Here is a 72,089-nt window from a genome sequence, read left to right as displayed (position 1 = left end):
TCCACAATCATTGAAAAAATAAGAATACAAGGTGATCAATTTATCACAAACCACTTGATTATTCACTATATAAGTACATAATAATATATGTAATATATTATAATATAATATGTATAATATTGAAAAGTAAATTTTATTAAAATTTTCAGCTAATAATTTCTTTTTTGAATCACCCAACTTAAAGGGGAACCAACTATTATTTTTTTAAATGGCAACTTTTATATTTAACTACCTTATAAAATAGGAAATTATGTAATTAGAAAATGAATGATCGATAACAACGTTTGAACCAGTATTTCAGAAATTATTAACAATTCAAAGTAATGACTGAAAGTATGAAGGGGTGCTGCTATTTGTATATTTATTAATCTCAAGTTATTTCCCGGTCATACTCTTCATCACACCTAGGTATAATTATGAGAATAAAATAGCACTGGTACACAAGTTGTTATCGACTTGTCATTTTATTAATTAAATTATTATATACTTTTAAGCTTGTTAATTGTGTATAATGCCATTTATAAAAATAAAGTAATTCCCCTTTGAGTCGTAAAAGCTGATTCTATAAAGTAATTATTAGCTGATAAATTAAGAGATATACGTAACTTTTTACGCAAAATATTAATTTTTCAATATTGTATTCATTTTAAAAATAATTCAGTGACTTATGTTGAACCAATCACCCTTTAGTATAGTAGATTTTTGTAAATAAAATTGATCATTTTATGACGAGGATGTAAAAAACAGGGTTAAATGCGAATGGTTGAAGTGAAGAAAAGTGACTGGTGTATTATGCGATAAAAGAATTCCAATGAGGCTGATAGGTAAATTCTATAAGACTGTAGTAAGACCAGCTATGATGTATGGTTCATAGTGTTGGGCGGTTGATGAGAAAGTAGAGCAGAGAATGAGTGTAGTTGAGATGAGAATGCTTAGATGGATGAGTGGAGTGACTAGAAAAGGTAGAATAAGGAACGAGCATATAAAAGGGAGTATAGGTGTAGCATAAATCGTGGATAAGATGAGAGAAAATAGACTTAAATGGTTTGGTCATGTATGAGAAGAGAGAAATTGGAAGCTGTAAGAACAGTTATAGAAATGAATGTTGAAGAAAGAAAAGGTAGAAGAAGACCCAAAATAAGTAGGAGGGATGTAATTGAATGCGATATGAGGACGGCTGATGGGCTTGATTCAATACTTAAAAAAACTCTGTTCACTACTTATGAATAAATTTACTGGTCTACAAGGAGTTGGTATCAGAGACCCAAAATATACTTTTCTAAATCCATTTTTGCGTTGATTTCAAATCTACAATTCAAAATCACCTCTTTTTTGAGATTATTACTAATAAGTGAACAACGAATATTTATATACAAAAAAAAAAAATAAGAATTAAGAAAAAATCATTACCGACGCGCCCATCGAACAAACATTAATTTGTAGCTAAAAAGACAATTTAAGATAATTAAAAAAATCGAAGTCGTTTTTATTATTTTTCAATGCGAGTTAAATTCATTTATAAAACATTTATAAAAATCGGCGGCCTTATTATTATGACAAACCCTTATTTTAATATGAATAAAAAATAAATATTTGAACACAAAAATAGCATGTTTTTTTTACTACAGCAGCCCTTTGCACATAAATGATAACAAATGATTAACATATGAGCCGTTCGCTGTAATAATGACCTAAGGTTACTTAGGTCTTTTTTCGGGCGACACTAGAAACGGGTAGATAAACTATTCATAAGTACCCCTACCAAATTTCATAAAAAAATATCAATTATTGAGGCCGTGGTGAACAAATGAATATAGGCGCGTAAATGAAAGCGCTGCGCCAATTCACAGTTGCATTCCCGTGTAACAGCTGATTAGCATAGTGCGTTAGTATACAGAGGCTTTTATAAATAACTATTGTTTAATATTATCCACTTGAAGAATAACAGCTATGGATGTATCAACATCAACAACTTCAACTTCCATGGCTAGTGACAATCCGGGGTTAAAAAGAAAGTTAAAAAGTGGAAAATGGGACCGTAACAAAAGAAAAGATAAACGTAACAGCGTCAAAGCGTATAAAAATATAGCTGGAAATGATGTATCTCANGGCTAGTGACAATCCGGGGTTAAAAAGAAAGTTAAAAAGTGGAAAATGGGCCCGTAACAAAAGAAAAGATAAACGTAACAGCGTCAAAGCGTATAAAAATATAGCTGGAAATGATGTATCTCGCAAACAGTTTAGAAAGTTAGAACATTGTTGTCGAGTCCAATGTTTTTCAAATTTTAATAGAGATTCTTAAAAAGAGTTTTTTAGAAATTTTTATGTTTCACAAGATAAAGGAAAACAGGATACTTATTTAATGAGTTGTGCACATCGTGAAGGAGTTAAACGTCATAAACTGGCTCCCGTAACAAAATACCGAGTTCCTTATTAGTTTATATCAAATCAGCGATGGCAGAATGAAGAGCGTATTAAGGTTTTGCAAACAAGGCGTTTCCCAAGCTACAGAAAATCGTGGCAAACAGCCGAATCCTAAAAAAATACCTGATGTAGTTTGGGCCTTAGTTAATGAGCATTAGTTCCTTATAGCTTATAAAAAGTGACTAATAATTATAATTAATATAATTTTATGACTGATTATTTGAAAAAATCAATAACTTTTAGTCGTTCGCCTGAAAAACGACCTAAGTGATTTAATATTTAAACGGTTATTTAACAATTAAAATATTAAAACTTTAGTTCTTTGATCATGAATTTTCATTGTATGATACTGCTACTTACATTTGAAAAACTTAGTTTTCTAATTCTTGCCCTTCTCCTTAAAATTATACACTTTTAAATCTTTAAACCGTGTTTTCTCAAAACTATGATTTGTCACTTAGGTCATTATTGCAGCGAACGGCTCATATGTTTAAAAGAAGTAGTATTTTCGGAACATTTCCAAAACTTAAGTTGAAACAAATAAATTTTTGTACAAAAGTTGCCATTTTAAATCCCTCTTGTGGACATGTAAAGAGTAAAATTTTGAAAAAATTCATATTAAACGAAAATCAAATACTTACGGTATTTATATAAAAAAAATTATTTTATTATGTTCCCCATATTCTTTTCTGTTCTTCCGAATTCTAAATTATTCCCCATATTCTTACACTTTCATATTAAATGTTAATAATGTAAAATTCATATTACTTTTGTTAATTTTAATTATAAGACTTATACATTTGTTAAAATAATTAATTTAAATCATAGAAATTAACTCAGTATGTTGCCCCTCATACCAGTATTTTTATTTATTTAAATTAACTTAAAATATCAACGTCAACAAGGGACATCACAATTTATCATCTATCTATGAGACCATTTGGATATCAAGGTAAGTATATTCGTAAGACATGCACTATATTTATGTAATATTAAGAATTAGGATAGAGTGGGTAAGAGGTAGGATTAAAATGATAAGAATGAATCTAACACAATCCATATAATTTATAACCCTTTCCTCCCATCTTTACCATCTTGCTCCCTCATTCCTCCTTTTCTTTTTATTACAATATGGTCCTTGACTAAGCTAATGATGAAAGAGGCGTGTATTATGGCCAGCTTGCACCAGAAACTAAACTCCACCTATGAGAAAATTACAAGAAAAATCTTGTTGGCACCATGGGGATTGAACCCGGGATCCCGTGTGCGATAACATACGTTTCTACCACCACTAGACCAAACCAACCCCTTAATCTAAATATATATATAATTTCATAATTTTTAACATTCTAAAAGCTCACCTAGTAAATGTACAGGAATTGGATTTTTTGCTGTAACAATATTTGATCCAAATTTATCTCTGAGAATTTTGCGCACATAGGTAAACAATTGCACGTATAATGGCTTAATGCTTTTATAAATATAATCAATGTTAACAAGACATCCTTTATAGATGTTTGAATATACATTGTAAGCAACTCCATCTGAAAAATCTTTGATACATAAGAATGAATAATAATAATTATAATATTAATAATAATAATAATAATAATATATTTTTCTAGTTATTTAATGGACATATTACTATTTAAAGTTGCAATATGGTCAAGTCGTCTGATGTATTTTATGTATTTAGTTTTTACATCATATCCAGTATAATTATGCCAAGCTTTCCAATAGTATTTTAGCTCTGCTGGATTTGATGAGTTAATCATAATAACTTTTAGTTCTAAGTTAAAACACTTGAAATTAATTAAATTTATTATTTTTAGTTTTTAAATGAGCCTAAAACGGATAAATATTTATTTATCATAAATATAGAGCAAATTCAAATGCATAATTGCATTTAAATATGCCCTATAACTAGCTCTGTACATAAAATTTATGCATTTTTTTAGTTATTATAAACATTTCATCAGCCAATACAAATCTGTATTAATTTGCTTGAGAGTTTAGTAATGTGATCTAACTGTAGTTATAGTGGGGAAGGATTAGAGTGGTATATTCCCCTCTAAAAGATGAATAATATTTCTAGACTACTGTATACTCCAATAAAAAATCTATACAAACTAGGATCATTTCCAACTAGCTCAAAAGAAATTTTAATATACATATAAATCCACTATCTAGTTATAAATATTGTATTTATAAAATTGTAAAACCTATTCTACATTTATTTTAAAAACTTTGATTTTTCTTTTTAAACTGCAAGTTATTGAAAATATCAAATTATGATATTTTCAATAACTTGCAGTTTAAAACAACTAATGATAAATTAATTTATTTTTTGTGCGTTTTGTTTTTAAAATATATAATAAACTATATAATAAAAATGGGCTTATGGCTTTTTATCCATAAATGTCAAAATAATAAACGTTTAGTTAATTTTGTATTAATTAGTGCATTTAAATGTAAAAGAAAAACTGTAATGTAATATTTTTTTGGTTATCAAATATTTAAACAGCCAACGAACTGCATTTAGGCTTAGTTTTTTCCCTATTGTTTATGTATAATTGCCATATTACCATTATAACTCACATCACAAGGTCGGTTTGGTTTTAAGTATTCGCAAATTTCTCCATAGTATAATTTGTTCTTTATATGACTCTTAAGTGCTATAATCTATAAATAATAATTAAATTTTAGTATTTTCTTTTGTTTTTTCATTAGCTTTAAAACCTTTTCATAATTGACCAAATCCAATAGTTCCACTCTGGGGTTACTCAAAAATGAAACATTTTTCACCAAATCAACATAATCAATATCATATAACATTGAAATATTTCTTACCATTGTCATTAAAGATTTTTGAAATGAAAACAAATTTACCGAAGCATTTATCTAAAGTAATCGAAATTAATATCTCAACACTAATTAAAAATAATACTGTTAGCTACAAATTACTAAAAATACGATTAACACAATTAAACAAAATATTTTGATCATGATAAAATAAATATTAAAAAGAACTTAGTGCTATTAAATTTGTTATATTTTTATTTTCATTATACTAAGATAATTAGTATTTCTTTAAAAAATTAAGTTATGAAAATTATTCTTTTAGAAAATCATAAATCAGGCATCATAAAACTTATATTAAATGATTCTACATTGTCTTTATCGATAGTTTTGATTTCACATAAAAAAACACATTATAGTAAAATTAATACCTTCTCAGCTTCACATCATAGCTACAACTGTGTTAACTAACTTTAAATATAAAATATAATTGAAATTTTAATAGAATTAAATATATACACGAATTGAAATACATAAACTTTACATTATATTTGTGCTTTATTGTTAAAATAATCATTACATTTTATTGAACAACTAGGGATCCATATTTTTCACTAATTTTATATTTTCCTATTAAAGTAATTAAAATTTAAATAATGTTTTTATTACTCACTGCACATTTTATAGTTTCCTCATTTAAATTTATATTGTAATTCCATTGTGCTATTGCATACGAGTGTAACTCTTCTTCTGTTAATTTATGAAGCTTCCAAATTTTTTGTTCCAAGTTGCAATTAAAACTCTATAGACTTAACAAAATAATTAGGAGTTTGAAAGTTTATATTATTGAAAATATCTTTTACGGTTTCGTTGTGGCGTTTAGTAAAGTCATCTAAAGGAACTTTATTGATTGGATATGTATCTGATATAGCAAATATATGGTAACAAAAAACGAAGTATATTGATTGCTTCATAATTTTAAATATACGAATGAACCATAATGCTTATTTCGATTGATAAAATGTTCATTCATGTTTAATTAAATAGTCCAAATAATTATAAGAATAAAAACAAATATAAATATTACTATGGTACCTATTGAGATTTAATTTAGTTTTTTTTTTAGTGAGAGAAATTTGAATAATAAGTCGTATTTGAATAAATAACACTAAAATAGTTAAAATAAAATACAATAAATTAATGGAGTATTCCTTGATTACATTTATAGTTTTATAGAAAAACTACAGAATATAAATAATATTTTTGACATTTTTTTTAGCTATATATTACAAGCTTTATTTTTTAATTGAAATTTTAAATAGTAAATGACTACAGTGGAGTTGTCGTCAACGGTAAACAGTGGTATAACCATAATATTTTTAGGGGAGGCATAGTTACGTTTGAATATATATAGAGTGTTCAGTAAGTAAAATGGTTTCTATTGTTCTTATTGTTTGTAACAATTGACCTGTTTTAGCTTCGATGCGAAGCTGAGAAGGTATTGGTTTTACTAAGATGTGTTTTTTTTTTTTTTTTTTGTGTCTTACCACTTTTTCTCAGCTCTCACAGAACCGATTTCTTTCAATGATACGTCAAAAGATCACAAATCGTATCTAGTCGAAGACATTGCCCTCAAAAATTGAAAAAAAATCCCATCGTTCACCGTAAATGGGGTAAACCTCCAAAAAAATTACAAATTTAAAAATGGCTAATTTTCGAAATTTTTTCAATTTTTTTTACTAAAAAACTACCGTAACTTTTTTAAAAATAAAAATAAAAATATCAATATAATTCTTTTTTTTATAGGTGCATGATGTCATTACATATCATTTGGTATATTTTTTTTATAAATTTGACTTTTTACCTGCCCACAGGGGGGGATATAAAATGATAACTTTTTTACAAAAAATTAATTTTTTCAACTTAACTTTTGAAAGTGTTCCGGAAGGTCTGACACTTTTATATATATCTTAAATTAAAGTTAATGTAATATACTTTATTATGGTAAAAAAAAATTTCAGACTTTATTTTATCTTCATGGTGAAAACAGACATCAAACTTAATAAAAAAAATACGATTTTTGTAAAAAAATTCTTTTTTTTTAACTTTAACTTTTTAATGCTATAACTTTTTGAAAGATGTATGGATCAATATAATTCTTTTCTTTATAGATGCATGATGTCTTTACATATCATTTGGTATATATTTTTGTCATATCTGACCCTTTACCTGCCCACAGGGGAGGAATTAAAGTGACAATTTTTTCAAAAAATTTACTTTTTCAACTTAAATTTTGAAAGTGTTCCGGAAAGTCTGACACTTTTATATATATCTTAAATTAAAGCTAATGTAATATGCTTTATCATGAAAAAAAAAAATTTCGGACTTTATTTTATCTTCACGGAGAAAATGGCTACCGAATGCTATTTTTGTGTGAACATTTTCGATTTTGTATTTTACATTTTTAAATTTATAATGCTATAACTTATTGAAAAGTGTATTGATCAATATAATTTTTTTATGGGAAATTCTATTTTTTAATAATCCCTTTTTCNATGAATCATTACAATTTTTTTATGAGAAGTAGTATTTATATAGATCTTTCATTCGACATACTATTTTTTTAAATCGGACCATTTCCCTTAATATAGGGAGGATTCAAAACATAAAAATGCATATAGAAAATAGAACTTTTTCAACTTAACTTTTTGAAGTGTTCCGGAAGGTCTGACACTTTTATATATATCTTAAATTAAAGCTAATGTAATATACTTTATAATGGTAAAAAAAAATTTCGGACTTTATTTTATCTTCATGGTGAAAACAGACATTAAACTTAATAAAAAAAATACGATTTTTGTAAAAAAATTCTTTTTTATATTTTTAACTTTATAATGCTATAACTTCTCGAAAGATGTATGGATCAATATAATTCTTTTTTTTGTAGATGCATGATGTCTTTACCTATCATTTGGTATATTTTTTTTATAAATCTGACTTTTTACCTGCCTACAGGGGGGGATTCAAAATGACAACTTTTTCACAAAAAATTTACTTTTTCAACTTAAATTTTGAAAGTGTTCCGGAAAGTCTGACACTTTTTTATATATATTAAATTAAAGCTAATGTAATCTACTTTATTATGTAAAAAACAAATTTCGGACTTTATTTTGTCTTCACGATGAAAATGGCTACCAAATGCTATTATTGTGTGAAAATTCTCAATTTTATTTTTTACATTTTTAACTTTATAATGCTATAACTTATTGAAAAGTGTATTGATCAATATAATTTTTTTATGGGAAATTCTATTTTTTAATAATCCCTTTTTCATTCGACATACTTTATCTTAATCAGGATATTAATAAGGAACCAGCAGTTTATGAAGCTTTTGGAATAATCCACCAATTTTTTAAAATTAAACACTATCTAAAGATTTGCATCGAAGCGTTTTTTTTGATAGTGATTTTAATCACTGTCAGATATCATTATACTTGATCCATCTATACCACGTCACCACTGTGCCGCGACCCCCCTGTGCTGGGTTTTTTTTTTACTTTTAGAACCCTCTGTATATTTATATTATGTATGGTATACAATTATACTATACATATATGTATATTTCATTTTTGAAATATATATTATTTGTCCCTGTCCTCTATTTTGGTTATAACACTAACGGCTAGCACCCCATTAATAGACAATAAAAATAATACCTTTTTTTTCCTACTTAATATAAAACATAACAATAATGGTAACACTATTGCCATCTATAGTTCATTTTGTGGACTAAGAAAGTTTCATCATAAAAAGTTAATTGTTTAATAGGTAGCACTTTAGCACTATATTGTCTTTTTCTTCCTCCTTGGTTTATCATTTAATTTTATTTTATTGGAGGTTAGCCAATTAAATTACTGTAATATTTTATCATTACTTCAATTATTAATATAAAATAGTTTTAATATATTTAAGAATTCACTTACATCTTTTGAAACAATTAAATGTATTTATTTATTTCTTGTTACTTTTATATAAAGTTGATCTACATTTATTTAAGGAAAATATATTCATTTACATAATCAATTTTTAGTCAACATAATAAATATTAATTTACAATTTAAAATTACCAAATACCCAGACAGTCGGGAGCAGGTTTGGAAAGATAGGTATAGATTGAAATTTATCTGTGATTAAAATTACTATCATAAACCTCTAAAGAGGTAAAAAACCTCTACTATTCTCACTGTTATCTTTAATTTAATTAGACGTACAAGATAACTATTAATTATTAGCTAAATGTGTGGTTTATGTGAAGTTTCAAATTATATACCGCTTACTCCGGCGCCTTTAACTCTTTCTAAGTGAACTATATGAGAAAAAAGGAAAGGATCATCAGACCTAAATGGAAGAACCTTAAATAGAAAAGGATCGCCTACGCTAATCGGGAAAATGAGATGGCCAGATAACAAATAATAAGTATAATGACTAAATATAAGTGAAAATAAGTACAGCTATTATAGAATATATTTTAAATAAAGGGTAAATTATTCACTAAAAATTAAGTATAAAAACTAAAATTCAAATGATAAAACGAACAATAATATTAACTAGGTGCCTCTTTGCCACCAAATATAATAAACAATATATATATATATATATATACAGGGTGATTTTTTTATCATAACCCACTCAATTACTCGCAGAATAATAATAATTTAAACCTTTTTTTGTTTTATTATCTTTAGTTACACATTATTCTTGAATTTTTAACTATGTAATACTTTTTAAGTTCATCCCTTATGCCTTGGAGGGGGGTCAACTTTGTTTTTTTAAATGGTAACACATATTTTTAATTTAATAAAATGTTTGAGTTTTTAATTTAATAGTAAATGGCATTTGAATTTTTAATATAACTTTATTAGCTTATTAGATATAAACATTTAAAGTTTCAAAATTTTGAGTTAATATACATGTATAATACACATGGGATTGTAAATACAGGTAGCTAATTGGATTTTTATGACATTGCTGTCTCAGTCACGGATTGTTTATTATCAATTATGATTATCAATAGATATACTTTCTGTATTGTCAGTTAGTGTATTTATAAACTCATAACAATGTGCCTTACTACCATTGATAATAACAATGCTGTGTACCTGCTAATATCGATGTCATAAAAAATCAATTAGCTACCTGTATTTGTAATCCCTTGTGTATTATACCTATATATTAACTCAAAAATTTGAAACTTTAAATGATTATATCTAATAAACGAATTAAGTTATATTAAAAATTCAAATGCCATTTACTATTAAATTAAAAACTCAAACATTTTATTAAATTAAAAATATGTGTTACCATTTAAAAAAACAAAGTTGACCCCCTTCCAAGGCATAAGGGATGAACTTAAAAAGTATTACATAGTTAAAAAATCAAGAATAATGTGTAACTAAAGATAATAAAAAAAAAAAATGTTTAAATTATTATTATTCTGCAAGCAATTGAGTGGGTTATGATAAAAAAATCACCCTGTATATATATATATATATATAATATATAAAGATATGTATAAAAAATAACTCTCTTTGTTCTCTTAGAGCAATAAATCAATAATAAACACAATCAAAGAAGAATTCATGAGATACCAATTGACTATTAAAAATAAAGAAATTTAGTAAAAATTTACTAATAAACAAGTAAAAATTATGGTAAAAAATTAACTATTAACAATTTGTAGGAACCTGTAATGAACTGGTAACAATAAGTTATGATGACTAGTAATAAAAAAAAATATGTTTCATACTTAAGGCCAACAGAAAATAAAACAATATTTAAATTGCCGACTTACAATTGTTAGCGCAAACAATAAATAATGAAGTGCCGACTTGGCGCACACTTATCGAAAATTTAATATGACGACTTAACACACTTTAAACAATAGTTATTTGAAGCGTTATAGTATTATGTGTTTATTACACAAATACTAAACTCAAAGTTAAAAATCACACGAACTACTATATAATACAATGTTTTTACTTAACTTTATGTAACATGAAAAGGAAGGTAGAGTTTAGTTCGATTATACGAGTCGGACTAGAAATAGGTGCATAAACTGCGGCTAGAGCGCGCCACCAAATTGATGCTAAACAGTAATCTGTATAAATATTTTTTATATGGAGAGGGAAGATAACTAGTTACACAAATATATGAAAAACTTCAAGAAAAAACTTTTATATTTGAAGTTCCCTACCTGAATAATATTTTTACACTCAAAAATTTAACATTTCTTAATTCATTATTTTAATTTTAACTAATTTTACGATCTTTAGTATTGGTTCTTAGAAGTTATCGACAGAATAATAAATCGAAACGTTAAATCAACAAAAATGTTCTTTTAACATAGTTTAATAGTACAAAAATTATTTTTAAAAAATTACACCGAAATTTTTATTATATTAAAAGTTATAAGAGTTGTCAGTTAGATCTGATCCACGCAGTATCGAGCATAGGTAGACCTATCTTGGCTCCTTGTGGGAAAACATTAGATATACCGCAAGAAGGGATAATCTTGTGAGAATCATAGAACCAATTCAGGAAAATCTGTAAGAACGAGAGTGAAAATAACGAATTCATAGAAAATCATTGAATAATTTAAAACCCTAATACTAGAAATGAAGCATCTAATGATGAACAACACTAGCTGTGGGACACTGTATGATGTATAATCAACTAGATCCAGATGGATTAATCTTAAACTATTAGACACAGAAGTTAAATGACTAATTTGAATATTTTGTTAAGTAACTACATTACAATTCAGTGAAACAAGAATTAATACTTTTAACTTCGCATCGAACTTAAAAAGGTCATTTAGTTTATTTGGGCTGTTTCCTGCGTTTATAATGTTCCTATGAGACTACACTTTGGTGCTGATATTACCCGTAAGATAGCATTTATTTTGTATTATTAATATTATTTCAAACTATTGAAACAATACATAATACATACATTGATACAACACATAAATAGAACAAATATAAATATTAGTGTAAACATTATAGAAACACGTAGCGTTGTATACTTAATTAAATAATTAAGTAGTATTTTTGTTAAATATTGTGGTAGAGCAACATAAATACTTTAAAAAAAGAGTTAATTTTTTAATTTTAAAATTATATCTAGCTGTTAATTCAAACGATATTTTTTCTAACTGAACAAACTGCACTTTTAAAGTTATTGATTTCAAATAATCTATTTACATTTTTTAAATATTCAAATAATTTATTACAATTTTCTTCTACTAAATACGATAAATTCTCGATATTTTTTGTGTGACCGTTAAATAATTGTGTTATATTTGAATAAACTTGATTATAAAAATTCTTATCACAAGTAAAACAACTGATTTTCTGTTATTGAATTTATTTTGTTTATTTTAAAAGGATCTTTCATAAACTCTTTAAGATTATTCATCTTTGAATATAATCTATTATTACACCTATCATTCTTCAATTGAAATAAACCTATATATTTTCTCATCATGGTCAACATTGCTACCCATATTGTATAAAGTTTTAAATTTTAGAACAATAGAACTTTTTTTTTTTATATTATAATAAAAATCACTGCATCATTTGTTTATTTAATACTATTATTTCATTAATCCACTTTTAAAACTTTTTTAAAATATAAAGAACTTCTTTTGGTAATTGTCGATCATTTGAATTGATCTAAAAATTAAATAAAGAGGTGTTGAGTAAGAAAATAAATCTTATTTTTGTTCTATATATTTTTTTTAATTTTTAATTGGTGGATAATTACATTAAATTATATTAAATAGAGAGCATTATTATAATATGCCACATGTGCAAAAAATGTACTAACATTAAATGACGAAAAATTTACTTTTTAGATACAAAATTTATTTATAAATAATACATAGGTTATAATTAATTTTTTGTCATGAAAAATTTAACAATTCTTGAGTTTAAATTACCTCATTATATTTTTGAATATAGAGAGGAAATAATGATACATCAAAAACTTTTGAAGATATTCACTTTTTTTTTTAATCCTTCGATTCTTAACTTATTTTTTTTTCACTAACTGATTGTTAGATAAAAGCATTCAAGCAATTAAAAAAAAAAAATAACTTGTTAACAGTCCTAAACTTCAATTGAGTATAACAATGCAATTAATGACATATTTTATACTTATTAATTTGAATAAAGTATACATTTTCATTTTCATTCGAATAATTTGTCCAATTTACTATAAATACTAATTTCATCTAATTTCGTCGTTAAACACTATACGTCTCCTAAACCAACCTTTTCTAAATGATCAAATGTTAATATTTAAAATTTAAAAAACCCAGCACAGTAAGGTGGCGGCATAGTGGGGTCGTGGCATAGTTGGGTCCAGTATAGATGATATCTGACAGTGATATTTTAATCACTATCATAAAAAACGCTTCGATGCAAATATGTAGATAGTGTTTAATTAAAAAAAAAAAATTGTTAAAATAGCATATTTTTGAATATGGTAGCCATTTGCGCATAGAAGATAGGTCGTTGGGACAAATTTTTTTTTTTCATTTTATATTACATAAAATAAGCTTTAATTTTATATATGTTTAAAGGACGCAGTATTTCCGAAACATTTTCAAAAATTAAGTTGAAAAAGATCTATGTTTTCTACAATATTTCAAGTTTTGAACGCCGCCTATATAAGGGGAAATTGTCCAATTTTAATAAAAAGTATGTCAAATAAAAGATGTACTTATAATGTATTTAGAAAAAACAAATTTGTGCTGATATATACATTTTTCAAAAAGTTATAGCATTTTTAAGTTGAAAATTAAAAATCGAAAATCGAAAATTTTAACACAAAAATAGTGTTTTTTTAACTACGGCAGCCGTTTAAATGTAGAAAAAAAAGTGTCGGGACAAATTTTTTTTTTTCATTTTATAGTACATAAAATAAGCTTTAATTTTATATATGTTTAAAGGACGCAGTATTTCCGAAACATTTTCAAAAATTAAGTTGAAAAAGATCTATGTTTTCTACAATATTTCAAGTTTTGAACGCCGCCTATATAAGGGGAAATTGTCCAATTTTAATAAAAAGTATGTCAAATAAAAGATGTACTTATATTGTATTTATAAAAAAAAAATTTGTGCTGATATATACATTTTTCAAAAAGTTATAGCATTTTTAAGTTGAAAATTTAAAATCGAAAATCGAAAATTTTAACACAAAAATAGTGTTTTTTTAACTACGGCAGCCGTTTAAATGTAGAAAAAAAAGTGTCGGGACAAATTTTTTTTTTTCATTTTATAGTACATAAAATAAGCTTTAATTTGATATATGTTTAAAGGACGCAGTATTTCCGGAACATTTTCAAAAATTAAGTTGAAAAAGTTAATTTTTATAAAAAAGTTGCTATTTTAAATCCCCCCCATTGAGCAGGTTAAGTGATAGATTTTCAAAAAAATTATATCAAATGACAGGTAAATGTCTAAGGTTTTAGTATAAAAAAAAAATTATGTAGATTTATTGATTTTTCAAAAAGTTATGGAAGTTTTAAGAAAAAAAAGTGAAAAAATTTCGAAAATTAGCGATTTTTAAATTTGTAATTTTTTTGGATATTTCCCCCATTTGCGGGAAACGAGGGAATTTTTTTCAATTTTTAAGGGTAATGTCTTCAACTAGATATGATCTTTTGACGTATTTTTGAAAGAAATTGGTCCAGTGAGAGCTGAGAAAAAGTGGCAACAGACATAAAAAAAAAAAAAAAAACACATCTTAGTAAAACCAATACCTTCTCAGCTTCGCATCGAAGCTAAAATGTAATAATTCAAAACTAGTTATTGACCAATCTAAACTTTATTATAGTTTTATAGTAAAAAATAATAATAGATTGTCATTAAACTTTTGATACCTATAAAATCTACCCTTAGAAATATCTTTTTCTTAAAATAACAATAACAATTACAATGGTTTATAAAAATAAATACAATTTTAGTCCATACAAAAATGTTGAGGGGTAAAAATACTTAATGAATTATACTATATATGTTTCCATTAAAAAATAAACAAAGTCGGTATTACTGTAAGGGAAAAGTAAAGATAAATACGACAAAAAATTTTGTTCAAAATTATTATCATTTCAGAAGAAATCAAGTGGTCAATCAATCACTTTATATGTAATGGTACAAACAGGTTTTATATAATTTATTTATTTTCAAGATATTATTGCCATTAATATTATCTAAAATATATATATATTTTTTTTTTAATATGAAAATATTATAGCTCAATATTTTATTTAAAATATTATATTCATAAATTTAATTAATAGTTATACTCTTATAAATTCAATTTTTTAAATATTTTCATAGCTCAATGTATAAAATTTTTATTAATTTTATACATTTCTAAAATGGAACTATTACCAAGAATCTATTTATAGACGATTAAACAAATTTGAGTATACAAGAAATTTCGTTGGATTCAATCCCTAATATATATAAATCAAGTTGTAATTTAGACTTTATTTGAATGAATTCTTAAAATTAAAAAATTAACTAATTAATAGCCGATTAAATATAAATAAAGCCTGACAACTTCAATAATATTTTTAAATAAATAGTTAATAATTTAACTCAGTACAGTATTTAGTCAAATTATATTGGTTGAAAACCATACGCAATAGAAAAATCGTATAATCTTAGTATATTGTACTAGTATTTGCTTAAAATATAGTGGCTAAAATATTAATGTTGTTATGGGTGATGATGTATTTTCAAGCTATTTTCTGTCCCTTATAAAGCGTCAGACCTCTCGGAATCTTTGACAATTAGATATTTCTAGTTCCATGATTTATATTCATATTACTTTTTTATCAGTTAATTGCAGTTTTAATTTATATTTTGTAAAATTATAAGTTTAAAGTTTATTTGCTATTTATAAATAGTTTTGTAACATAAGTGTACTATGTCGTTATATACTTGTAATGTCGTCAATTTTAATCGTGGACCTTATTCTCTTACAAATCAAGGAAAACAATTGACGGAATATGAAAAAATATTTGCGCGTCGTAAACGTCGTTTAGCTCGTGAGCCCAATTTTGAATATCCATTTTTGTGCGGATACTCTAACGATTTCAATGATGAAGAAAAGCTGCATTCTAAACTAACGGATAAAGTGATCAAAAAAGTAAATATCATAGAGGACCATCAGCTGCTGAAGAAAAATAATTCAGATGGAGCAACTAAAAAAGCTTCCGTAATTGTAACTGAAAAATACAACGTTTTTAAAGAGCAATTACAAAAAAAATTAAAAAAAACGATTAAATCTATTAAAGATGGATACGCACATGATATAAAGTTGAAGGAAAGGCGAGAAAAGAGAGGTTCTGTAAAAAATTATTCAAAGACAACTGAGAAAAATCAAAAAATGGACGATTCTGTAAGAATGAGTATTCTTTCTTCTAATGAACGGTATGATAAGAATTCTAAAACCGTATTGCCATCATGGATTGATGACAAAAAATTTTTATTTATACCTCAGAAAAAAAATTTTACTAAGAATATGACTGAGATGCAATCGGTCAACATGAAGAGATCATGGTCTGGTGATGATTACAATGATAGTTTATCCAAAATAAGAATCGTCAGTGTTAGAAGTTGCTCGCCTTCTGACTGTTGAAAAGTTGATTGGGTACGGTTGAGTTTTATTTTTTATTTGTGATTATGTTAATTTTTCATTTTGTTTAATTTTTCTTTGATGACTTTCAATTAATTTATTTGTACCATTTTCTTATATTTAAATTATTTTATTATTAAACCACTACCTATAAATAAATAAACTTTACTGAAAATGATATTTTGGTAATCTATTTTTATAATATTGTCGTCGTAATTAATGGTTGTATTATTGATTTATCTTCAATTATAATTACATTATGTTAAAATTGAAAAATAATTTTAAATTATTATCATATTTTTAAATCATTAAAAAATTATTAGTGACGTCATTGAGAATCAAATCTCATCAACAATTTACTTTGTTAATAAGTTAATATAAATGCAATATACATGATTCTACCATATTGTCTCTCTATGAAGTATATTTAATTAAAAAATAGTTGAATAAAATGTTTTTTCCCCAGTTTCAATTAAATTTATTGGCGAACTACCCAACTTATGAAACAATGAACTTGTATAGAAAATGTCAATTATTAAATCTCATAATTACTCAGTTTTTAAAAATTACTTTAAATAGTACGCTATATTGTACTTTTACTTAGCGATACCATCATTAATAAAAATATAAAAAAAGCTTTTAAAATTTAATTTTAAAGTAATAGAACGTCGATGTTATACCACTATGTTTTTTTAACAGTTAAAAAAACATAAAATGCCTAGGTTAAAGGGTATAGCAAACTTAATTTTAAGAAAATAAATTAATATTTTTTTTTTGAAAATCAAAGAACTCAATAATACATTATGCAAGGGTATTATTCTAACGTTATCATTCGATTTTTTACAATAATAAAATATTGATTTATTATTTATTAAGTTCTTTTTAAGTTCATCCCTTTATTCATACAACGATGCAAACAATTTTTTATTATTTTGCTTCTACATATATTACTTTATTCAAACCCCTCTTATACTAAATTTTTTATCGAATTTTCAATAAAACATATCAAAAGACAGGTCTCTATCACTTAATAGCTTTTTTTTTTTTAATAAGTTTTTAAATTTTAGATTAAAAAAAGTCAAAATCGTCCGTTTTCAACGACAGAAATGTTTGAAATATTTTTTACGTTAATTAAGTTTTACAATAATGATTTTGTCATAATCATTTAATATTTTTAAAGGGAAAGTCTCATTGTTTTCACTATAATACAAATATTCAAGTAATATTCTAATAACTTTTTAGGACAATATAATGAATTAGATATAATTCGAATTTTTCTATTGATGTATTTTTATGATTTGTTGAGCATAGGATTTAAAATTTGATTTAGTATTGTAATATTAGTTAAATAATATAACATTTTTATTAATATGTTTGAAGAAAGACATTTTTTACAATTAGTTTAATATGACCTAAACAAATAACTGAAAGATGTTATATAAATCAACATAAATTTCATAATACTTCAAGCCAATTATTCTAAAAACACGACCAACATATTCAAATGGAGGTTGATATCAATCGCACATGATTTTTACAGGGAGATAAAGCAAACAATCGTCGACATATTTTGCAAAGCCTTGGATATTATTATCATTACACCCACGTATGACGTGATATTTCATATATGTTTACATACCTTTATATGTCACGTTACAGTATAATCGTGCAATCCTTAATAAGGGAAACTAAATTTCTCCCATAAATGATTGTATTGTTATTACTATAATTCAACAATATATTCTTAATCCCCACAACGAATTATATTTAAAAACGTGAAGACTCAATTATATTAACTTTTAACATTATTATACTCAGGAAAAATAGCTAACACAAGTTAGACTTACAATTTTTTTGACACATTTTTCGGTTTCTTCAGTAACAAGAAATGATATTAATCCAAGAATTTTTTTTATAATTTTGTCATTAAAATTTGGTTACTATACATTATTTATTATTAATAAATTGAATCAAATTAACTAACCAGATATTAAAAATTCTAGAAAAATATTATTTTTATCATTTTCCTAATATAGAATTGTGTTCAATATACATTTACAATAAAATAAAAAATCATTTTTTTGAATAGGTTCATTGAGATAAACAAATGCGAGGCGATTGATATTTTAATTTTTATCCACCCTAAAAAATAATTCAGGGTTACAGTAACAACCAGGTATTTATGATTGAAGAAGATAAAAACGGTGGAAATAAAACAAAATATAAACTTAGGGGTGGTGTTGTTTATAACGCCGCGGGACGACGTGGTCTTTAATTTCATTAGGTATTATATTTGTATCATTATACTTCCAATACAAACACACAAATACATAGCTCATAGAGTAACGTAAATGTAATATATTACCTTATTTCTATTATTATTATAGTTGATATGTTTATATTGCCAGTTTCAACTTAGTGTTGATGTTAAGTAATTTCGACTTAAAGATCGTTCGATTACGAAAAATGCCCTCCGGTTGTATGTTTATTTCCCATAAGGGTATATTTACATAGTAATACTCAAGGTACAATTGTTCAACTCAAAACAATAACTATGTAATCTTTATTATACGTAAATTGAATTTTAAAGTATAGTCTTAAAAAAGAATAATTCAGTAATGTGATTTTCATAACAATGTTTTAAATGAAAGAAAAAAAATGAATATATTTCTAGAAAATTTAATAAATGCAAATCGCATCATTTATACAATTTTATGCTTGTCAAAATATTTTGGAAATTTATCCTATAAAGAAATTATATTTCGTTTATGTCAAGTGAACTATATTTCTTGTTATTTTATTGATTTTACAGAGTAATTATATCTAACATTAGGCACCTGATTTCTCTTAAAATATGAAATAATTATTTTAAGAAAATTCTTTTAGGTATCTTTTAATTTTTAATATTTATCAATTTATTAATTATTAAAATAAAGTTTTATCAATTTATCCCATATACATATCTGTACCTTATAAGGATTTCAACATTATTTTTTTCAGCATATATTTATATTTAACTAGTATATAAAATAAAAGGTGATCTATTTAAGAAAATTGCTGGTCGAAAAAAACTTCTGACATAGTGCTTTGGAAGTTATTGACATTTTTTTATATAGAATGGAGGAAAAACACAGCAGAGTAACACTTAATGATAAAAATAACATAACCCATACCTCCCGCCACACATTATATTTTAAAATATTTATAATGTCCGAAATAATGTGTTACATATTATTGCCGATCATTTATTTTCGTAATTAAATAATTTTTAGCTTCGATGCGAAGCGGAGAAGGTATTAATTTTACTATGATGTGTTTTTTTTTTTTTTTATGTCTGTTGCCACTTTTTCTCAGCTCTCACTGGACCAATTTCTTTCAAAAATACGTCAAAAGATCACAAATCGTATCTAGTTGAAGACATTACCCTTAAAAATTGAAAAAAATTCCCTCGTTTCCCGCAAATGGGGGAAATATCCAAAAAAATTACAAATTTAAAAATCGCTAATTTTCGAAATTTTTTCATTTTTTTTTCTTAAAACTTCTATAACTTTTTGAAAAATCAACAAATCAAAATAATTTTTTTTTATACTAAAACCTTAGATATTTACCTTTCATTTGATATCATTTTTTTGAAAATCTATCACTTAACCTGCTCATTGGGGGGGATTTAAAATGGCAACTTTTTTACAAAAATTAATTTTTTCAACTTAATTTTTGAAAATGTTCCGGAAAGACTGCGTCCTTTAAACATATATCAAATTAAAGCTTATTTTATGTACTACAAAATGAAAAAAAAAAATTTGTCCCGACACTTTTTTTTCTACATTTAAACGGCTGCCGTAGTTAAAAAAACACTATTTTTGTGTTAAAATTTTCGATTTTCGATTTTAAATTTTCAACTTAAAAATGCTATAACTTTTTGAAAAATGTATATATCAGCACAAATTTTTTTTTTCTAAATACATTATAAGTACATCTTTCATTTGACATACTTTTTATTAAAATTGGACAATTTCCCCTTATATAGGGGGCGTTCAAAACTTAAAATATTGTAAAAAACATAGATCTTTTTCAACTGAACTTTTGAAAATGTTCCGGAAATACTGCGTCCTTTAAACATATATCAAATCAAAGGTTATGTTATATACTATCAAATGAAAAAAAAAAATTTGTCCCGACATCTTATCTTCTATGTGCAAATGGCTGTCGAAAATTTAAAAAAAAATGTAATGTTTGCGATAAAAATTACATTTTATCGGGATGTTTTTTGTACTTAAAACTGCCATAACTTTTTCAAAAATGAACAAATAAAAATAATATTTTTTTGTATTGAAACCTTAGATATTTCCCTTTCATTTGATATAATTTTTTTTGAAAATCTAACACTTATTCTGCTCACTGGGAGGATTTAAAATAGTAACTTTTTTACAAAAAATAACTTTTTCAACTTAATTTTTGAAAATGTTCCGGAAATACTGCGTCCTTTAAACATATATAAAATTAAAGCTTATTTTATGTACTACAAAATGAAAAAAAAAAATTTGTCCCGACGATCTATCTTCTATACGCAAATGGCTACCATATTGAAAAATATACTATTTTTGTATGATAATTATGGGTTTTGTATTTTATTTTAATAGAAGTTGATGTTGCTTTTGCAATTATCCATCAATTTTTTAAAATTAAACACTATCTACAGATTTGCATCGAAGCGTTTCTTATGATAGTGATTTTAATCACTGTCAGATTAAATCTATACTGGACCCTACTATGCAATGTCTCCACTATGCCGCGACCCCACTGTGCTACCGTTATAATAACTTTAAATAACTTTTTATTTTATAATCTAATTAAATATGTATGTTGCAATTTAAAAAATGAAGTTGTCATTATTATAACGTATAAGGGACGAATTAAAAAATATTTAATAACTTATAAATTGAGATATATATATAAAATTAAAATATAACAAAAGTAGTTTTCTTAATATAGTTGTTTTATTAAGAGATATCGAAAGACAATAAAAGAATCACTCTGTTCATTAAGATATTACTTGAGAATTTTTCTATGGTGTAACGATAAGTTGTAGGTATTATTCAAACAGTTGATTCAATTAAGATATAAAACATCTTGAAACTAGTTTTTTTTTGTATTATTATATTTATACAATGATGAAAATAAAGCAAAGTAGTATATATAAATACTCAATGTTTACGACTTTGGGGGCAGTTCAATATCTATTATAATTTTAGTTATACATCACTAGTAAAATATTTATATGTATTGTTAAGAGACAAAAATATTTATAAAAATAAAGTGATGAAATCTGTAAAATATTTAACTGCCCTAAGTTTTAACCACTGCCCCCAAGTTAACTTATATGACAATTTCTAGGTGTTTGGACATTAAAACCAAAAATTATACAATTTTCGATTAAAATGATAAATTTTGAAGTTTTTGTACAGCAAGGAAACAATTACATCGTTTAAAATTAAATAAAATGCCCTATATGATTAAAAGACGACTTGTCTTCTAAGAGTTATAAGCTTCTAAAAACGATAAATATTTCATTTTTGGTAATGATAAATTGATCTACTTTTTTAAAAATGCCTAAATCAATAAAAAAATTTGAGTGATATTATGTAGTGTAATTTATTAAGTATATACACTTTTCGTTGATAGTTTGGTTGCTTTAAAATAAATTTAGTACCCCGTTACAACTTTTTTATAATATTGCATGGATTAAAATTTAATTTATTTTCATTAACTATTATAAATATCAAGTTTATTGTAAGAAAAAAATAATTCTAAAAGTAGATTTTAGGGGTAATTTCGAAATTTAAATGGGAACCTATTATTATTTTTTTACTGTAAAATGGGAATGATATAAATAAAATTTAGACTGATCTATAATCAATATTGTACTATTACTTTTTGAGTTGTTATAATTTTAATTTTTAAGCATTTTAAGGATACGCAACATAAAAGAAATTTCATCTTTGTATTATGGTAAAAATAGAGAGTCACTAAATACTACCTCCTTCTCTCATTTTCTAAATCTTAAAAGTGTAATATCCCAAAAAGTAATAATATAAAACTCGTTATCGAACAGTCTAAATTTTATTTAAACCATTCATTTAGCTATATCCCTACTGTACTGTACTTTTTATATTAATGTTGCCTTATATGATTATCTTTAATTTATGTATCAATCTTAGAATAATTTTTAATAGATTCTAAAAATAGGCATTGTAGTTTTTAAATATCGTAGAATTATTTTTTCTGATAAATTGATTATTATCCAAAAATGTTTGGGTTGAGTATTTCAAATCCATTAAGTGTTGACCTTAAACAGAACCTATTTGATATTAATGGTTTCATTGTGCCTCTCAGCAGGAATCTTGACATTATATTTTAAAATTTTGATTGAATACATTTTTCTTTCTTTAAATATATGAGCTAATTTTATCAATAATGATTGTAATCGATTTGTGATATATTATTTAATATTAAATATTTTTAATAATTTATGCAACAAATAAATAATGTTTTTCCCAGTCAACATCATTGAAGTATTGATTTAATAATATTTGAAAACGTATTATAAAGTATTATTGAAATTTTCATTTCATAATTGTAACAGTATTATTATAATGATAACATTATCATAATAAATTATACTTACAAAATCTTACAAGCACTGACTTAAATCAAAAATTTTTGTAAATTTTAGTTGAAAGCTGTTAATTATATGCATATAATTAAAAAATATAAATAAAACCCCATCAGCAAAAGGTAAAAGCCAATCAAATATTAAAAGGGATATAAAGTCATACGAAAAATAATTTTTATTAAAAAAAAGTTTTTTCGGGATTTATATAATAAAATTTTATTAATCTATATTTTATTCTTAATGCTTTCTTTTGATCCATAAGAATGTTAAAAATTATAGTTTTAGTTGGAATAAATTTACTAATAAATAATTATTAATTATTCAATTAATATAATTCAAACAAATTTCAAGTTGTATAAAATCCATTATGTTTTGATAATTATCACTATTTTTTTTTATTTTTTTGTACGTCAAGTAAAAACACACGAAATACAATAAAAATTGTATGATAAAAGTATAAACTACATTATCACAGGTTAGTCCGTTCTTAGATATGATGCAATGGCTAATTTTAGAAACTCTTCATTAAATCTGAAGTTACATTGTCTTTAAAAATAATTTCGCAGTCATCATAAAATTAATTGTCAATTAGAGTGAATTGCAAAGAATAATAAGCATGTAAAATATTTGATCACAATCTCTAAAATGTTTTGTTCTCTTAATAACTATTTTTCTCAAACTAAACTTTATATTAAAATTAGCTTATATCTCACATAATACTCGTTAAACATCTGGGTAATTGAAGACATATTAAGTAAATCATTCATTTGACATTAAAATTTTTATTTATTTCACACATCAATTATGCAGTACGAATATATATCTCTTCAAAATTAAAAATTAGAATCAAAAAATTTACATCCTTGCTAATCAAATATTTTTTTGTAAAACTAACAGAGTCAATTATTATTATTTTTAAATTAACAATAAATTTTTAATTACTTTTAAAATATTGTTATTTCAATCAATTTATTTATCTAAATCTTTAATATAAATATTTAAACTAACTAAACAGTATAGGTATAAGTTATAAACAATTTACTAAAATTGTTCTCGTGTAATTAATTGTGACTTTTATTTAGTTAACTTTTTGTTGTATATTATTTTCTTATAGTACAGGGTATGTGAGTATGAAATTGAAAGATTGTATTCTTCCCTGACATCATATGAGCTAATAATAGGAGTTTGATAGTCCAAGTGTGAATACTTTCCCTATTTATGTCTAATAACGTATAAATAAGTTAATAGCATCCGATGGATCTGTAGTTAATTGTTTTTCTATTGCAATTAGACGATAATGGGAAATTTTAAATTATAGAATAACCAACGTGACTTTCCTAATATGTATACAAAACTTCACATCAATAATATAACCATGCCGAGTATACAACACAAGGCTGATTTTCGTTTACTATTTGACTGTCGGTGTTGTTAAGCAAACAAATAGTCTTGCTGTTTACCATGATATAACTTTCCATCACCTAACTATTGTCATTGTATGGGGGAAACGCTGCATTGTGGATATTTTTTCTTATTGACTCCGTAAACACGGACATCGACAACTTAGTTGGTCGTTGACACGAGAGCCTAATAAACATCCCCAAAGAATTTTTAATTGGATGAGAATAGTTTCAGCGGTGAGATCGATTACAGTCGTTATCGTTTGGTCTCACATGACGGAAGAGATATTATAGTACAGCAGCAACAACAGTGTGTGATGACAGTTCAGACCCATGCTAGCTTCCTACGTGATCATAAGAAACCGCCTAATTATGTCGACAAAGAAGTCAGTGGTAACTAGTCAGCAGATAAATGTTCTCAACAAACTAACAAAAAAACATTTTTTTCTTTGAGTTGATGTGACATAAATAAGAAACGGAGAGGTAAGTATAGCTACAAATTAACGACTGCTACTAAATCCTTACATTTAATTGAATCAATCAAAAACCTCGGAATCTTTTGAATTGGATTTAATATTACACATGTAACCAATTGTTCATTCTAATCTATAATACATATATTCTTAAAGAATTAAAAAATACTTTTTAATATTTAAATTAGAGAATATTCATATTAAAAATGTCATTAAAAAATTGTGTTTTACATTATAAATTTTTTATTAAATCACATGTTTTATTGAGTTCAGGAGAATTGGTAAACTACCACACACGAGCATTAAGGTTAATTAAGTCTGATTGATCATTAAAATATCTTTTAAATAATAATTACAGCTAAGATTTTTTTTTTATTTGCATTTAACTTAACGAAGGTAAATTTGTATTTATTAGGGTACATTTTCATAATTAATACTATACCAGAAAAGTGATAGTTATTTAATTGAAAAAACGTTGTCTAATAATTAAATAAAATATTATTGAATATATAAAATCCCAATTATCATATGAATCAATAAAATACTGACCAACAATAAAGGTAAATTGATTACCACGTTTGGTACCTTAATAAGGATTTTATATGAAATCCTTCATCATAACTAAATCAGCACAAATATGTTACATTTTGTTACATTCAAATAGCTTAAAAAATACTTAAAAACTTTCATGATACAGTAAAATACGCAGAGTTGTGTGTAAACAAAAAACCATCAATTTTAATAACTAAACAATAAACAAGATTTTGATTTTAATGGACCACAGTCATAAGGTTTCTGGTAAGTTGACTAAATGTAAATCATAAAGTTATAAATAAATATAAACTTAGAATAGTGCACTTTAGTCAGATATACCAAACGTGCTAAATAGTAATGGCGCACTTGGCTACCACTTGAAATGAAATGATATGTGTTATATTTTTGAGTTTGGACGATAGAGCAAACTATTTTAGATATTTCGCAATACTAGTAGCATAAAGGTTTACAAATGTAACATCATAATTTTTAAAAAATTTACCTTACTAACAGCTGATAGCGCACACGTTCATGTGGTTAGTTATTATTTTTAGTAACCTGCAGTTTCCATACTATTTAAATATCTATTATAATCAAAACCTGTTATTGATACTTTACAAAGATCAGTATCTTTGACGCGGCATTTTGGATGTTTTCGATCGATAACTATCTGTTGAAATGAAAAAAAATGTGTAAAGGTTAAACACCATAAACACCCCCAAGTATTGGGTAAACGTTTTTTGTAACCAGTGAACAGCACACAACACTACCAGTGTACTTCGTGCAATACAGGTCTCTGTAAGAAGGCGTTCGTATTGGTACCACAAACGCCACCAAGACAATATTATTTATGATGTATCTTTTCGGCGGTGCAATAGTTTAAGTATAAAAGAACCGCTTTAGTTATCGATTTGCATCGGTCCTAAGATGGAAAGAAATAATAAAACACACACAAAAAAAGAAACAGNCTGTAAGAAGGCGTTCGTATTGGTACCACAAACGCCACCAAGACAATATTATTTATGATGTATCTTTTCGGCGGTGCAATAGTGTAAGTATAAAAGAACCGCTTAGTTATCGATTTGCATCGGTCCTAAGATGGAAAGAAATAATAAAACACACACAAAAAAAGAAACAGTTTTAGTGGTTATAAGATAAAAAATCTAAACAGTTAAAACACATATTTTTATAATCGCCATAATATATTATACAATTATTATTGTTAGATTTCGTTACCGACACCATGCTGATAAAAGGTCCCTTTAAAACGCCATTATTTTAAGTATAAACTGCTTAAATGTCAAGTACTCAGCAATTGCTTGTATCAATAGCTAAAAATATAATTACCCAGGTACAGTGTTAAAATGATAATAATTATAAATAATACATAAAAATTTCGAAAAGCTGAAGCAGTAAAAGAGTCCTTTGATTAATTGAAATTTCTATTTTAAGTTTGATCATAATTATTTATCAATTTCCTTAGTTATTGAAGACTCTATATGTATATTAGGGTGTATGCTATTTAAAATTTTTTAAGTTCTTTCATGATTGGCACTATTTTTATTAATACTACTATAAAAATAATATTTACAAAATTTGGGATCAATTCGATAAAATTTACAAGTGATTAAGTTCTGATACGACAAATGTAATTGTATAATAATACATTCAATATATAAGTATCACATAGGGTTTATGAAGTAATGTTAAGTTCATTACGATGGTTCATTACTTGTGTATTCATTAATATGTTATAACTAATATTGCTTCATAATATTGTAAACAAGGCTCAGGGTTTTATACATTTATAAAAATTTGTTTAAACCACTTCTAAAACACCCAAATCCATTAGAAATTACCAGGAATGTATGTAATATCACAGGAATATTATTTGTTCTGAGGGTAAGTAATACGTTCCTCAAAACTAAATTTCTAATTAATATACACTGTTTAGAGTTAACAAAAACTAACGTGAATATCTATTTGTCATTTATGTACTAAACTAAACTTTAAAATGCATAAAGTCTTGAACTTTGATTATGAAATATAACATTAAAGTAATCTAAAATTAAAATATATTTATGTGTATGCGTTTTGTACACTTCTATGACTTCTAAAGTTTCTAAATATAGTAAAATATCAAACATTTTAAACACTAATAAAAAATCACTAAAAGTGTTACACTGAAAAATGTAAACAATTACATATAATACCTTAATGAAATTATGAAATTCAGAATTTTAAAAATTAAAACTGAAAGAAGAGTTTGAATATAAGAAAAATTATAGAAATACTTTAAATTAATTGTCTGATTAATAATAAATATTTTTTAAGTTTAAAAAAAATGTATATTATCGAACTAATTTTACATCACTTATCATCAGAGGTTAGAACCTTTAAGATTTTTAGGAATCGCTTCTAAAAAAGTTCGTAAAATAAAAAATTAAGAGATTTAGGCTCAATTAGGCGTTCCTGATAAATACTGGCTGTAAAGAGGAAAAAAAAAAATTTTTTTTTATCACAGTATTTTTTTTCAGGTAGGTAACTATTTAAGGATTAACTTTTAGATAAATTAATAAACACTCAAAGGTTGATCTTAGAGTTACCCTCTTGTCGAAAAAGTATTAGATATTAATAAACTTCTACATTTTATTATGACATTTCTATAATATTTTAAAGCAATATAGCAATTTTAAAAACATTTTAATAAACTACTTTCATAAAACAACCACTTAAATAACTAACTACCATGTAAGTGTATCAGATATATTTATATAGTTAAGTAATTTATTACTGATTTTAAAAACCTTTAAAAGAACCGGTTTTTCCTACGGTTTCGCTTCTTTAAAGAATTCTTAAAAACAAATAATTTGTGGTTCCGGTTAAGTTCCCAGTTTTTTATTTCTTTGTCTGAACGGTAATGAACCATTTCTTAAACCGTTTTTTTAAAGGTCACAACCTCTACATTTCATGATGTAATATTGTAAAATGTACTTTTTACGGTACACAATATTTACTCTTTATAGAACTACTTAGTAGTTAATAGACGCAGCTTTAAACTTCATTTTTTTGTGTGACTAATTTTGATCTTTATATATCATACAAAAATTTGATATAAACTATTGTTTTTTTTTGTATTAGTTTACTACAAAACCATTGACTATATTTAACTATATTAAACACATGGTCGTTAAATCTAGTTAATAAATATTGAAACGCATAGTCAGTCTTACGCATAGCGGGTAACAAAAATAAATAGTATAATATAATAAAATAATGAATAACTATTGGTGGCCAAACAAAACAATAAAATTTCGTATAGTGGAACAGAACGAGAGTGGTAACAACGATATGTCTGTAAAAAACGTCGGCTATTGTTTTATTGAAATAAAACATCAATTCAAAAATCATTTTTATTACTCTAAAAAAATGTTTAGCGCCTATTTTCTTTGAATACTATTTATAACGGACCGCTTTGCAATGCATATTGCATACACAGCGGGGGCTTACCCATTTTCCTATCCACTTTTAACATCACACGCAGTATGTATAGCCGATTTACAAAATACCTATATCCTTCTAACACTTGTACTAAACCATTTGTTCAAAAAACATAATAAAGCATATAATGCATTAAAAGTGTCCTAAATTTTTTATATAATATAAAAGTTTTCGTTAAATAATAATTTTTTATAAAAATGTACAGAATAAAAATAGTTAATTTACATTCTCTGTTTTAACCTATAACAAGTTAGAGCTCTTATATGTACTACAATATTAGAAAAAAAAAATTGTCCAATGATTCATAGAACAATCGTTTGACAATTAGTAGATTAACGATTGCTTAAGTAAATAAAATTCGCAATTTTACAAAATAAAAACTTTTCGACATGTCTTACGAGTTAAAACCTGTATCATATTGAGGTTTTTGAGAGTTGTTTACAGTACTGAACTGTATTGTGTTATACTAAATTTTAAAATATATTTTAACCTAACGAATTATTGCTTTAAGATTAATGAAATTTTATATTAACTAATAAGTTGAAAATACAACTTTTCATTATAATTTGTAATAACAGTACAGTTTTTACATAGTAACTTCAAAATAATGAAATTATTTGTGATATTACAAGTTAAAGTTCATGCGTAATTTTCAGTGAATTACTATGTATATCTTATATTTTAACTTTATTTTTTAGAAAAATAATGGGCAAGGTAATAACGACGTATAATGAAGACAGAAAAATATCTGACTATAATGTGTTGAATACTTTTATTTTTTACAAATTTAATACATAGCAAGTGTAACTTCCAAATATACAAATTATTTTGAAATTTAACAGAATCACTTCAAGAATCTGTTAAATTAGCGTTCTCCGTGATACGTTAATTACGGTCTGATATCATATATAATTTTCTCAACTGTGTCGCGACCTCATTGTGCTGTTTTTTTTTTTTTAATTGAATCATTAAGATCACAATCATCACAAATTAAGTAAATTTATCAGTAATAAAACGCCTTTGGTGTTTTAGACCCTCAAAACAATCAAAATGAATAACATAATAAACAGTTCCACGACAGTATTACCTAGTAGCACTGTGGGAAATATTTTTGAGACTGTCGCCAAGATCGTAACTGATACCAGTGGAGCCGACGACGACAAGCGAGTTATTACTGGTCATATATTCAAACAGAATATTGAGGCTGCGCAAATAATAAAAAATACAATAATAAATAAAAAGGTCAATCCTTAATGAAAAGCAGAATGTCGGATTCTTGGAAGAAGACACAACATGTACATGGAAAAAACACAAGTTGTCACTATGCTTTGTTCATACGGAACCTTTTTGGGGTTTTATAGACGATGTAAGTTATTATACGCGCTGGCAGGTGAAGGTTCGACGCTGTGCTCTACTCACGTCGCTTAAGTCTACAGCCGGTTTTGTCCCACTCATTATCTACCACCGCTTTTTTTTTTTTAATCACTAAAACCGTTTGATGCAATCTACACGTGCACGTTTATCGTATAACATATATTATACGTACAGGGTAGTCGTCTTTTCGGCACGGGTCCAGGACATGTATATATAATAAACAAAACCCTGGTGCAGTAAATACGTACATAATATAATATAATTTCTACAAGCACCGCTATAAAACAACTAGGTCGTAAAATAATTTGACTTCCTAAATAAATATCCCGAGCATAGTAATAATAATCTTGTTCAGATGTTATTTTATTCTTTTCTTAAATGAACTCACCTTGTCTTGCGTATTCGACGGGTACTATAAAATGCACTTAAAAGGCGTTAAAGTTATCAATACCCCAGTCACGCTATATTTTATTAGTATTACCTTATATTTCTACTGCCTCGGTGATAAATTATTCTTTGCTTATGAAAACTCATTATATTGGTTAATTTTCAATGTTACATAAATAAGCTTTTCATATTAAGTAAATTAATTGTTAGTTATACGATTTCAAATGTTTAAAAAAAATTTCATAAATAAATATCAACTATTCTTATTAGTTATGATTATCTTTATTTATTTTTCCGTCAGTGAGCACATTTTTTTACGTGATCATCGTTAACAATCTTTAGACCAAGTGTCGTCACAGATGTTTACAAATCCTAAGAGATTTGCTAAAAAAAAAGAATCATAATCCGGATCCTGCATAGAAAGGGTAGTGGGAATTGTGTATGAATGGAAATTTTGCTGAGGAATGAATTATTGTATTATCGAAGTACCGACGTAAAGAAATAAGATGAACCGGATGAGAAAACACACAAAACAATTTAGCATCTCATGGACTAGTAACTGAGGAAATACACTTATAATATTATAACATGACGTACCTGGTGAGCAGGTGTACTGTACAAGTCCTTTCAAAAATATGTTTGTGCCGCAGGTAAAAACCCTTAAAAACTGTCCAGTTTATCACCATCGACAAGTGTATTTATTTATTTTATTCCTTTTTTTTTTATATATATTTTTTTGTCTTTACATTGATTTCACACTTGAACATGTCAAGGAAACTATGTCACCGTACTGAATCGTCCGTGTTTAACGCGAAGTCACGTTTGTTTGTTAAGAATGTGTTCACAGAATGTGTGCAACTAACGTTGGGAAAAATACATTACACTAAAGAGTTTGTAATCGGCAAACGATGCTTACTGGCGTTAAAAAATATTAACCTGGGGTCAGCGTCTTAACACACAATTTTTCTACAATATTATACAGTAAATATTGTTAGGTACCGAATGTACTTATACGCTTGTTACCATTGTGTTCTTAAACTTCTAATGGTTTACGTTTTATAACCATAATATAAATAATTATAGGCATATTCACTTATGTTTTTTTATGATATGTTTGAAAAATATACTAATATCAACAATTACTTACAATTATAACAATTGAACTACAATTAGTTCTTATTCGATAAATTTTTAATATCGTAGGAATCAAACTCGAACTGTTTGCTCACTTTACTCATTAATAAAATTAATAATAATAGGAAGTTACAGTTTATTCAATATAAAATAGGAAAATATACCTATAACTTTCTTGACAAATATGAACATGATTATATTGTTCATTTTTTTAATAACACCTATTTTGATAAATCTATTTTTACAGCAAAATGAATTGCAAAATATTACTCAATTGTAGAAAAATGTTCATAAAACACTATGAAAAATAAAATGGTTTTAAATATACTTATATTTTTAAATAAACAACGTTACATATGGATTATATGAACTAGGTGCATAGAAATATTTATTATGTTTAATACAGAAAAATATAGTCTAATTGTAAATAAAAACGTTTTAATATCGCTATCTAATTATACTGTTACATTACATGCTTGTGGCAAAAATCAATTCAGTTAACATTATTTTTATCTAAATGAATTCGTACCATATAAAAGTAATACAGAATGGTAAAAATCGTATAGATATTATAAATTCTATGGTTTTGATGTCTACAAGATAATTATAATTTATTTTTTATCTATTATATTGTATAACTATCGTAACAAAAATAACGATGTTCACAACTTCATTATTTTGCACAGTCCATATTACCACGTTAATTCAATTAATAGTTTAAAACTATATTTTTTATAAATAATTAAACATAGTATTAGGTTTGAAAAAAGGGATTGCATTTACTTCAACTGACCTGTAGATAAAATTGACCGGGCGGTAACTCGATTTAATTTTTTTATCATACCAAATCATCCGGCAATTGAAAATAATTACGACCATTGCTTTATGAATGTCGATTAAATTTAGGTCAATAACTTCAAGATGGGCAACCGTTAATAAAATACTTCACCTTTGCATTGACAAAATAAAAATTGATTATTACTAATTCGTGTTTTACGGATCAATAAATTCATTTGCTAAATATAAGCTAAAATAAATCATCATTAAAACATATATTATATTTAAATTCAGGGTTACTTAAATTAAAATAACTATAATTTGTATTGGTTACCACGCCCGTGGTAGGTTTTGGGCACAGTGGATAAATTTCGTTGATATTCGGATGGGTGACCATACAATAACTTCAACAGTGACACACACATTGCCTTCATACTGATTCCTTTAGCCATAATGAGGTTGTGTTAGGTCGATAGTCGGTGTATAATTCCAACTGAGCATTAAGATAGAGCCAACTCCAAATAGTTGGAGTTAAGGCTACGGTGATGATGAATAGTTTGTCTTTATTATATTTAAATATTTTTAGCACATTGCCTTGGAAATTAATAGTAAAACTTCATAATAATTTAATATTGTACATTATTTTCTAGATTTATCACTGAACTAGTGTTAGCTTATAATTTAAGAACAGATATCGAAACGAAATGGACTTTTCAATATAATATACAATTTTTCTGTTTATCGAATTACACCAACATTCTCAAATTTTGAATAAAAACACATTTATTTTCATCCACATTTAACGTTTTTATCCTTTAAATGCATATTTTCTGTAAATTTAAATTGTATATGTATCATTGTAAACAAAATGAAATATTGAACACGATTAAGAGTATAATTAAAAAAACGAGACATCTAGTTGGTTTTAATAAGTTTTATTTTTTAAAATAGTAATTAAGACATAGTACAACTTATACATTTTTTCATACTAATACATATAGTTAATTTTCTGTTTGCGTTGCACATCAATTTTAGTTCTACAAATTACACATGCATTTCAGGACGCAGGGGACTGGTAATAGAACTATTGGTGTTAAACATTTTATAAAATGTTCCGATAAATATTCCACTCGTGTAATACACTATGTTTAACACTGTAATTTATTAAAAAAAAACAGTTACAGCGGTTTATAAATATTTTTATGACAAACAGAAAAACATTAAACACGCGTTTAACGAACAAAATTTTGTAATAGTTATAAAATATTGGCTTTTAAACTGAGATGACATAACAAGTATGTGGACATTTAGCTATAACGTTTGTTTCTTATTGTTAAAAAATGTAAATATAATATTTTGTATTATTTTATGTGTATAATTCCATGATACTAAAAAAATTAAACTAGAAAAAATTTGTAGGCGTTGATTTATGAATAAAAAAAACGTGTACATCGTTACTGTAAATGAATTTTTTACTTGACGTAGCTAAATATTAAAATAAAAGTAAATCAAATTAGAAATATTTGTACTGAGTTAACAATCAAGTCAATGTACAAATATTCTTATTTTTATACCGAGTTTATAAATTGAATAAGTAAATAAATGAATGTAATTTTTTTTTTTTGTTGTTTTGAAGATATTTTCTAAGAAAATTACCAAAAATGAAAATAAATAAATAAATAAATAATGAAGAGGGTGGTTAGGAGGAAATGGGGGGGAACAAGAAGACATCTAATGGTACAACTTCTTTGTGTATTTACACGTAGTGATTATATATAAACATTATTTACAAGAAAAACAATAATAATCAAAACGTCCACCTTAAAGAATTATTTATTGAGTCATTCTGGGCAGAATGTTATTTTTATCTAAACAATGTATATTTATTACTTCTATCGTTTTTATTTTTCAATAATCACGTCAACGTTAATAAAACATACTAAGCAAAATAAAAATACTTGAACACATAATGAAATTTGTATAATTATCCATTAGTCTGGCGTAGCTTGAAGCTGCTTCGGCTTTTTTGGACTTTATTTTAGCTCTCACTAAACAATATATATAGAATTTATTATTATTTGATATTTTATTGTAATGAAAGAAGAAATAGCCTAACACTCAAGATGTGATGTATTAAAAGTTGTAAAAGTAATGCGAGAGGAAGAAAAATGGTATAACTACCATGTAGCTAGTTTTTTTTTAACATAAATTTTACTGATGTGATGCTCTTATGGCATGAGCCTATATTGAGATTCATTAAAGATTGAAAAAAATGTCTTATGAACAATTTTTATTTCTCGAAACTAAATTGTTTTTATTTAAAATTAAAAACTAAACGAATTTCAAGAAAACCTACAAGTAATTATTTTGACATGACAGTCACATCAAACTATTATTATAAAATTATAATAAATTATAAATCAATTTTTACTATTATTATAATACTTTGCGGTATATTAAGTATGAATAACTGTTAATTATAATTACTGTATTTTAGGGCTTCATATAAGGGGATCGATTTGAATAAGAATATGTATTCATACATTCACACACAAACGCACACACTCATAAACGCACAAAAACTCTAACACGGGATTACTATGACAATGTTTAATATTCAAAAGTCTGATCTCTAAATATCAAATTACTATACGAAAAGAAAATGGTTGACTAGATTTAACGTGTACTAAACATAATTACTATACTGTTGTTCGTGACAATTTAAACAATATCGTCTTATGTTGTTGCCGCCACCTCAATAGTGCATTCTTAACACAGACGTTATTAGATTTCTAATCGTAATAATAATAAAAATAAAATAATAAAAATAGCTTGTGGAGGATTCGCCACCATTCTTGTCACGTAATGAACAGCGCCCATATCGATGGAATCTCTTATAGTTTAAAAGATTATTTTTAGTGCTAATCCTAAATGTAAGTTGGTAACATGATGAATGGAATGTTAGCTCAAGCCTAGGGATGATATTATCCTACGGCCGATTGAGTATATTCATGCGTAAAAAATTAAAAAAAAAAAAATTTACAAAATATCGGTTTGTGAAAATATAAAAAAATAATGATGTGCGATGAACTTCAATAACAATTCATTGAGTGATAAAAAAAACATATTTAAACATTTCAATTTTATATAAAAACATTCAAGTTTCATTATCTGGTCGTTCTGAATCTATGAGGATTGCGTATAATTATCTCATACAAATTATTACATTATTATGATACAAAATAAGAACACAGTTTATAAAACCGGCATGTGACTTAAGTTTTAAAAATAAAGTAATTATATTTTTTTAATACTCATCGAAACGTTACATTCATATGATGAATAATGTTTGCCAATTATTTTATTAGATACAGAAAAATTGTTAATAAAAAAGTGTATTCACAAAAAACGTGGGGAATGGAGCGAAAACTGAGAAAACGAATATTCTGGCAGCATTAAACGGTATAAAGATCACCAAATTACAGTAACCTTAAATAAGAGAATATATTTAAGAAAAATATAGTATAAAATGATCACTTGTATCAAGTATACATCTCTACAGAAAAGTCAACCCTTATGCGCCTTTCGGTAATTGGCGTTTTCATTCCGAGGAAGCATCGAACCTATTGAAAATTCTATGTGCGATCATTTATTTACATGATAAATAGACTATGATCGTCAGCTGTCTAACAGTACAACGCCAATGAACGTATTTATAAACGCAATCAAACAAAACCTTCAAAGCCAAGGCCATTTTTATCGGTCGCATTGAAAACGCGGAGCTAAGGGTTGACTTTTGGGCTGTAGGAATTGAGGCCGAGAATACTCGAGGTCCCGTCGTCCAGCCGTGCTGAGAACATCTACTTACTAGGAATAATAATGACATTTAAAATTATTACAACGACGTTAAAAAATAACAATAGAGGTTTCGTTTTCATCATAGTAATATTGTTTTTAATACTATACATAATGATATTAGTCTTGACCTAGCGACTGAAGGGTTTCGGGGTGGTGTCTGTTACGTCGGTGATGTCTGAATCTTATTCTGTTGTGTCTTTCGGCAAATGATGATGGTGGAGTTGTGGTGGTGGTGGTGGTGGTGGTTGTTGTGGTGGTCGTCGAGGTCAACATAACAGAGATTGGTGGTCTTCTATTATTGTAACTGTTGACCGCCAATTTTTTTGCTACCATGCCATTACGCTTACCGCCTTTGCCCGACGCAACCTTCCGGTTATGATCGTCAATGTCGAACTTAGTGTCAAGCTTGAGGAAGTTCAGACACCGATTGAGAGGATCGTTGAGGTACGAATGTTTTCGCATAGGTCGACCGCGGCGGTTGAACCCGATGTAACGAGATTGATCGGCAACTGACTTGTATCGAGTGTACCCGGTAGACAGCATCTCTTCGTAGAACAGACACATCGGACCCCGAAAATGTTTCTAAAAAACATAAACAAATAAAATTAAGTAATTAGGAGTTTGAACTTAATACGATATACTTTGGTTTATTCAAACTATAATTGATACAATTTACAAAGATCTACTGATGAAATCTAATATTTAAAAAATGTTTTAATAAAATTATGAAGCGAAACACGCACAGAAAAGCTCATTTACTGTAACAATATTTAGTACGAATTTAATTGATGTCAGTTCATGTCTAGGATTACCTACATTTCATTAATACGCCAAAAATACAGTATAAATAAATACAGTTTACTATAATTTACATTTTGCTCGAGTAACCTAATAGTGATACCTGTACATAGGCATTTATTAAAAAAACATACTATTAATTTATAGACTGTAACTAGTGACGTATAGACTACGTTTTCAATCAAATAGATAATATATAAATAAAAAAAAAATACGAATTTGAGATATTTAATTTTTTGGATTGTATTACTGCAAATCTCAACACAAAAAATAAAATTGAATTTAAAATACACTATTAATACAACTACGTTGTTATAGAACTAACTCTTGAAAATTATCGTTTGTTTTTACTGAATCAAATGAACAATGAAAAAATAGTATTGTATTACGGTATGATGAATGTCATATGGAAGTTAATTTAATTAAAGTTCTCTAGTTGTTAACTTAACAAATAATATAGATAAGCGTACTCAAAAGGAATTGTTTATCGCTTTTTTTGTAACACGTTACTTGGAGATATTGGAATTTTAAATAAACTAAATATTCAGAGAAGTACCCGTAATCATTTACTAGATTAGTAGATAGTTTTACTTACCGATCCAACGAGAGACCATTTGTTATTGAAACACAAATATCGATGTGACTTCTCGGCGAATATAGTCAGCCGAACACTGAAGTCCAAAGATTTGACAGTCAGATTTTCTGAAAATAAATTTAGATACTTGTGTAATTATACAAAACATTGTATTTGTAATAATTATATTATTAATTTTATTTTGATACGAATGAAAGACGCCGACAGTAGACGTTTTTTTATTACATTGTTTTTAAACATAACTACATTTCATTAAATAAAAATAGATAATCTATAGAACCAATAATTGAACAATAAACTTTCTATTTGCTATGATTTCTATTAATTAAGTGATCATTGACAGAAATTGGATATATATTTTTTTGACAATTTTTAATCGAATGAGTTGAAAAAGTAATTTTCATAGGTGTGATTCAGGTGATCATAGTATCCTAATACGTTGCCAGTATACTAAATTTTTCAATTTATCTTGTTACTTATAATTAACAAGTAAAACGTGTCATAAACTCTAAAAATAGAATACAGAAGGGAAAGTTCAGTTGCTGACTAATTATAATTTTTAAATGTTTGATGGGACGACGTCTTGTCGTTTTGCAGCGTCAAATGGACACGGTCCGTGGTAAAGATCAAACGATGATAAATCTGTGATCAATCATTAACAGTCGGACCATATGGATAAATTAAGCGTGCCACATCTCGACGACCAGCGCAGGATACTTTTTATATTACACACACACACACACATGCACTTCGTCTAGTTATATAATACAATAATAATAATTGTCAGTCCTAAGCGTACAATTATAGGACCCAACCAGAACTACTTAAAATTTCAAGTCACGATCGGTTGGTGGAATGCACTATGGATTCGGGAAAAGAATTTCAATCATAAACGCATATACATAAATAATCTAAATAAATAAATAATTATACAAATAAGCTTTATTTGTTTATCTTTGTGTACAGAAGATAAATATAAAATGATGTAACGTTTCAAAAAAAAAGTGTAAATGCTTTCTGACTTCAAATAACAATGAGAATTCGATAGAAAATTTTAACTGCAATAGATTCATTTAGTTTATCGATAAAAGCAAAAAATTTTATAAAAAAATCTTATTGAGAACTTTGGAACTAAAATTACGTACCAAGTTCGTTACACTCAGCGTCCGATGTGTTGGCTTAGATTTAAACAAACAAACATATTCAAACACACTTAGGTATGTTAATTGTGCGGTTCCGTGTATTATTACAATGTATACCGTCGTGTGCGAGTACTATCACAAAAAAGTAAATTCCGGAGTAATCGCATGTTTCAACAAAGACAAAAACGACTTGATGTCAATTATAAAAACGACGATAATACGCTTGGAATAGATACCGTTTACAGTAATAGTCATAAACAAACGAGAAGTAGGTATCACTGCGTTGTTGTCTCAGTAATCAAAACGTGCACGTCGAAGATAACTTTACCCATTAATATTCGAAAACGCATCTCACGTAGAATTCATATGCATCTGACTTGAAACAAATTACAAGTCTAATGATATCTTAAGTGTGCCCCATTTATCCAAAATTTATAACGCCATGTATACGAATATTTCACAACACTTTGATGCGTTATAAAAATGAAAAAATATAAGACAACGTTATCGGCGATGGGGAACCTATTCATCTAAGATGTTAATAGGTGCACACTAAATAAAATGACTCGACTAACTACTAAGCGACATTTAATAATTTTTTATTGTTCGATGTTATACTTACGAAATGCGTTGGATGTCTCATCGTCAGCGAGGACTCGTCCTCGGAAGTCAACCCTGACATTTCGACTGCTGCAGTCATTGTACAGTCGGACCCCAAATCCATAACCAGGGCCACACCTCCAAATGTCGCACAACACCACCTGCGAAATATACATAGATTATAAAAAAAGCACATGCTAATTGTAGTTCTAAGGAAATGATGATTAGGTTATAGATCATCATATATGCAGACCAGATGCGGAGAATTTCAACACTTTTCCTTTCACAAGTGTTAATACTTTAAACGTGTTGAAATCTAAACATTCTGCAACCAACTTGATTTTGAAGCAATTAATTTTTAATAATAAGTTATCTTCTTGTTAGCGTTTAGAAATTGTTCGATTATTATTACCCAAAGAATACACGGGAATCGGTTTATCTCACGAGATTGAATTTCTTAACCGTTAAGTTCCATATAATATGTTGGCGCCTAGTGTTTTCTTATACTTTTGATTTGATATACTAATGCAGATATTGCCTTCGACCGGACTACATAAAATTGATGAAGTTACAAGTTGCTGTCACGCCGCCGTCGGTACGTGATCATTTTGAACGTTATTAAGTTTCTCACGCGATCGGACCAAGCACGTGGTGGCCACACTTTACGAAAACTCGCTATTCATGAATCAGTTTTCAATAAAAACAAATCTATCACCTGCAGACATAATAATATTCTTAACCATCAAAACACTCGGGTTGAATATGAAGATATAATTTGTAGTTACTACAAAATTTCTCGTTAACCAAACGTCTTACAGCTCAAACAGACGACCAATATGTTGTAGGCACCACAGTCTGTTAATCACAACAGTTTTACTCTGCTGTGGAATACATTCGCTTTTTATCTCTATAGTCGTACGACACGCGTATATTAACTATGTGAAAAAGAACCTAAGAGAAAGATAGATGAACGACTGAAACGATTCACTCGTTCCAATAGGTCAACCGTCTTAACGATAAAGAATTTCTTTAGATTGCGTGCGCGCCCAAAGAAAAAGCGGCTTATTACTCTAATAATTAAAATCACATCACGTGACCCAATTGATTTTTAAAAACTAGAAAACTATATTATTGTTATAAAAACGTAATATATTTTTTTTTGTTTATGACGATTTAATTAGTTTTAGACGGCGGCTTTTTTTGAACTCTTACAAATTATTTTCAATATGTTATGTTTTAAATAATAAATTTTACTGTTACAGTAAGGAAAAATATGCGATACGTACAGGATGGCCGGATGTTCTCTTTGGTCGGAGGCGTCAGTGGTTAATCATAAAATGAACCGATAATTTTTTTAACCGTCGCACACGCCCTTAGTGCTAAGGGTCGTCGTCAACGGTACTTAACGTTTAACACGCCTCAACGTCCAGCGGTAAATGAATTAACGGCAAAAAGTAATTAAAATACAGTTTTGGAATAGAATTATTTCTTAGACGTTTCATTGCTGTTCTTGTTTTATTAAAAAGAAGGTACAAGATAACACAGTAACGAACTTCTCTCATTTTGATTGTAATTAATACAACCGTATTATTAATTAACCAAAAGGTCAGTTACATCAAAGCTCCGCGGGTTTGATCCAACGTATAAATCAAGATTTATTGTGTTCATAGATGTGCTCGATAGGGAGAACACATTCAATTGAATTTGGTAATTAATAATTAGAATATCCAAGTGTAGGAAATCGTGGACATATTTTTTTCTGTAAAATTGTATAAAACTTCCGAGAAAATGTACTTACACTAACCGTGGTTGGCTGCATGTACTAAACGTGCGATGGGTGTGTAAATAAAAAAAATGATGCGTGTGTATACGCATGTGTCAAACAACAACAGCAATAAAACATGGTTCAAGATAATGAGAGAAGCGCGTGCACTACAAGATTGGTAAGAAAAATGCACCGTCACACTTACACAGTCGCGCCGCAGTCACACGCATTCATAGGCGTTGTAAAATAGGTATGCGTATTATCTAAACCCAACGGACTGATTGATTACATATTAAGTACTGTTTCTTTTTCGAAACACAAAACGCACATTGATCTCAAGCTGAATGCAAAGACAATTTTTCAAATTATTAAGAATGTTAATTTCTATCGCCATACGTGTTCTTTGTTTTATTTTTCTTACATTAAAAATATTTAATGCTATAAACACTGGATGCAATAAAAAATAGCGTTTTTACCATTCTCTTTTACTATTTTGAACTGTAAGAATTTTTATGATTCAAATTTTGTAAATTCAAGTTAGTGTGATCTATAACTTTTTGCAAACAATAAACAAATGTGATAAGTTCATACGATTTTCAAAATAAAATAATTAACTGTCTTTTCGAAACCAGTAGAATAGCATAACTCTTTTAGGAAGTCAACCGAAAGAGAATTATTTACCCAGATAATATATTTCCTATAGATTAACATATAAGATTAATTAAAAAAAAAAAGGTAAAACAGTGAGATCGCAATAAAGTGACAGAGTTGGGACAAATATGGATGATATCTAACAGTGATTAAAATCACTATCATAAGAAACGCTTCGATGCAAAACTGAAGGTAATGTTTAATTTTAAGAAATTTGTGGGTTATTCCAAAAGCAAAATGGACACCTATTTCCTTATTTATAACTTAATTACAAGTGTTATGATATAGAAGATGATATACTTCGGCAGTCATTTGCTCATAGAAGATAGGTCGTTTCTATTTTGAATTCACTCTCGTGGAAAGGTAAATAGTCAGGTTTTCAAAAAAATTACATAAAATAAAAGAAAAATACCTTAAGTTTCTATTTGAAAAATGTATTTTGATTTATTCGTTTTTTAATATGTTATGACAGTTTTAATGAAAAAAATGTCAACATTTGCCGATTTTAAAAATTGTAAATTTTTGGAGATTTTGTCCATTTACAAGGAACGTGGGAAATTTTAGAAATTTTTAAGGGCAATGTTTTCAATTATATACGATTTTTGATCTTTTGACGGATCGTTGAAAGGAATCGATTCGGTGAGAGCTGAAAAAAAGTGGCATCAGACATGAAAAAAAAAACACATTGTAAAATTAATACCTTCTCAGGTTCACGTCGAAACTAAAATGTGTAACGAGTAAAGTTTACATAACAAATTGTGAATTATTGCAAAACTAAAACTGTTACCGAATATTTACTGTTTTTGGTTAAGTTATTTGGCTACAAAAAAACGTATCTACGTTATTTTCCGTAGTATACAGGGTGGCCCACCACTCACTGACAACTTAAATAACTTTTGATCCAGTTAATATTTTTAGTTGATTTTTTTTTTAAATAATAGTTATACGTTAGGTCTATAGCTATATCTCAATAATTAATTTTTTTACATTTTATTAAAAATATTAATTATTTTTAAATTTTAAATAAAATGTAAAAAAAAAATCTAAGATAGCTATTTTGTAGAGTAGAATTTAAGAAAAATTTTAGTAAAAAAATATCTTATTAATATTCAGTAGTAAATATTCTGTAGCGTTTTGAAGTTTGTGAAAATTTGAATTTTCATGTACTATTTTACGGTATTAAACATTGAAATACGTATTGAGAAAAGGACAGAAGAAAACGCTATCTTTTCAATATACTTTTGAATGAGAGTGATAAGTAATAATTGTCTTATCTAATTTCTTATCATGGTATTTATGCCAAGTTTGTAATGTATACACACTATCATCATATGTATACACAGTAATCATGAAAAGATAGCGTTTTCTTCTGTTTTTTTTACATTTTATTTAAAATTTAAAAATAATTAATATTTTTAATAAAATGTAAAAAAATTAATTATTGAGATATAGCTATAGACCTAACGTCTAACTAATGTTTAAAAAAAAAATCAGCTAAAAATATTAGCTGGATCAAAAGTTATTTAAATTGTCAGTGAGTGGTGGGCCACCCTGAATATTTGTAAAATATGACATTAGATCCTCAAAATAGTTTGTAAAAAAATAAAAATATTTGGACACAATTTAAACTTAAAATGAAATTTTAACTACACTAAAATTATTTATTAGTTAACAATTTTTATGTTTTTTTATTACAGTATATATTTTCATGTTTCCATGCACTTTGGTTGACTTTGTATACTATTTTACCCCCCAACGGGTGACCAATTCATACTACTTTCCATTAGCCGTTAATGAGTTCTAGAATTCCACGTGCACTCGCCGTCTTGAGAGTTCCCATGGTGTTTTATTTATTTATTTATTTTTATGGCTTTGCTAATCATATGCCTCTTGTATTGCCGGTTGAAGTTTTAGAGCTATAAATTTTTTTTGTCTGGCAAATAACCGTAATAGTTGTATTTAATTCAATTTCCCCGAATCGTCGGTCGTCACTTTGAGGATTAAGTATAATTTATTATGTTGTCATATTTTTAGTCAATATTATTATTGTTAAACACCTTCCAGTCATCTAAACTAGACAGTATCAATGTAAATTACCACAACAATGTAGCGAAGGCTTTGGTTCAAGTGTTTCTAACGATTTAGTAGGCGACGATTACTCGGATCCCGTGGTGCGTTTCCAGTAGAAATTTGAACTTGCCGAGTCGGTTAAGCCGATACCACATTTAATAGTTTTGAAACTATTTAAACTCAATACCAAAGATATTATTGGTTTATGTTAAAATACTAACAAATATTTATTTTATTTGAATTGAATTGAAAATAGATTAACTAAAAACCATTACAAAACGAAAACCTAATATAACATTTGATGAAGAAGTCTGAATGAGACACATTAAACTACTCTATTAAAAAATGTACTTTGATTAAGTACTGCTAATTGATTTAATTATTTTATACGTTTGATAATAATATTTTTACTATAATAATATTTATCATATTCTGATAAATATCTGTACATAGTAGTTTATATTATTTTGGACTGATGGACCTGTCATAATATTTGAATGCGTTTATATATTCAACTGTTTGAATTATAGTAAAATTAATGCAAATCCAAATAGCTGATTATGGCATAATGTCTCGTTTGCACTGTTTTATGAGTCGGTTTAAAAAACGGTTTGTAAAATATGAACTGATATAGCTTGTTTTGGACAAAATGACAAGTGGTCGTGAATAATAAAACGAGTCGTTAATTGATATCAGTGTTTGTAAACACCCTATGGGCATCGTATCTATTTTACTGCTGAGATTAGCTTTAAAATAAACAGTTCAACAGAATTATCAAAAAATAATATTATGACTACTTTTATCCGATTGAATTTTTTTCAACAGTCGTAATATTTTAATTAGCTTATCAATGAAAATAATGTATTACTTAAAAACCCATTCTCGTATGGGTTTTTAAAACATTTTTAATGTGATTTTTATGATCAACAATTATAGTCGGGACGAGTTTTCATCGTCGGTGGCGCTAGATAGTATAATGTGTAATTTGTCAAAGGGGCCGCCGACGCTTATCCGGTTATGACCTGGGTAAACCGTACACTGAATCTGTTTAAAAGTTAACTGGTCTGTAAAAAATCCAAGGGGAATAAAATATTAATAAAAATCCATCAAAGGAATGCGTAGACTCCTCTGCAGTTTATTGAAACATTAAAGTAATACCTATTACCGATGTTATAATGAGTTGTCCATATTGAGTTAAATTCAGGTATCTGTAAACGTATTAGAATATAATAACGTTTATAATATAGACTATCGATGGGATTTAATATGCTGCCATACCGATAAAGTGTTTAACGGTAATAGGTCATTGCCATCACACGTTTTCTCTAAAAACTGGCGTACACGCGCATACGTTCACATTTTTAACGTTTACAGGCATTCTTTTAAGGGAAAACTTGGGCGTTTATAAATGATTTTTATGAATAGTTAAATGTATAACTTTTGAACCTTTTGTTTTTGAAATTTTTGTATAATATTCTATTATAATTAGATAGAATCAAATAATAATGGAGTCGTTCAGCATTATATTATATGTTTAATAAACGATAATTACACCAAGAAATACTACTATGATCAAGAATCTCAATTTTAATAAAAATTTGACAAAATTATTCTTCATAAAATAACCGATGTCAATTTAAAGAGATAATTTCTTTATGTTTTTATTCGTATAAAAAGAAATATCTCTCTAAATTAAATATACTCGTATAATGAAATTTGCAAAAAAAAAAAAAGAAAATTTCTATAGCCAACACTTTTTAAAAACAATATTTTAATAACAAATTAGTGGATTTTTATTGTAAATTTAGATTAATAATACTCATTAAATATTGTCAATATAACTATGTTAATAATATAATTTAAATTATCACAAAAGAAATTGAACAGTTTTACAGCAATTAGTTTAAAAAATAATATGATTACTATATACTCTAACAAGATTTCAAAGTTATAATGTAATAACACTTCGGTGATAACAATTAGGTGTGTAAACCGAACCAAGACAATTCATGTATGAGGTGTGCACAATGGACCAACTTGTATGAGATAGCTTTTTAATATTTTTTACATTAATTTAACAAATATCAAGATAAATTATTATTTTAAAAATCTATTCGTATTTAACATAAAAAAGCAATAGTCTAAATTTATATATATGATATAACTCATCAAAACTAAAATAAAAATGTGATACTCACCATTAATAGAACGAAAGCACTCTGGATTATTTTTGTTAACCTACAAATAAAAAAAAATAAATTAGTACATCTCTATTGAACTATTTGGTTTAAAAGTTATTAAAAACGTCTGACAAGGTGAATTTCTGGCAAATTGGCCGGCGTTTTGTTTAGGCAAAACATACACCACGGACGTTGCAAGATGATAACTGGCAGTATGGCAAGTCGATAACCCGGCGAACAACGCGCATAAAATTCGGAAGCCAAATGGCCTTGAAAGCATTGAGCTATCTTTAGAACGACAACACAGTATGTGGTCATTGAAATTGAAAATCATTTCACTAATTGATTCCACTCTGAAAATCACTATAATAGTACACGTGCGTCGTCGTGAAACTTAAGACCACACAACTAGGCTTATTTTTTTTAACGTTATTCGCGTGTGAAAATCTAGGAATTCATTATATCATGATGAATAATTTAAATTATTTTTTTTATTTAAGTTAGATACAAGTTTATTCATTGTAGGCACCAAATATTTTTTTGTTAATAAATCGAATCTGTCGGCTTTGAATACATTACTTATATGCGCTTCGGTATCTGACTACGCGTCCCACGCACATTCTTACTATATTCCTAGTATTATCATAATACTATACATTCATATTCTATTTTGGGTATTCCACACACCGCAGACTCCTATGAACGATACTGATGGCGGCGCCTAAACGACCATTCGGTTGTCTATCAAGCGTTTAGTCATAGGCGCCAACATTTAGCAGGTTCGCATCGATATTTAACTGCGGTTATAGTTATGTATCATAATGTTTTAGTGGAACTGCAGTTGTTTTTTTATGGCACTTAAAAGATGTATAGGTCTAACACTCAATCGTCTCTTGTGACCATTGACCTATTTTATGAGAATAATCAGTGGCGTACGAATAATGATGACATCAACCTTTTGATGTGATGACCGGAGGCATCGCGTGTGCGTTTATACGGTCAAAATTTGTGTACTGTCAATTTATTACATCGAAGTTGTGCCGAAAACGTCTCGGTACAAATCGTTTGGACCATTAAAGTCAGACGTGCTAATGCTTTGACCGAGATAGGCTTTGAACGGCACCTGCTGGACATTAACGAAATAAACAACAACCGGATTAATTACTATAACTTCGTTAATTAGTCGCTCTTAGTTGAGCGCACGAAGACTAACAAACAACCTTCCAATGTTATTGGCACCTCCGTACACACAAATGTTGTTAAAAATATCAAATAGTTAACGGGTGATTTTCGATTTCAAAAATACAATAAAACCATTAGATTTTTAAAATATACTGCCGGCCAAAATTATTAGATCACACAATAACTTTAAGATTATTTTCAAATAAGATTTGATATCTTGTTGGTTTATTAAATATTATTATAATATTAACAAACATGATTGCTGTAGATTCAAAGAAAAAATAATTCACCTGCAAAAAATTATCGACAGAAATTTTAATTCGAATTTCTTTGGTGATCTAATAATTTTGGCCGCCAGTATATATGCTCAGGGTTGTTACTTCCTAAACATCACGCGAATGTTTAATCAAAAGCAAGGAATGTTTTTTCAGAACCGTTTACGGCGTGACAGTTATGAATGTCTGCGGTTAAGGTCAAATGCTCGGCGCGTTTTCTAAAAAATGTGCTCACCGTGTCCGATACAGACGCGTTTAATAACAACATCGTGACATTCTCTTTACATGCAATTCCGGCCATTCGTCACGCACTGGAACTGTTTGCAGAACTGAAGTGTTCCCTGGGAATCCGAGAAGTTGCGCGAGAAGGGATTGTTATGGAAACTGATGACTGACAGGGGCGACTACTGGCAGTGATCAACGAAACGCGAGCGCTCGGAACCGACGGCAGATTCGGGACGTCGATTAACGAGCCCGTAACAGGTTTTCGGTTGGAACTATTTTTTAACTAGAACTATGTGGACGTGTCCATTACGCGCACGGTTACAACATAATACGGTGGAACGCATTAACGTACAGCGGCGTGAAACGAAAGCTTGTCGTCGGATGGTTAATAGGTAACGATAACAGTGCACGTCGGTGGCTGATAACCGGCAGATATTGTATTGTAATGTGCGCGTGTATAAATAATTTTCGTGGAAAACCTGCCGGACGGCTAAATAAGACGGTAGAGATAATGATAGGTCCGGATTAATAGCGTATCGATGAAAACGAGTCTGTCAACCTGACGGCTGACCGCGGTCAGTCATTATGAACCTCTGGGCGAGAGGGCAAGAGGTGTTTTAAAAATAATAACGCCGGCGTACACCATTACATGTGTTTATAATAATAACAACCTATTACGGGTTCTAATGATTTTCAATTATTAATGCCGCGCTAATAAATCGTGGCCAATCACCGCGCGTCAGACCGAGAGAACGAACAACGGAGTGCATATCGACCGCAATTACCTTTGCTAATAATAACAACTGCTGCGGAATTCAACAGCACGCCGCCGCCGCCGTCTATTGAGAACCACAATGCCGCTCACTTCGACCCGACTACCGTTCGGTGTGTTCTTCGCGCGCAATATGAAATTTCAACCGATTTCGGTAGGGAACGGTACGATCTCTCCAATGGGACAATAATGATATTGGTGATTTATAGACGGTGCGGCGGCGGCGACCGTTGCGCGGTCAGGGTAATGATTGTTTTTCTATTGGGCATTAGGTGGCACGACGCGTTGGAGCACCGGTCGCGCCGTAGGAGATTTTTCTTCTCTCCACAATGATCAGCGGCGTTATTATGTCGTTGCCGCCCAACCGCTGTTGGGTGTCGCCGGTCGACAAACGACGTTTTTTCGCCGACAAATGTTCGGCGGTGCACCTGCCCCCCGGTAATTTCCAACAGACCAAACGCCGCCTATTCGTCACGGATCGCACACTGGTAACAATTTGGCTGTTGGAAAATTTATTATCAGTTGAAATTTGTCCGATGTGCGTCGTGTGTACAGGAGTGGGGTGTCACTTGCCGAACGGTTTGACCGGACGGTGGGTTTTTTATCGGCCGTTGCCGCACGCGTTCCACTTAATCCGAATTGAGTTATTATCGTCGGACCATCTACATGCACTGACCGTAGTAGATACACCGGTTGCTGTAAATAATTGAATTTTCTAGTACTAAAGACAATGGGATTATTTTACCCTTCGTAATACCCGAAGCGAGATGTTATTAACAGTCAACAGTTACTTTTTAAATTGTTCCCATAATCCGTTTGGATTTGCACGCATAACAACTGTGAAATTGGAAATTATCTTGCAGAGAAATCCGTATAAAATCGTTTCAGTTCAACAGAAAACAATTAAAAAAGCTTAAAACACATTAATGGCACTAATGTCATAATTTACTATTAAAATGCATTTTAATTCAGTTGGTCTGTCGATTCATCATTGAACAGGACATTTGGTTCGGTGGCACACCATTACAGAAAACTAATTAATTTCTCCTTCGTTTAAAATACATTCGGATATTTTAATATTTTTTCTACAGTTCAGTGATAAAATGTAATTTTAGTAATATGACTTGGGCAATATAACGTTAGGTTTTTCAAAAAAAAAAAAAAAAATGATTTGTATTGAAAATCATCACGATCTGTCGACTTTCATGTCATTTTAAGAGAGTTATTGAACAATAAAGAAAAGTCAGTTTTCGAGATTGGACCCATTAAGCGTAAAATAAAGTAATTGTGTTCAATCGTGCTTATGAAATATTCGAAAAACTAATCACCCTATTAGAGAATTGTTTACGCCCAGATGGCTACTACAGTGAAATTGCTTATCAGGGTACCATATAATATTAAAGGTTTTAGTAAAAAAGCAGCTGTTTATTATACATATCGCCCTTTATTATTTTTAAAAGTGCACAAGCAAATGTATTTTTTTACACTTATTATTCAGAGATTTAGGATTATTGAACCCGTTGGCATCGAGTAAGATGTCAAAAACTAGTTATACGTGGGGAGGGGTGCGGGAATTAGGTCGGAGGACCACAGAACGGAAGTAACAGCGCAAAACAAAATACGGTGTCCGTCGCTCCACGACCGGTCACTCGTTATCGGTTAATTATTGTCTTTCAATCATTTCATAGTACTCTTCAGTGCGAATGACTGCTGATATGAAATGCATTTTAATTATCGACATGATTGAACTCGGTGCACGTAAAAACTTGTAAAAATCTCGCAGCTGTTGCCAGTCGATGTCGGATAATGTATTGGATCTCGTTTGAATTATGCTAATAAATATTGTTGTTGTTGTTGTTGTTGTCGTACAGCGCTATACTTTTTTACTACTATTATTGTATGGTTAAACATGGTTTATCTTAATAATTCACATTCACGTTATAATCTACGATGATAGTGATTAAGTTGTGTTTCGTTATAGCGCAAAGCCGATTGCCGCATCTGTGTGCAACGTCAGTAAATTTCTGAACACTGGCGCCATCGATGTTGCGGGTCCAGTGAAATTTATTGCTTGAAAAACCTACACACAAACCGACAGTCATACGGCGTACGGATTAAGAGTCACGACGAAAAAAAAAACGCACATAATTGGGTTTCATCGTGATCAAACGTTGGTTTTTTTTTTTTAATTTTGTTACTAATAGCGCACCGAGAACTGATTGTGAAGATACATACCTTTGCACGAGTAGCAAGGCGTCTGCTAGTTGAATTTTTTTGCATCTGGCCAATCGATTACGATAATTACATGTTAACGCAGTTATATTATTATGTATGTTGTCTCATGCGGAAGCCATTAGAAGGCACGCGAACGGCCAGTACTATAAAAACTACACTACGTTGTGTAACGATTGATTTAGATTTCGCTACCTATGAAAAAAAAACCGGACTTCATCTATACAGCAATCAGTCGACACCTTCTATTTGACAGAACGTTGCACGAGGTATTTACATAAAGCGGTGATTTTTTGTCGGTAAACGGTACGAAAACATGGAATTACTGGTACGGATTTTATCTGTACTATAACGTTTCTATAAATTTCCCCTACATTACTATAATTATACTGTTAATCAGTGTTTTATAGTTGAATTATTACCAACTCTTGTCTTAACACACATGCAAAAAAAATCATTTATCAGGTGTGCAAGTAATGAAAATGTGTATTAGATAAACAAATTGAGGAGGTTTATTGCTAGTTTTACAGCGCACAGTTTTTTTAAGCTTCATCGTGTACAGCTGCAGGCTATGATTGTGAACGAGTGTCTAATTAAATAACATAGAAACGGTCATCAACATCGTCATGCTTACAGCGAATAGCCGAAAAGCACACATTAATCAAATTATTACACTTTTTATTTTTTATAAATATTGGATTTTAATTCGAAAAAACTATCCAATAAACTGATTGTGCACTTGTATTTAGTTTTTTTTATGCATTCAATAGTAGGCACTGCGAGATATAATCGAATAGCTCAAAATTACTAAATAAATCATGTTCATAGTAACTACATACTATAAAATGATAATTATTAAGTGATGTTCAGTTTTTAATAACACATTTCTAGGCTCTGGTGAAATGCGAACGTTTATGTTTCTCAATCTGGTCAATATTGTTGTACCAATATTTGAAATATGTTAGGAATTCAGCGGACGAAGGTATCGAAGTGTAAAATCTAGTATGCAGTTTTAGTAAAACTGTTTTACAAGTAAATTCCGTTAGGCTGAGATTACACAAATGAAATTCGTTCAAATCTTTTTTTATTTATTTGGGCAACATCGATAAATATATATATTTCCGTCTAATGTCTTTGTACACGAAAAAAAAAACCTTCGAGCCAATACAAGTACTACGAGCCGTTGCACTTTATTGGCTTTTCTTCGGATTACATGTTCGAAAAGACTCGATAGGACATTTATGTGTCTTCTGCCATCGATCGCGTTCAAACCGATATACTATACGCACACGTGTATGTTTAAGTCACAATAGCACATGACATGTTCGTGCCATGCCATTGTCAAGTAGTAAACTAGTGTTATCGTTGAACGTTTGAGAGAAAAAATGTACTTTTATTTATTTTTCTAAAACAATTATATAATGCGTTGATTTCTTGAACGGTATGTTTTCTCGGGGAACTTTTCAAGAACGTGATTATTAAGAAAAGACAATACCGTTTTCAAAAGGTCCATGTTTTTGTACGGCAAATAATTCATTTGATTGTTTTTCACAGTAACATTAAATCGCGTTGAAGTATTGTTCTGAATTGTTCCAACGATACAATATGTAACGGCATCTGACATACTTTAAGCATTTCATTAATTTCATTATGTTGAAACTTTGCATTATCTGCCGAAGACGAGTTATAACGCGAATGATCTGCTCTGACGTTCGTGTCACTTCGGCCACGGTCGTCAATTACACACACGAGTCATTATTATTAGCACGTTCCGTTGCAGTCCGTTGCAAGTGTGCCGTGTTGCAACTGTGGTGGCTAGCGCGTCACGTTGTTAATCCACCAGCAGGATGGGCGTATCGGAGCGTTCAGTTCAAGCTGCCAATCGCAGTGTTGAAGTGTGCACGGAATGTAATGCGACGGAAAGCGATGGCGATTGGACGCGCACCGGAGTCTTTACATTTCCTTTGAAGTATTCCGTTTGTACTCCAAAGAGGTGTTTTACACCTGCCGCCGGCGACAACGCCGTCGGTTTATTCGATCAAGTCGATCATTTCGAGGTTGCAACACGAATGGAATAGACACAACAAATGTTTGCTGCTAATTTGTCGAATATAAAGACGGCAATTCTGTTTTCGTGCAGTTCCCGTTGGAGCACTGCAAGTTGCAAGTGAGATAATGTGCAGATAACATTTCTAAAGCGTCTAGAGACGGCACAAAAACGGCTTCATTTTTATCCTTCTCGTATCATCGGCGAACACAAAATAATAAACTTTAATAAGGTTAAATTCATCCGGATAGGCCTTTGAAAACACTTCGAGAATCGATTGTCTTTCTAAACAATACGGTTACACGCAGTAGTTCTATTACTGTATTTTGTGGATTCTTCACGTTGTCGAATCGTTTTGGTAACCTACTGTTGAAACGTGACTGTTGGTCGGTTGCACAACGATACCGAGTGTTTTTTGAATAAATATATATATACTTATAACACACAAACTAGGTTTTGAAATTTAATCGCACACTTGTAGCATACATCATCATATTATAATATGCCTACGCGCCCATGTGAAAGATTAAGAACTAATACACATTATTATTATAAGTGGTAGTACTGAGGCTTGGCGGTGCCACCGCACGTCGCGATGGTCACTAATAGATACGGTATGATTTTTTTTTTTTTTTGTTTTGATGTATTTATAATTTATAACAAATTAAGGAAGCGGTCAGGTGACTACCATAGTGAAACTGACAAAAAAAAAAAAACGCTGTCTAAAATACTATTTGTGCGTTTTTCACTAAATTTTACGCCTCCAGTCCGCAGTGATAATTTATAGCAGTCGGTATGAATTATTACACTGTGGCAAAGAACACACGGCCCAATGATATTACTGTTACACGGATTGGGACTGTATATCAGTAGGCACAGAAAATCTCCCGAGTGGTTCTCCTGAAGTACACGAACGCGTTCGTTGAAGCACTTGAAAAATACATTCATTCACGTGCACTTAATTGCTGTACTTAATCTATAGTTCGGCGATGATGATAAAAACGTAATTTTTTAATACTTAAATACACACATTTTTCGTACCGAAACGCAACGCATCAGCTATGATGTGTGCGGTGTTTGTAAGCCGACCGGCTGTGTATCGTATTCGATTTTTTTCTAGAACACACAATTAATTGTATTTTTTACACTTGAGTTTCAGACTATTGCGACAATGTCGCGATCGAGTCCGTCAACTTGACGTGGCAGTTCGAATAAAACTAGTTACTGTTTGGTAAAATTTATCGTTTATTTTATGTTTGACTCGCGCCTATATTGTAAAAAATGCGTAGGGCAACACATCATTCTGAAACCAATATTTCTTCGAATCGGTTCAATAACGATTATGGGTTTATTAGCGACAAAAAACTGTTTGTATGTATTTTTTGACGAGTAAACTGTGAATGATGTTTGCATATTAAAAATCGAGTAGTAATTGCAATTTTATGAACTGGATTAAAGGGAGCAAAAAAAAAAAACCGTTTAAAAATACATATCCACTATAGTAAGAAGACTTGTTGAAATCCCTTTTCTGTAAGTACAAACTGTTCATTTTTTCTTTATTGACAAATCAAAACTGATTAGAGATTAGCAAAACAACTATTCACGTTAAAAACTACTTATTACTTTGATATTCATAGTTTTGTCCATGCTAAACTATCTTGAAATAATTCCTTGAATAAAATTTTAATAGTAATCAAACGACACAGTTGAATAAAAAGAAGAAGTAATAACAAACTTATAGAAAAAAAAACACTTATAAAGGATTTGTACACGGTATTATAAATGGCTTAATACCACAGTGTATTAATACCAGCTGTATATAACAAATTACGCTGTACTATAGTTTTTTTTTTTTTAACGCCGAAAGATAAACAAATTAAACTGATAATAACTTGTTGAGCAATGTATGTAAACATAGCCATAATAATTAATTAATTTAACACATTCTCAACTGTTGTTCGTGAGATATTTGAACCAAATAAATTTATTCGAGATTCTGACAATGCGGCGCAACTTGGTCGTAATTATTTAGCGTTTACTTGTTAGTTTTGTTATCTTAGTTAAAAAAAAAAAAAAAAAACAATACACTAATTATGCTACCAATAACATACACTCTGTACGGGTTCATAAACCTTCCGAACAGCATTTTTAGAACAACCGAGTAAGCGCGATGCCAATACGTTTTTTATTCCATGATTTGATTTTCCTGGTGATAGATGGTCGAACGATTTGCAAAAAATAAAAAACAATTGCTTAGATATCGGCGCTTTTGATGTCACATTATGTGGATTTATTGGCATAATGTTCATGCAATAATAGTTTTTCGCTGTAGTACTAAATGGCCGCCAGAAATTAATAGCAAATAATAATTTACAAACGGCTCATTGATATGCATTGCTGTGTAGAATTATAATAGCGCAATAAAACCGGCGAGACGCGTTACGACACATTTGACGGTTCTAGACCTTATTTCTCTTCATTCACTACAATATCTTTTGTCGACCATTATTATAATTCAGCGTTGTGATAATGAAACTGATTTTTTTCCAATAGATATCATCGCCACCGCACACCGGATGGCAAAAGGGTTCAACAATAAACAAGAAGCGGACAATTTAAATTGCAAATACATTGGGCTGGGGGAAGTGTAGCAGACAAACCCTATTGCATCCGGATGGGCACGATTTTGGGGTGCGCTGGTTGCCGTCACGAAGTATAGAATTTTTTTGCGTCCTTGAAGTGCTCGCATAGTGTATACACGTTTTTTTATCATATTTAGTGATTTAGCTATATATTTTATTTAATTAAACGTCAGGTCGGCAATTGGATGAAGTCGTACACGTCGTGAAAAGCTAATTAATTATACTTTTCGAGCACATTTGTTTACTATAGTAAAGACGTGAGTTTTAAAAGGATATTAATTTTACAGACGTCTTTAGGGTAAAACTACGGTATTTTTACAACTTGAATAATTGTGTCGAACACAACCGTTTGAAATGCACAGCGAGTGGGTCGATGCACTGTAGAATAGAAATGCGTTAAAAAAAGTCTTTGTCCCAAATACACGCGCTTTTGTTGCTCAATTAATAAATCACTATATACTTATTTATACACCACACTCGTCCAAGACACGAGATTACATTACCACATATTCATCGTCGTCGGTTAACAACCCCAAGTTTTTTTGGACATAATGTAAACGCCGTAACTTCCTTTTGTTACTCGCATTTGATCGCGCGTTCGAGTAAATGTGTGGACACGAAATGTGCTGATTTTTTAACAGATCATAAAACAAAATACGGTATGTTCGTATGACACTGTGCCCCAAGTGTGATCAAGTTATATTCAAAGAGACACGAACCCCTTAGAACATTCTGTGTCTTGTAGAAACTGCCAAAGTGGATCATAAGTTACGACAAACGCATAATTCAAAATTTGTCGTTGTGAATACGCAGTACAATCGCGTAACTTTGCACAATAACTCGAGCCCGTATGATGTATTAGCGTTTTTCAGCAAACATTCCAGTAAACTTGTGTCGGTTGCGCTTTTGTCTAATAAAAAATCTAATCTCTGTACTGTGTTTGAACAACAAAACTGTTTATTAGCATACCTAGGAAAAAAAACAATAGGAAATATTTTCGTTTTCACTGTTGCTCCCCTTCCTATGGCTAACACGCAACCGTTCATCTAATCTGCGTTGTACTACTATTTTTTTTATTGTTACTTCGAAACGTTCGACTGTAAATAGAAAGGAAAATATTACTCATTATCAGTTTATGTTATCAGTAAATCCGCCGACCTAGCTTGGAACGTTTTAATTGTCGTCTGGACCGTTTTGCACGGGATTCGATGGCCGTCGGGGTCACACACATACGTTTGCTTACATTACTGTGGTTCCTCTGATCGTGTACGATATAAGAAGTACATTTTATTGCCAACCACGGCACCTACATGACTGTGTTGATTTTTCCTCTAACTATTTTTTTATGAACACTTAAATACTTCATGTAAACCTATTCAATGGCCGACGGCGTCAACAGCGGCGACGGTAATAATCGTGTCGGTATAGTTACTATTTTTATTTGCATTGTACATCAGTTTTTTCGATTTTTAAAAGCTATACGCTACAAACTCTACTAAAACAAGAGAGCTGCTGTGTACAGCAGCCATTATCCGTATGTTTGTGTGTGCCTGTGCAAACTTTTTGTGTTCAAAAAGTACACTCAATAGATACGTGTCTCCCGGTGAAAACGTTTAATTATCACTTATAGAAGCTTAGATTAGTTTTTGCTCGCTTAAACCATTTATCTTGTTTTATAAAAAGTCTTACACGCTTTTTTTTTGGAGACTCGTCTTCAGAATGATTTGTCATTAAGCATTTGTGAATAAAATTCTTCAATGCGACGCAGTTTATTCGTTTAATGGTATCTGTTACTTAATAAACAATTGCAATAAAACAAAACTGTAATTTGTATACTGTGTGACGGTAACCATTTAACAAGTAATTTTTTCAAAATATATTATCAGTTGGACCGATAATATTAATATACATATTTTTTTTAATTTCACGGACATAACAATTTTGCAGGCCACCAATCTCGCGACCCTTGACGTCGTTCTATGTATTAACATACTGCCTATATAACCGGAACAACCCTTCGCACAAAAGTAGATGCGACCGCTGCTTCGTCACAGGCAGTCGCCGTTGAATGTGAAAAAAAAAATAAATCAGTTAATCGGTTCGAAAACAAAGCGGTGTACATTTTTTTTAACGACCTATACGTGCCAGGTCACCGTTGATTTCTAGTTGCTGGTCTACGCCCGTACCAAGAATATAAAGTGTATAAAATTACTATTCATTACTCGTATCCGACCAGAGCTGTCAACTGTAAAACGCTTAAGGGTGGTCCGTTGGAGTGAGGACAATTAACAACTCATCATCGTCAATAATCGTAATCTACAAACGCCGTTGTGCATAATGTCCATTGCCACACAAATGTTTTAAAGTCAGCGAATTTTCGAAGTTATTTTGATCTTAAGCCGGGAAAACTAGTATCCATAGAAAAATCATTTTAACAAACTTTTACCTTCCGGTTCAACAATAATAAATATTTTGACATTATTTAATGACACTACGATTGTTAATTTTTAATCAGACGTGAGAAACAAATGACACTTACACTGAAGCGTAACTCGAAGCGACTATGTAATTACAACTTGGATGGCTGAGGGCAAAGGGAAATAAATCATCATAAGACAACTTATACGATTAACGTCATCATAAAGTTGTCTGTGAAATAAAACAAATTACTTTTATAAAATAATTTATTTAGCGACTATTCAAAATATACGGTATTTCTGAATCGGTAAATATTAATTGAAAATTTTAACACAAACTAAATATTATTTATATTGGACAACTTATGTTAATTAACATTTCAAAATGGAAAGAGAAACGAGTATGAAGAAGAAGAATTTTCGTTATAAATAAAATATTGATTTTTTTACTAAAAATTTCAAATCAAATACTATTTTTAAGTTAATGCGAATTCAGTATGCAATACCTTAGAATGTAAATTCCACAACTGCAAACGTTTATAGATATTATAAAATTAATATTTTTACCAAGAAAAAATTCCTTCTCACCGAAATCACATTAAGTACTCGAATATTAAATACATGTTTGTGCAATGGAAATAAAAAAAATTTCCTCGCTAATTTCATTCATGAAAAACGTATAAAATACGTTTTAGAATGCGTAACAAATATTTTCAACTACACTGACGTATAATATCGTTTTATAATAGTCGAATCTATTACACGAGATAATAGTCAACAACAATCACGACAAATATTTTATTAGTCATTTTTGTGATTAGTATACAACATCGAATGTATCTAGCAGCGTCATTAACATTTTAATCGTGCACAGTTTTTTTTATACATCTTCATTGGCTATTAGTTATAAATTGATAATAGCGAGATGGTTGTCGCATCTCACAACTGTGACGTAGGTAACGATGAAATTTAAATATCAACACTATCTGCTGCTGCTGAAACATCGATCCAGCTATCTCGTCGTGCATATCTAATAATCAGGTGTAACGAGCCAACAACAAGTGGATTATTTTTTGTCATTTACATGAATTCCTCTAGCGGCGTTCAAACCTCAAAATCGGCCCAACAACAATAATATACACCGTAATTTATGCGTGACCTACATTTTGTCTATTTTGAATATCTATTGAATTTTAAACGGTTCTCGGGCTGCTGTAAGGTAATTAATCGCATGACCTTGAATATGTCTTTTGCGGGGTGTTTTTGCGAGAAAAAAACGACAGTATGATGATTATGATCGCAAGGAAAACGATCTACCTGCGTGGAAACTGACTGTAATTGTAATATGGCGGGAACAACGATAATTATTAACCCGGTTCACCTGTTGTTAAACACGAACGATTATTGACACACGGTAATTGATTGCGGACCATTGTTTTGGCATGTCAATAGTTTCGTCGGTATTGGATCCAGTTCGCTTTCAGTTGGCCCCTCGAACGTGGGTGGCGGTTTTCTATCAATAAAAGTCAACACTATTGTTATTTTCGTATTGCACGTTGGACATATCCTATTTTGATACAACAATGTATAATAATAACCCGTCACGGATTTTCGTCGACGCAACGTTTTCTTAATTATTCGAGATTGGCGTTATTTGATTAACAGCCACTGGAAATTCGTGTACACTACCAACGTCATTGGAATAACGTCAATTCGGTTAAATAACAAATTACATATTTTATTGATAGAAAAAACCGTGTAGTATCTACTATCACTTCTCAGGCTTGAAATACCTCGTGACCAACCCAAGGAGGACTAGTTTTATTACTCCTTCTTTTTTTTTACTAGAACTCAAGTAATAATTACACTTATATATTGGCCAACGATAATTAGAATAATTGTGTTATTTTTTTTTGTTTTCGCAAATTCACCTAATCACAATCAATCGGATATTGGTCGATTTTATAGAAATATTTAAAATTAAAAAATCGTTACTATATTTGTGACAAAAACGAAAAGGGAATAACATTTTTTTAATAAACCAAGTGGTAAAGGAAAATCTTTTACAAACGATTTTTTTTATAGAATAGCTTTTTGTTTTAACTTTTGATATATCTTACTTTAGATGTAAAAAATAAAATATTATAATTATAGATAAATATAATAATTAATATTATTCATTGATCTACCGCGTATTTAATTGTATTAGTGTCTGATATATTTATATCATTTATTAACTAATATCGTATCTATTGAAAATGTACCTAAAATAAAAAATAAGTAGTTTCAAATAAAATTTATTTTCCTCGAAAAATGTATTGGCAAAAAATACGCATACATTTTCTTAAAGCATTAGAAACCGATACCAGATTCAGGGGAGGGGGGGCGGTTGGAACTTTTGGATTTAATTCAACGGCACGAACAACAATAAATTATCCACAATGTACTAGTTATTTTTATCATTGTTCTTTTTTTATCAACGCAGTCAGTTATTGATATTACTAGTAGATTAAAATTGATTTTTCGAAATACTCTCGTGCGCTCACCGCTAAAGTAGTCCTCGTGATAGTGTTAATTACAGAAAGAGTCACAGAAAGTATTAGGCAGTGAGTATCGATAGTACATGCGACAACAGTTGTTAGGTATACGGTTAATTGATGATTTCTCGGCGGCATCATTAAATATAAGATTATACGCTCTTATGGTACGATCACATATACAATGAAAATGGACCGATCGCATTAGCGTCTCCTCAGACTCTGGCGACGAAACAAGTTATTGACTGACCATTATTGTGTACGGCAATCAACCCGTACGAGGGCAAGTGTCAATTGTATTTAACCTCACCTATGAACTTCTCATTTCATTGCATTGTCAATTTAAAACGTCGCCACTTCGATATTGATATTCGAAAAACTTATTTAAAACAAATAAATTTTTGGTTGTTTCATAAAGTTAACACATTATGTTTTTTAGAATATTAAATGATGCAGTCGATAATATGACGATGTATCGTTAAATCAATAAAATTGCGTTGGAATCCACGCGTTCACCGAGGAATTAAATTGTTTTAAGCTTATGAGTCAATGGTCATTAGTTATCTAAAGTTACGATGACATAAATTACACTTGGTTGATATTTTTCCTGGTCTTCCAACTTTCCGATAAATAAACACAACGAATCTATCACTGAATGACTCATTTACTATGAACGTGGATATGTGCTGCATAACAATCTTTGGTCGCAACTCTCGGACCGCTGCAGTAGTGAGTAATCCTTCGAACATCCCATTCCGGACCGCTCCTTATCAGTACCACTAGCGAGACAACACTATTTACCACCGATTGTAAATAGATTGTTTAATATTACATACAGAAACAAGAAACTGGAAATTTCGATTTCCACCGTGTGTACATCAAAAGCGTATTATAAAAAAAATGTTTTTTCAAGGTTTCCAAAAAAACAACCCGACGACAAAACGCGGCCCATCGAACGGACGCTCTACACGATCCGTGTAAACATGTAATAGAAACCGACGATAATGGTGTATCCGGAGTGTTATCTCCGCAGTCTTCGTACAGGTCTAATACGTGTTTGTACACACAAAATGTACGCTTATTACTTACTGTGTTGCGTTGCTGCCGCGAATGAAGAACACGGGATGGAGTGTGTACTGCCGAGTAGCGGGTCCTCAACAAGACCTATAGCGATGCATTCCATATAAATACGATATTACTACGAGTTCTCCTTTACCGTATACACTCAGTGTGTCAACAGTACTACGCAACAAGACAAAGCCCGCCGGTTAATTGCTTACAGTTTACTTAATAATCAACTCTTTGTCCCTTTCCCTATTACACACGACATGTGCAGCTCGTTGAAGAGACGAGGACTTACAGTTTGTAGTGCTCGAGGAATTTCGAGTACCTAGTTAAAAAAAAACCTATCAGTAATCATGAACCGTCTAAGGAACTATTTCAAACGAGTTTGATTGTTGAGAAATTAAATTGCGATCGGCTGGACTCTGTTAGTCAATTGTTCCGTTCGAACGTACGAAAGACCAATTCTAACGACGTCGCGGACGGGCTAAAGTTATCGAGTCCAGCTGAACGCGCAATAGGCTAAACATATCATGTCTGAGCCGCATTAATGGAAATTTGTCATTTTAATGATTGTCTTTGTTACGAAACCTCCGTGCAATTACAATATTACAAAAAAATAGTAACAATTTCAACGATATAATTACATAATATCAAAAAAAGTAAAATAACTTTTAATAATGAAATAAATGTGTTTACGTTGTGCAATAAGCGGTGAAAGTAAATTAAACAATAGACAATGTAGAATTGAACACACAAAAAAGTTTGTCGGAAAGTCACCCGAATCAAATTGTTAAATTGTGAATGTGGTTGAAGGCAAGTCGTTTGTGCAATTGAGTCGGGTGTATTCTAGAGATGACACTTTTTATTCGGGCTCAACTATTCTATTATAGTCACGTTACTCTACGATGTTATTTAGTATTTAATAGTGAATTTAGTATTTAAATGAAAACAAATTACACTTCTTATATGAATAATTATTATTATGCGTCCAACTCAAATGATATATTCAGTAGAACTCATTTCCGACTTGTATAGTAACGATAAACATTACAATTGCAGTACGGCCAAAGAGTTACAAACAACCGACTGTAGATTAATCTGTTAAATCACATTGTACTTTGAAATCTCAGTGTAGGTTAATTAATCAACTCGTCATTCGCACACTTTTTTTTTATCTGCGGTACATTAACACGTTACGTGATTGTGTTTTCTGATATGGGCCGCGATAGGGCAAATAAATAAATAATAAAATGTTTTGAAACGCTTACGCGGGAAACGACAGTTAAGAAAAATACATGTATAACATTTCAATTACTCGACAACTGACAACACTTTACAAACATAATAATAACATAATATAGTCATTACGGTGCGTTTGAACAGTTTGTCGTAATGAATACGACCAATTAAACGGTACACTGATCACCGTACAATAATATTGAGTAAAAAATGCGTGCGAGAGTAGAGATGCTTACGGCCTGACTAAAATAAACTTGACGGTTTCAGAAACGTTTTGCAAAACTCATACGCGCTCGTTATCTTAATAGTAATTATTTATTTTCTGTTGTTCTGAAAGTCACTCGGTCCGACGGATAAAATTAATAATTATTTTTTGACCGTCTCAAACCGAGTACTTCAATTATACATAGTTAATGTTATTAAATGTGTATTAACCGTTAATCACAAATTAGATATATTTTAATATTATTACACGGTCTCTCGCCTGGCGCCGTATTAACTAGCCGGCGTTTTTCGTTTCCTCGTTTAAACTCCTTCACCTCCTACTCGAACTCATCCCGTTGTAATTACTATCCTGCCCTCTTGGTGTGTCCGCGTGTCCATACGCACTCGTACACCTATTTTTAATTATTACCGGTCAGCTCGTCTCAACTCTCACACACCCTCAACGGACGTAGCACATAAACGTGACCACAATACATCGGAAAAAAAAAAAATGTTATTAAATGTCCTACGAGAGCAGTGTAGTGGTTGTCGCTTGATAAAACATACGTCGGCCGCGTAGTCGAGTTCACCGACTGCTGCTGTCTAATCATCGAGTAATTAATTATTTTTCACGCGTTATCCAAAGGTCTTAAATAAAAATGGATTGCAATACTCACGTAAGCGGTTGAACGCGACTCATGCAGCAGGTGAGGATTCAGGTGCGTAGCGGCGGCGTCGTTGTCGTCGGCCACACACCATGTCTGCACGGGTAGACCTACCGTCGACCTTTGGCTATCTTCTCCTCGAGTCGTTTAGAACGTAAAAAACCGTACCGAGTAAGGTGTTCGACGGTCGGCGGCCGTTAGGGTACACTACGTGCTGCAACGACCCCAATGTTTCAGTTGGACTCTTCACCGTTTGGTCCGGTTGACCGTACGGTGCGGACGACGCGTCCGCCAGTCGCGGTACACGACAAACATTTCGAACCGAGAAATGTGTAAAACAATTTTTTTTTTTTTCTAAATGTGCGCAAGCAGTACAAACACAAATGTCACATGAAAAGTCGGACGGGTTTAAACGAGAAAAATCTTCATCCGAGTAATAAGAATACGCGCGCGTTGCGGTTGCTCCGGCGGAGGTTTGTTTGCTTGTGACTCGCACGGGAAGAGCCGCGCGAACGACGGCCAAACACAAACTGACGGGAACGGCCCAACCGTCGACGGTCTAGCGGCGGCGGTGTAGCCGGCACGACACGACGCGCACAAACGCACATACGCGCGCCCACCCAACACAAAGTGTGCACGTTATCCGGCGGCGGCGGTAGTAGTTTTTTTTATTTTTTTGCGGGCACCCCTAGCCCCGTGGTTTATGCTGTTGAGTAGCGTGGCGGTTTTAAAACGAAGAAAAATTACGGAAAGAAAATAACTGCGCACGGCACGTGTGCCTGTAAAATCCTCCCCTTTTTGTTTTTATTTTTTATTAAGACGGGCCAAGCTTTTTTACGGATCAAATGCGTCGTGATGGGAATTTCGATAAACTTCTATCGGAGGTTTTCGTATCGCACACGATTTTTTTTTTACGATCTTCAGATACTTTAAGGGGATGTTTTCTCAATTAACTCATGGATTATCGGCGATGAGCGTTTAGCTTTATTCGACATACCCTCTGACAAGCGCATATTTTCAATTGTTGTAGTTAACTCAATATGGTCGGAAGACAATCTTTAAGGCCATTTACATTTTTATCAATTAGTTGCTATTTTGAAGCATTTTTTAAAGCCCTTATAAAAACGTTTAAATACACTTCAAAATATGTATTATAATTCATATTATTTTCGTCGATTAAGCTCTTAAAATTATATCCATGGTCTGAGGTCATGGATATAAGGGGTTTTCCCATTAGTCCGAACCTGGACAGGATTTTAATCCAATGAATATGTAAAACTACTTTCAAATAAATAGACGGTCCACCCAAACAATAATTTATTATTAAGTTCGTAGTTTTATTTTCAAATTCACCAAATTTGCATTTTTTTTTTTTATTACCAAAATATAAATTACACATTTGTCGACTTCATAAAGTTTGTTTGTATACACGTGATCTTTCTATTTAGGTTATTCGAACTCTTTACTATGATAGTTTTTATTACATCTAAAGACGTCATATAATTCGGTACCGATCATTTGTAATATTCATTTTATTGTTTATGATAATGTTTTTAACTTAATGTATCAAAAAAATCGTATTATTTACCATTTAAAGAGATGCAATAGGACATACGCCTTGACAATATTGTACACTAATGATATTATTTTGACTGTCACATTTTGTTTGGTAGCGAAAGTTTCGGTCATTTTGGCGCCAGTGATTTGGAAACCGGCTACGGGTAACGAACAAGAATCACACCGCATATTTAAGTGCACACATTTGTATGATAATCAAAATTGGTGTGGGATATTGTCACGTTAACCACGAGGACAATACATAGATATCAAGTACTAAGCAACCATAGTGCGTATGCTACAATATATTAAGAACATTACATAAATCTCACTGACTAATAATTCATTACAGAAAACTCCGTGACTAATTGATGTGATTCTCTTTAACATTGGATAAAGAAGAACATGGTATTAATTATACCTGACGCGCTTGTCTTAAATAAATAATGCACAATTTAATGTCAAATTTTTTACTCCACATTTTATATCATAGCATATTTTAATATATAAAGTGAGTGGTATTTGTGCCATCTGGTAAAAAATCATTGCCATATAGTGGTTAATGATTATGCCTCGTTTACTAGTGAAAAGTTATTGAGTAGCGCCTTTAAGGTGAATCTTATGGTTATTGTTTTTAAATATTATTGAAACACTTTCAACTTCATGATTGAAAAACTAGCTTTATACAATTTTTAGAGATATTCATATCTAAATAAAAATAGTAAAAATAATAAACTGTCTAACGGCGGCTAAAGAGCTAATGAAACATTTGACTTACTTTCTGGACAGTCGTAAACTGATTTGGCTAGATCCTCAGTTATTGAGACTAGTTATGTATACAAATTATACATTATAGAATTTTTTGTTATAGAAATTTCCCAATTTGTATGTAGCCGTGTAAATTATTTTGGTTTTGGGGCAGTTAAAATCGACATAAAACTAGAAAATATCCTTATAATTGTCCCACTCGTGAACATTTCTTAAAAAATGCTTTGTTTTAGTGATAAAATATTTATAACAATCAATTTATTGTATGAAGAATACTATATTGTTGAATAAATATGAGCTCAGTACATTTAAGTAATTTAATAAAATGAATAAATTTGTAAAAATTTGAGTATATTAAACATGAAATTTACATATCAAGTTTTGGCTTTAAATTCTTCTTAAACAAGTAGATACAGTAATTGTATAATCATACAATTTACTAAACAAAAATCATTTCTTTATTTTTGAATTGTTCGAATTTTCTCAATTTTTCTCTCGTATAATTCATGTGGACTGGCACAAATTACTTGCACGAATTACATTTCATATTATTTTATGTTTTAGTTAAATCAAATTTTTTACATTATATTTTATTGAACATTTAATTTACGTTAATTGTAGTACACGAACTTTTATTTTAATTAATGTTTATTATATTTATTGGATCAATTATATTTTTCTGTTAAAATGTATGTTTATTATTATGTCCTTAATTTTATTAATATATAGTGTGATTTATTAAAAATATTAGGCCCCATTTTTGTATAATAATGATTTTTTTTATAGAAATGTATAAATTACAATTTTATTTTATTACATGAACCATAGTTAAATATCAAGTTGATTGTAAGACAATGTTATTTTTAAGAGTAGAATTTTTTGACTAACCCACGAAATTTAAATGAAAACCTATTATAATTTTTTTGTTTTATTACTGTTTGAGTTAATATAATGTTTAGTTTTGCGTAACGTAGAGAAATTTTTTAAACATTAACTGATCTTTACCTTTTTTAAATCTTTATATTACAATATCTCAAAATAATAATATAAAACTAATCAAAAGTTATTTAGTCCAATCTCTATTTAGTAATAAAAAAGTAGTTATAGGTTTCCAATTAAATTTCGAATGTTATTCCTAAAATGTACCCATAAAAATAAATTTCTTGTAATTAAATTTATATACTATGTATGGTTTATAAAAATCAAATTTTAATCTATATATTTTTATGAAAAATCAATATTTAACGAGCAATTGGAAAATAGTATTCTTAATAAACTACAGTACATGATATTCAAGGTTTTTAATACAATTTATAACTAAGTAACTAATTATTCAAGTCAATTTTAATAATTGGCCGACCCCAAGTATTTGGGATTAAGGCGAGGAAAAAAGAAAAAGAACTAAATTTTAATAATTATTTTATTTTGGTTCTACATGAAAACAACAAAATAATTCGTTTGAAATATAATGAAAATGTGCGCGTCATTCTTTTAATCTTCTTTACATCTATTATTGATTTAAATATATTTTTATACTAGTAAAGAGCTCTATGGTAAAGTTATATGTTAGCTAAGTAATAATTAATAGAGTTTGTTCATGTTACAAATAAAATTTGGTTCACAACAGTTATATATTGAAAATATTAATTATTGCTATTGGACATTTATTAATTCTAAAACAGCAGCTTAACAATAAAATGTGTATAACTAAGTTTATAAGTTATGTGTGTGCATTTGATGGCAATCTCTTCAACAGGGAGATTTCTTTGAGTAGGTTTGCATAATTATGAAGAAGCACGTTCCAGATCGAGGGACTGATAAAGAAAAATGCAAATAGTTTTAACATTGTTACAGCGTGGTTGCTTAGATAGTTTTTTAAAAGTACTTCGAATAAAATAGTCAGCTATTTACTTCAGCTAAGTACTTGAAACAAACGTCAAACGGCGTAGTTGGTCAAGGTGTCGTATTCTCAAGGGGCTTCGTACAAACACTCCCGAAGCCAGTGTAAATTTTTTATTTTCACTAATCTTCTGTGACAATAAGTGTAATATTATATTATAACTTATAATAATAGCATAAAATATAATATCATTTGTACAAGCATGTCACATAAATATACAAGATCACTAAAAAATCATTTCCTTATTTCAAATATAATATAACCAGCTAACTTTGAGATTAAATCTACTTATTATACATATTTTTAAGTAATACCAACGCCTCCATTATAATTCACCAATAAGAAATAAAAGATCTCAGTTTCCACAATCACACTAGGAACACAAAGGTTACCCCTTCAGACTATAAAGAGTAATTTTTTCTTGTTAAAAGAAGTTTTTTCGGTTGTTCGTTTGTTTTGATGAATATCTTATTTTAATTTTATTTGTTCGTTAAATAATAATGTTTTATTTCTCTTATTATGAAAATAAATGTTAATTAATAATTTAAACATAAAATTTTGTATTAAATTATTTTATTATGAGAGTAAACCCAACTCAACTTTAAGTATTCATTTAATGGTAAACATCCATTGCTAGCATTTTTTACTAGGTGACTAGCCTCGTTGCTAATGTCTATGTTCTATAGAACAATGTACCAGTAGACAAAGCTAAAGCATTTCAATTATAATTCGATTGGATTAAGTGTATTGCAATTCTATATCTATTGGGTAGCTAGTCTCGTTACTAACGTCTTTGATTTAACGAATATCATGTCTGTGGACAGCATTGAGAAACTTATGGAGAAATTTTTTAGTCTTAATTTTTGTCTTGGTAATTGAAAAATTATTCAACAAAGATAAAAATAAAGATATTATAAAAGTTATATTTCTAATAAAAGTATAGAGAATGCTAAAAATCTTTTACGCATAAAAATCATTCGTAAATTTATTGTTACGAAATCATATTGTTAAAAATTAAATCGTTTTTTTTAATAATTTTATTGGTTATACAGCTTGTAGTGTGAAACGTATACACAATGCATTTAATTCACGAAATTAACATTGGAATACTTAAAATATTACGTGACATGTGATATAAGGTAAATGCAAATTTAATTTAAACCACAAACAATCTTGTGCTAAATAAACTATAAGGATAAATCATAAAATTTTATAGGTATATTTCATGTCATTTATTCAATATAGTTTTACCTCCGAGATTGTATTAATTTACTATTTTAACCATTTACTGTTTTTCTTTTTGGGTTATCACAAAAGTAAGAAAATAAAATCAGCAAAATTTGTGTGGATAAAAAATTTAACTTCAAATATATGATTTAGGTACGTAATATGTACTAATTCTTGATAATATTCTATTTTTAGTAATCATATTACCGTTGAAATTGATAATACAAAATAATTCTGAAGATGATATATCTAATACATTTAATGTGTATAGACTGAATATTAAATCTATAGCTTTACATTTGATATTTATCAAAAATTTTATAAATAATTTATTTTTTAAGTTAATTATTAATTTAAATTCATTTTACTAATAATTTGTGTCAATAATTTTTTCTACTTGTTTACTAATTGAAAAATAGCCAATTAAAAAAAATTTCAATAATATCTCGGATTCTAATACATTAAATTTTTTTATATTAAACGATGCTTTTCAAACATAAAAGTTGATTTGACAAATATGACCATTGACCCAAGTGGCAATTTATATAAAATGCTAACATTAATTACGGCCTCAGTATAGTGCCAACCCAATGCTAACATTGGTATTTAATATCTGATTAATCTGAGGCGCGCTTAGTACTGACTGCATTTATTTAAGTACAGAGCCTGTACCTAGTACATTAGGAAATAATGTTAGTATTGAATTAGCGAAACACTCTTAGTAAATTTCTACTTGTGATAAGTGAAATTAATTAAATTTTCTTCGACTTATTTAAATCGAAAAAGGAGAGTTATTTTTAAAGTATACACATTTTCGAGAGTACTTTAATAATTATTAAAATAATAATTATTTTAATAAATTATAATTTATTTATGTTATATGTTAATTAATTTTTTTGATAAAAAGTTGTATTACAAATTATATCGATCATATTTTTAGAAAAATTTTATTTTCAAATAAACTGACTAGTTCCTTTTATTTATTATATTTATTTTAGTAGGTACACAGCACAACACTTGCATTAAATAATAATTTCTGTATTGTTATTGTCTATATTTTGTCAACTCCAAAGCAGAAAATTGCATTAAAAAAATAAAATGTAAAAAAACTTACTCGGTTTCCGTCAAAAAAAATTTTTTACGATATTTTAATATTGCGAAGACATTATTTATCTTAACCTTGCCAGTTATCCAACTTATTCAACTTGAATACAAACAAGATTAAATTTTTATTATTTATTGAATAATTACATATTATTAAAACTTTCTTATCATTAAGAGTCCTCAACATTAATTAATATATCTTCATTTTCTATTTAATTTAAAACTGTTTTGATACAGAATATGAGACCACACAAGATGAATAAAATTAATACATTTTTTTTGAATAAGGTATACTTCAAAAAAGCTTTAAAAATATCCAGAGACGATTTTTTTTAAGATTATGGCTTTAGATTTCTTTTACATACATTTATTTACGGTTTTCATTGGCTTATAATATTATAAGCTGGTGAAAATACTGTATTGATACTATTTAGATTCATCCTCAATTTAATTGATAAGTATTTTATCCATTTTTTTGTATTCCAACTTATTATTGCGTATAATACCAAATTACACGTGTAGTATAAGATTCCGATACATATTAAAATAATTCTAAAGGGGATTGCGTTGAGATCTTTGATTTTTCATTTTAGTGTATTGAAATAAATTTGGTTTAGTTATTGCACATGGATTGAGTGTGATAACTCAAGTATATTTAGCTATGATCTAGGCATTGTTGTAATATTTTATTTATATTAAAACACCAACATTTATCGCCGATAATCTATCACTTTTATATGCTTTGTAGTTGTTATTATTTATAATTAAACTCACCTATCTGATTTCAATCGGTGCCGGTTAAATGTTGGACTAAACGCGGAAATGATTTAAAATTTATATATAGTTTTTATGGTAACCTGTCTGTTTTATCGTTACTTCATGAATGCATAGAAACTCCTCTTAGATGAAAATGGGTGATAGAAAGATTCTAGTAATCCGTCAACAGTTAATGTTTTTATCTATTTAACTGTACACACCCGATAGAAACAAATTGATCCTGCCGTTGTAAACCATGTCTACGCCTTGGCCGGTTTTGATTAATTAATTTTTCAATCTCATCAAACGACGTACTTTTACAGAAATAATTCAATTTTTTCCCTCGGTGATTCGAAGCGCAAGCTAACTACTTAACACTGTAAAGAAGTACACGATGTAATAAAGCGTCTTTTAACCTTAGCAGAGAG

General features: G+C 29.1%; 2 protein-coding genes across 4 annotated transcripts in view; both read right to left on the bottom strand.

The window, feature by feature from the left end:
- The window catches only part of LOC126898091 (angiotensin-converting enzyme-like), a 10,385-nt gene extending 4,188 nt beyond the window's left edge, over nt 1-6,197 (bottom strand). The window contains exons 1-6 of the mRNA XM_050672040.1: nt 6,087-6,197; nt 5,897-6,025; nt 5,164-5,325; nt 5,010-5,106; nt 4,070-4,213; nt 3,786-3,977 (exon numbers count right to left, since the gene is read on the bottom strand). Of these exons, the coding sequence (XP_050527997.1) occupies nt 3,786-3,977; nt 4,070-4,213; nt 5,010-5,106; nt 5,164-5,325; nt 5,897-6,025; nt 6,087-6,197 (835 nt within the window). The remainder of the gene's footprint in view (nt 1-3,785; nt 3,978-4,069; nt 4,214-5,009; nt 5,107-5,163; nt 5,326-5,896; nt 6,026-6,086) is intronic.
- A 27,765-nt stretch (nt 6,198-33,962) lies between these two features.
- On the bottom strand, nt 33,963-64,916 carry LOC126897277 (uncharacterized). Of its 3 annotated transcripts, none has more exons than XM_050670777.1 (6): nt 64,362-64,916; nt 46,866-46,905; nt 40,204-40,342; nt 38,440-38,546; nt 37,175-37,628; nt 33,963-34,018 (listed from the first exon to the last, which is right to left on the bottom strand). In XM_050670777.1, the coding sequence occupies exons 1-6, from the start codon at nt 64,382-64,384 to the stop codon at nt 33,978-33,980; spliced, it is 804 nt and encodes a 267-aa protein (XP_050526734.1). In that variant the 5' UTR covers nt 64,385-64,916; the 3' UTR covers nt 33,963-33,977. The 3 variants fall into 3 exon arrangements, with proteins under 3 accessions (XP_050526734.1, XP_050526733.1, XP_050526735.1); XM_050670776.1 differs by lacking the exon at nt 33,963-34,018 and adding an exon at nt 34,105-35,236 and having other exon boundaries at nt 64,362-64,915; XM_050670778.1 differs by lacking the exon at nt 33,963-34,018 and having other exon boundaries at nt 34,105-37,628; nt 64,362-64,910.
- Between the last annotated feature and the right edge of the window lie 7,173 nt (nt 64,917-72,089).

The sequence above is a fragment of the Daktulosphaira vitifoliae genome, unplaced genomic scaffold (assembly GCF_025091365.1).
Source record: "Daktulosphaira vitifoliae isolate Bord-2020 unplaced genomic scaffold, ASM2509136v1 Scaffold_2, whole genome shotgun sequence".
Lineage (NCBI taxonomy): Eukaryota > Metazoa > Arthropoda > Insecta > Hemiptera > Phylloxeridae > Daktulosphaira > Daktulosphaira vitifoliae.
This window is presented reverse-complemented; position numbering and strand designations above follow the sequence as displayed.

Bases quoted from the DNA above. Each gene is read 5' to 3' on its own strand.
- LOC126897277 (XM_050670776.1), bottom strand. From the start codon at position 64,384: ATGAGTCGCGTTCAACCGCTTAC. The intron at 40,343-46,865 runs GTGAGTATCACA...TATATTTCGCAG, and splicing joins GTGCTTTCGTTCTATTAATG to GTGGTGTTGTGCGACATTTG. The intron at 38,547-40,203 runs GTAAGTATAACA...ATTTATTTTCAG, and splicing joins TGAGACATCCAACGCATTTC to AAAATCTGACTGTCAAATCT.